General features: G+C 34.9%; 4 protein-coding genes and 1 long non-coding RNA gene across 5 annotated transcripts; 3 read left to right on the forward strand and 2 right to left on the reverse strand.

Moving 5' to 3' along the window:
• Positions 1 to 3,500: 3,500 nt before the first annotated feature.
• On the forward strand, positions 3,501 to 6,032 carry LOC126809676 (SH3 domain-containing protein Dlish-like). The gene is made up of 3 exons (XM_056098970.1): positions 3,501 to 3,525; positions 5,245 to 5,514; positions 5,734 to 6,032. Exons 1-3 carry the CDS (start codon positions 3,501 to 3,503, stop codon positions 6,030 to 6,032), a joined length of 594 nt encoding a protein of 197 aa, XP_055954945.1.
• A 3,128-nt stretch (positions 6,033 to 9,160) lies between these two features.
• LOC126812204 (splicing factor 3A subunit 3) lies at positions 9,161 to 21,421 on the reverse strand. The gene is made up of 16 exons (XM_050538457.2): positions 21,234 to 21,421; positions 20,715 to 20,762; positions 19,804 to 19,856; positions 19,360 to 19,465; positions 18,417 to 18,489; positions 17,585 to 17,759; positions 17,309 to 17,381; positions 16,395 to 16,460; positions 15,630 to 15,698; positions 15,190 to 15,257; positions 14,610 to 14,723; positions 12,166 to 12,397; positions 11,097 to 11,207; positions 10,392 to 10,482; positions 9,840 to 9,895; positions 9,161 to 9,322 (listed from the first exon to the last, which is right to left on the reverse strand). Exons 1-16 carry the CDS (start codon positions 21,327 to 21,329, stop codon positions 9,245 to 9,247), a joined length of 1,509 nt encoding a protein of 502 aa, XP_050394414.1. The 5' UTR covers positions 21,330 to 21,421; the 3' UTR covers positions 9,161 to 9,244.
• Positions 21,422 to 21,891: 470 nt separating this feature from the next.
• On the forward strand, positions 21,892 to 23,308 carry LOC126812206 (putative tRNA (cytidine(32)/guanosine(34)-2'-O)-methyltransferase). The gene has a single exon (XM_050538459.2). It carries the CDS (start codon positions 22,207 to 22,209, stop codon positions 23,182 to 23,184), a length of 978 nt encoding a protein of 325 aa, XP_050394416.1. The 5' UTR covers positions 21,892 to 22,206; the 3' UTR covers positions 23,185 to 23,308.
• Positions 23,309 to 25,780: 2,472 nt separating this feature from the next.
• On the reverse strand, positions 25,781 to 29,194 carry LOC126812210 (uncharacterized). Its single transcript, XR_007675861.1, has 3 exons — positions 29,055 to 29,194; positions 27,136 to 27,242; positions 25,781 to 25,895 (listed from the first exon to the last, which is right to left on the reverse strand). It is a non-coding gene; the product is annotated as an uncharacterized LOC126812210 (long non-coding RNA).
• An 8,578-nt stretch (positions 29,195 to 37,772) lies between these two features.
• On the forward strand, positions 37,773 to 47,470 carry LOC126812205 (radial spoke head protein 3 homolog). The gene is made up of 7 exons (XM_050538458.2): positions 37,773 to 38,023; positions 38,619 to 38,706; positions 39,524 to 39,811; positions 40,523 to 40,726; positions 41,135 to 41,297; positions 41,645 to 41,874; positions 46,549 to 47,470. Exons 1-7 carry the CDS (start codon positions 37,917 to 37,919, stop codon positions 46,648 to 46,650), a joined length of 1,182 nt encoding a protein of 393 aa, XP_050394415.1. The 5' UTR covers positions 37,773 to 37,916; the 3' UTR covers positions 46,651 to 47,470.
• The last annotated feature ends 7,285 nt before the right edge of the window (positions 47,471 to 54,755 follow it).

Raw genomic sequence — 54,755 nt, forward strand, 5'->3', positions numbered from 1 at the left:
AATGTTAAAGTATACAGATCCAATATAAAATAATAATACACTATTACCTGGACAAAATGAACATGCATGATCTTAGAAGTGTTTCAATAGGGAGAGAGAGAGAGAGAGAGAGAGAGAGGTTAACGCCCACTCGACACAAACTAGGTCATTTCGGGACTAACACATGGTTCAATTTTATTTCTATAATTCGCTTACGCGTAGGGGTCTTTAGCAGTGGGAGGAAACCAGAGAACCCGGAGAAAAACCTACGAGGTTAGAAGGCGACCCTACCCCTTGTCACGTACAACTGGGGAATCGAAACCGAGCCAGTTGAGTAAATGACAGACCTTATGATACAGCGCGCACGTGCTAACCATTCGGCCATCCAACCCTCCGTTTCAATAGGAATACCCTGAAATATCTTGATGAAATGAAATTAAATGGGGTTTAATGTCCTACTTTTCTGGACCGACTGGGCTAAGGAACATTGGCATACGCCATGCAGTGTATGGGGTTTAACGTCATACTTTTCTGCACCGACTGGGCTAATGAAGCTTGGCATACGCCTTACAGTGCGAATTGAAATGATGCAAGAGATGGATAAAGAACAAGTTAAAAACAAATGCGATTTTTCGTACAATCAGGAGCCATAATCAAGAAAGTTATGGTCTGAAATGCGCAAATATCAAAAGAACTGAGATCTTTGGGATATAAAGATATATTTTGAGTTTCATCAAAATCGAATAAAAATTGTGACCTCTAAGGGGTCCACAACCTTGGTATTACTACTTTTACACTATTTACGTACAAGGAGCGGGTTCGGTCAGTTTTTACGAAATTCGAACTGAACCTTTATTGATGTGTAAATGTAATATATTTAAACGGTTTTTAAAACAGAATACAAATTGTGATTTCTAGCTGGTCCACAAGCGATTTTTCGAACAATCTGCGGCCATATTCCAGGAAGTGGCTTTCGGATATGCGCGATTATCAAAGGGGACCAAGATTTTTGGGTTATAAACATGCATTTCAAGTTTCATCAAAATCGGATCAAAATTGTGACCTCCAGAGTGTCCACAAGCTAAAAACGGGATTTTTCGTACAATCAGGGACCACACTCTATGAAGTTATGGTACTATAGATGCCAATATCGAAAGGAACCGAGATCTTTGGGAGAGAGACCTAATATTTCAAGTTTCGTCAAAATCGGATAAAAATTGTGACCTATCGAGTGTTCACAAACAAATTGTGGACGGACAGGGGTATAAAAACACACTTTCGTCTTCCTTTGTAAGTCGCGAGGGTGGGGGGATTCTGAGTGGCCTAGTGGAATAGTCTAGACCTAGAGCATCTCTTCATCTAAATTCGGCACTGCGAACTACCGGGTCTGTTTATGATAGAATTGTTATTTTATGTATTATTTGAATTATAATATCATGATAAATGAACAAACTTTTCCTTTCTGATTATAATATTATTATACATGTATTAAATCTGTTCGTTGCCATGTGTTATAGCCCGTGAATAAAAACGACTCTTTATCTACTAACACGGTTCGCACAAACTGTAAATATGACTGTTTATTCAGAGGGAGAATGTCAGTCATATTTTGAACAATGGTACATTTAATATATTACAACACATGTTACATCACAATTTCTTTCTAAAATAACTTTATTTTAACAAAAAGCGTTATACTAATATTAAACAACTAACATAACAGCAGTCCGGGTCGGCTTAATCTGTCTTCTGTTGTTCTATCAATATTTTGTCGGTCTCATGTCTAAGCCACTGTATCACATTCCTGCGAAATTTGGTTCACGTGGAAAATAGAAAATTTCACCCTGCAAGATGCCCCTGGGCGATCACTATGGGGCTAAGCAAATTGATTTGCACAATTCTGAATAAGAATCAACTGTGCAAGACATATGACATTATGTTTTATAAAATTCATCAAGCGGTCTAGAAGAATACGTTTAAAATGTCAATATGTGTCCTTTAATAGGGCGACCACCGAAGCAGAGTTAAGTGACTTGATGTGAACAAAAATGAATGACCACTATATAAGCAACATGTCTGCCAATTTGGCTCAAATCTACCAAGTTGAACGGTTCAGGAGAGATAAGCGAAATTGTCTCAAAAATATCCAAATTTGACCCCAGAAGGTGTCTCTGGTCATCATATTTCAAATGATCAAAATAAACATTGTCCAGTAATCATATTCAAATTAGTTTGAGATCTACTAATTAGTTACAGAATAAGACGTCGAAATTGTCTTTAAAATGTACATAATCAAAGATGCATTATGTAAGAATTAAATCTGCCTCCCCAAACCCCCACGCTCCCACCCCCTACCCCAGTTCAAAATCTGAATACGCACATCAAATGAAATGAAATGAAATGGGATTTAACGTCCTACTGTTCTGCTCCTAAACTGGGCTAATGAAGACGGGCATACGCCATACAGTGTGCTATGAGGGAAATTTTGCCCGGGCAGCGGTGCTACGGCCTACTCTTATATCGAATTCCAACTGCCATGGGATCTTTTACGTGCACACCAATATGTACACGGGACCTCGGTTTTCCGTCCCATCCGAACGACTAGACAGCTGTCCTTGTCAGGCCCTCCGTCATGCATCACTGACAAGGGGAAACCACGCCGGAAAATGTGGATGAACTTTCTCGGCCAGTGCAGGGATCGAACACCCGACCTCCAGGCTATCGAGCCAGCGTCTTACCCACTTAGCCACCAACAAATCCCGAAAGGCTGCAGTTCAGAACAAGATGTTGAAATGTCGCAAAATGTCTAAATTCATTTATTTACGGTTAGAATCAAATACAAATCAAAGTTGTCTATACGTATGATAGACAGGAAAATACGACCACACAACGCCTGACCAATGCGGGCGGAATATTCAGCGTCGGGTCAATGGGCATGGAAAAATGTAGGAGAAGTGGGCGTCGGCCCATTGGATAGTAACTGGATTGTCCATGTGGATTGTGTAAAATCTTTCAGAATGAAAAGACGTAGAAAGGAATAAAATGTCAAAAGTATGGTTATCTAGCTGTGATTGGAAACATGTCATCAGTCCAGGGCCCGTGAGATGGGGATGGGGAGCAGCTGGGACATGTGTCCATCGGTCCGTGCTCTAGAGGGGCCCGGAGGTATGCCGAGTAATGTTTTAAAAATGCACTGTTACTTGATCGTAAAGTAGAAACAAAAATTCTGAATGTGGAGAGACCCCCGACCCCTCGCCGAGTTGCTTGTCCCAGGGCCCGTGGGCCCTGCTCCAGTCACACATGATTTTAAACATGATCGTTTTTATTTTCTTCAGATAATTCGAGATATATGGCAGAAGGGACTGTAATAAACCTTTTTTTTTTATTAAATTAAAATAACATTTCTGGGACAGCTGCTTTAAGGGACTAGTTTCCTGGTTCCGCCCTAACAACTATTGTATCTATTCCACTCTAGAAGATAAAAAAATCATCACCTGAGTGTTCTTCGTGGTGCGTACGGGATGCGAGTTCGGGAGTGTTTTGAAGGTAGACACTAAAACATTACTCAAATTTATAAAGGGACAGAACCTCTTTTTAGGACGATAATTTAAATCTGTTATATCACATTGAATTTACGAGGGAGGTTTTTATTTTTTTTTAAATGTATTTTTTTACCGAAGAATGATTTTCATTTAAAAAAAGAAAAGAATTCTTTAGGTACTAATTCAAAAAAAAATAATCTCACAAGAACTATTTCAATTAAAGAAAAACCTACTTATCAATTAATTTATAATTAATGAGTTAATTACAAGTTATTTTATCCCGTAGCGACGCGATATTAATGACTTAATCAACGTTAATCCGGTCTAATGATGAATTAGTGAAGGACTGTTGATCCAACTGAGAATTAGCGCTTTAATCCATTACAATCCCGATGTAACTATCGAAACCTTCACACAAAACATGGAGAATTACAAAGCCTTCGGTATATCAAAAAAGAATTGTCCCTTCCGTTGCCGAAGGGTACATCCCAACCGCATGCTAAAGGCCAGACATGTGCCCGATCAAACGGGTTTTGATCTTTCCATTCTGAAGACGCTAGACGTAACTGTTATGTCTAAAACTGAAATAATAATTTGTTAATATATCAAATATTTTACTTGTATCGACATGTTAAAAACAATAAGCTAGATGACTATTATCCGTTATCGGTCAGCCATAACACGGGGTTTTATGAGAGAGTTATATCATAATCTATGACCAGTCAAAGTTGATTTCTAAGGAGTACACAAATATCTACATGTCGACAAAATGGCGTTTCTCTGTCCCAGCAGATCGGGGAAAAATAAAGAAAAGAAACAAAAAGGTAAGAAAACTTTTTATGAAAAATAGATAGGCTAAGCCAACTCAGCTATCGTGTTATTTTAATTGTCATTATCTATTTTCGACGTTCAGTATCGTAGTAAGAGCTTTGATTTGATTTTTATACTTAATTACATCAGTCATCAGCATTGCAAGACTTCCATTTCTGTTCGAGGCTGGGGCTAAGTGAAGGGGATGCAATGACGCATGTTGCGTCACAGGTTTGAGATTTTGTGCCCCGCAATGAAATGAAAAAAAAATCATGTGGTTTCACTTTCAATGTATTTTCAATGCTATGATTATATTCATAATGCTCATGAACCAGTGTCAAACACAAACTGTGACTCAGATATGCTACATTTCGACTCTTACTATGTCCCACACAGCCCAACATTTCTCAACCCCTTGGGCAGAGAATCCCTCCTGATATAAATATTGGGTTTTTGTTCCCCCGCACCGCAGGATCTGGTTTCTCATGCAAAATCAGCCGTCACCACGCCCTTGGTTCGAGGAACCTTCTCTAAGTGTCGGATTTAGATGGGTGCGCGGTCTACTATTTTGATTTTCCAAATATAAAGTTCTTGGATTCAATCTCTATCATAGATTAATTCAAAATGTTCCACTACTACTAATAGTAGTAATAATAATAATCCAATAGGGACTGTGACCCGAACCCAGTGCACGGTTACTCGCTTCGCTTTCAAAGGAATATGTTTGGCGCAATATATCCCGGTTGGAGCTGAGGTGCCATAAAACCACATTTCATTTCATTTCATTTGCTTTCAAAGGCCCACTTACATCCCTTCTCCTCACCAACTACCAATCGGCCTTTGCTCTCTAGTACAGAAATGTACTCGGTATAGTTTAAGTCTTCATTGATTAACGCCTTCTTTTATATTTCAGTCCCGTTTCTAGGACGTATAACAGGCAGTGCTAGTATTGATACTTTGGTTAGAGTAGGATTGGAAAAACAACATGGTCTGAAACCAGATTCTAGAATGGTAGCTCAACATGATTTCCTACCTTGTGGACAAAACGAACTGGAAATATGCAAAGGACAAGACGCCTATGTTTTATACAGAGAAAACGAATGGGCTTACGTTATAACCGAAGAGGGAAGGGAAGGGTTCGTTCCAAATTCTTTCCTCATACCTTACAAGACTTACCAAAGACGTTCGATGTTATCTAATCATGAGAATGATTTTACTATGTGGGAGATCGAAGAAGAGAGTGAGCCAGAAGATGATGAGAATAACAATAATGATATAGATTTTACTACTGGTGGTACTAATGGTATTAAAGGAATTACGACTGGGGGTGTAATGAGAAAGAGTGCAGATATTCTAAGTGGGGAAACTGAATATATTCAATTGAAATCTATTTGTACTAAAGATAGTACTGAAGTCAATACTGTTAGTTTTAAAGGCTTGAGTGCGGATTTTAATACTGGACACATTGATTTTAATAAGTCGGATGCTAGTAAATATGTAGTATTATTTGATTTATGTGGTATAAAAGACAACGATATTAGTGTTGAACAAGGAGAAGTTGTTCAAGTATTAAATAAAGAAGATAAAGGAAGGATGTGGATAAGAAAATCGAATAATAAAGAAGGATTTATACCAAGTTCATATTGTTGTTTATTAAAACAAGATCCAAGTATTAAAAGTAAAGGTAAGATGAGCGTTTGATATATTTAATTACTGGTCTGTATCCACTCAGGGACGATAAAAGAATCACGACTTCATACTTTATAGTCAAGGTATTGCAAAATTGAAAAAAAAAATATGTTTAATCTAACGTAAAATCTTTATGAACCAATAATACATCTTTAATGTAACATAATAAATCCCCAAACTAAAACACATTTATAATGAAACGAATCTGTCCAAATAGAAATTTTGAAGGGGCCCTAAAATCTTGGGAGCCCTGTGCAGCTGTACTGGGGTAACTAGGTTATCTTTAAACGGAAAAACACCCGAGTATAAAGTTTCAGGGTAAGTAGATAAGCAGTGCAAATTGACGTGTCTCACGCGAAGTTAATTTATATTTAATGCCAAATTGAAAAAATGTAATTTTTATGCTATTGTGGTAAATATGAGAAAAGCATTGTTATCACTGCTATACTATAGAAGAAACATTGGTTTTTGTTTTATGAAAGATTTACAAAGAGTTCTAATTGGCACAATTAGTCATGAGTAGGGACATTACTGACATTTGGGTGCTGTGGCATGCACAGATTTGGTGATGCCCAGGACCAACTCCTTGATTGTATGATGCCTAGTACTAAGAAATGTGAGGACCGAAGACATTTTAAATACTTCAAAACAGACGGAATGAAGAAATTAAATTGGGCAGCTTGTACAACAAAGTTAACAATGATAATTTCAAATTTCAAAAAATTAATTTAATTATCCTCTTGATTGGATGCCCTGGCCACCAGCCTCTGTCCGCTGCTGTTTGGACGTATTTTAATGCATGATATTTAAATAAAACTTATATTATTTGTTTCAGAAGACATTGTATCAGATGTTCCACCGCCATTACCACCAAGAGATTATGAACCGTTGAAAAGAAGTAAGAGTTCTGATACTGATATTATTCCAGATATTGATGAAACTGTTACCAGCAGACGAAGAAGTAGTGATAGTGGAGATACAGAAGGTGTTATAAAACCTAAACCAGTTTATCAGAACAATGGTTTACCTCGCCCACCACCATACAGACCAAAACCTATCATAAAGAACTCTTTACCAGACCATTTTAATTCTGATCCTGAACACACCAATAGATCTGTCAAGTGTCTCCAAGAAGGTGAGATTCCGGAGAATTTATCTAGGTCTTTGATAAATCTGCAACGCAATGCAGTTATCAGAATAAAAGACAATTCAAATAAATCAATACATGATAGTGTAGTTCCAGGAATGAGTGACAGTTTACTAGTAAGCAAGTCTTTGCTAAATCTTCACAACAATCTAGTTCCTGGTATAAAAGACAATTCAAAGAGGTCTGTGTTTAATCTCCAGGACAGTGTTGTTCCAGGTATTAAAGATTGTATGAATAGATCTGTGCATAAAATTCAAAGTCTGTTAGTTCCAGGAATAAGAGAAAATGTAAATAGACCTGTACAAAAGATGAAAGATTCTAGTCCGGTTATGCCAGGAATAAAAGACAATTTAAAAGTATCTGTACATAATGTTCATGATATACCAGTTCCAGCAATAAAAGGCAATTTTTTAGGATCTACACCAAATATCCATATTCCAGAAATAAAAGCCAATTTAAAAGGATCTGTACCCAATATTGATGACATTTCAAGTCTATCGATAAAAGACAATTTAAAAGCTCAGACTATAAGTAAACCATTTAATAAACCTCGATCTCCTGATTTTGTTAAGATGATTGTGATATGTGATTATAGAAGTTTAACAGAAACAGGTTTAAATGTAAAACAAGGAGAAATAGTGTTTATAGACTATAATAATCAACATTCTGTTGGTAAACTATGGGTATATTCACCGACAGCTAACATGTACGGTAATATACCAGCTACTATATTAAAACAACCACATCAATTAGATGAACAATTTACTAAAATAGCCTTAGTCTAAACTATCTATTCAAGTCTTATCAGCATCATCTGCTTTGTTCGAAAAAAATCAAGTGACTCTGGATATTTTTTGTTTTATAAACAATAAAATAAAAAAAAGTATATTGACCATATCACGTTCATATGGTTTGGTAATCATTTTAGAGATTCAACTTCTACAATATTGTAGTTCGCAAGGGATACCTCAAAAGATGTGATTATTGACTTGTGTAAATTAATAGATCTCCCTGTTTAAATGAATCCTGAACATCATAGAACACATAATGTCGTAAGATTTAACTAACAATTTACACGAATTTGAATAATTTATTCATGACCAGGTACAAACGACTCAATACAAAGGTATATAACTTTATATAGCCATTCCACTGACTTTATACCAGTATTCAGAAAAACAGGACATGAATTATGATATTTGTCTCAATCTTAAAGTGCTATGAAAAAGGATGAGTAACAATGGAAACCCACATGGCAATAGAAGAGGGTTAGTCAATTGATATTAAATCTCTCAGGATTTCAGGAACAGTTTTAAAGACATTAAACCTTTTTGATTTAAGTCAAAATAAAGTGTTGATCTGGTGTGTTATTTGAATTAGTGATTCTTTATTTGTTATGAAATATTAAGCGGAAGTTGTTTCTTGCTTTAACTGTTGACTGCTAAACACAAAATCAGCATTGCCTCTTTCTAGGGTTTGAAAATTTTAAATGTAGAAAGGTGTCACTTTGCACAATTATTCATGCATCAAATTTACTGAAATTGACACTTTATTTTTTCCCAATCGGATTAAAATACAGATCTATATTTCGTTTCGTTTTTTTATACTTTCAATGGCCAACACTACATGAAGATCTGACCAGTTGTACTGGAAGGTCACGTCAGGGAGCAGCTTTTGACCCTATCACTTCAGACATTGATTAATCAATTAGCGTTGACATTTCTAGTGGTTTACCCACAGTTCCGTTCAGAGCACGATAAGAACTCGCCGTAACAGACCGTTTCATTGTCTAATTCCTCACATCAACTAGAACACCTGTCATATAACAACTCTTCCAGATCCCAGTGTTGTTAAGACCAGTAAAAAGAAATTTTGAACTATAAAAAAAGAAATAAAATACCGGTAGGATCTGTGTTTTAATCAGATTGATTTTTTCCCAAAATAATTTTAAATAAGTAATCAATATTTAAATAATAAAACAGAACAACCAATATTGTATTAATCATTATATTTTTCTGATTACATGATTTTTATTTACATTATGTAAAACGACTGTAAAAAATGATGTGGTTATAAATTACAATAGTCCTTGTCGCTTTAAATCTTCAAAAGTTTTCTTTGTAACAACATTTCCTTGGGAATCTTCATATTCTTCCTGTAAATAGATATTTTATTCATTTAAATATTGACTAAAAAGGATAAATCAGGTGGACAGTGGCTTTGTCTGATTACTCTTCTTCAAATTAAAAATCCCAAAGGATCTTTAATGTGCACTATATCTCATATTTCCCTACGTGAGAACTGGGCTTGTAAAATCTTGAGGATTCTTCTCAGAGAAAATGACAATGTCAACTTGGGAAATATAAGCACCACAACCCCAAAGAAATTTGAAAATCTCTGCCATTTGCAAGTGCAAGATATACAAAGAGCGATACTAATATATATAACATTGTCTGATGTAAATTGTTTCTTTTAGGATTTTACTGGACCTTTGTAATAATGGAAACCTTTTAGAATTCTACTAGAGATTTGTAATAATGAAAACCTTTTATTGTAAAATTCTTATTTTATTAAATATATTTATAAACACTCTAATGTATATTTTTCTAAGAATACATGAAGAATAGTTTTATATATTGTTAATTTATCAAATAAATGATTATAAAACCTACCTCTTGATCTGGCTTCCATCTTCCTTGTTCTTTACCAGATTTTATTTTCTGCCATACTGTAATATACAAAATATACACATAAAATTTAAGAGAGGGAGAGAAATGGGGTTTAACGTCCACTCGACACAAACTAGGTCATTTTGGGACTAACACATGGTTCAATTTTATTTCCATAATTTGCTTACACGTAGGGTTTTTTGGCAGGTTAGACAGGGTGACCCTACTCCTTGTCATGTACAACCGGGAAATCGAAACCACATCAGCTGATTCAATGACAGACCTTATGATACAGCGCACGTGCTAACCATTCGGCCCTCCAACCCCCCCTCATAAAATTTAAAGGGACAGATGCTATGATACCACCAAATCATGCACTAACTGTTTAATTCAAACTACCCTTGACAAAAACCCACAATAGTCCTAGCACCTATCAATATCAAACAATATCTAAATTTTATAGTTTCTAATAAATCTATGGAAATTTTACCATTGGGTAATCATATTTTTCTCCAATTTCTGACCAATTTATATGATTAAATAAAGAATACTTACATGCTAGAGCATCTTCTATAGATGTTACATTAGCAAAATGTGCTGTGTTAGGTATTCCTAAACATCTCATACCATGAGCATGGCGCCATTCCTGTAGAAAATATATAGCATTCATTTAATTAAAATCTGATTTAAACAAAAAGTGATGTTTTGCCATGACGACAGAGTGGGAACCTCTTATCCAACTAGATAACCCCCAGTGGACAATTCCACCGGAGATAGGTTTTTCCAGGGAAGTAGTATTTTTTAAATGTATTCTAAACTGTAAAAGGTCCACACCCTGTCATAGTATCATGAACAACACTTGTTACTTATTTCACTGTATAATAAACACACGCCCCCCCCCCCCCACTTTTAAGAACCAAGTATTTAGACTATTATCAAGTCAGATGATTTATTAAACATCAATCCACCATGCACAATTTCAAGGGAGGAATAACATTCTACACCAAATACATTATGATATCAAAGAAGCTATGAGTTCATCAGACTGCATTAGAACATCATTACAAGAGTTCATGATTGTGCATCCTCCATTTGCTCAAAATATATTTGATTACCGGTATATTACATGTATATTCTAATTGATAATATCATATATTTTTCACACTTTGCATTTCATACATCTTATACTTTAACATTTTCTTCACACAATATAAATTGGTTCTTTTATAGTATTTGAAACAAACATTTATATCAACTTACTGCAAAATGTCTCTGAAAAGCTTTTGGTCCTCTGTATGTAAAATTACCACAGATTTCACAGCTATAGGAGAGATTTAATCCATGTAGTTTATATAACCAATACGGTATAGGCTGTAAAACAATATATTCTATATATATTAACAAAATAGCATCTTAAATACCACAAACACATTATAACCTGAATCATAATTTAAAACTGTTAATGTAATCACTCAGTTTAGACAGGTACTCCTATCTTATTGATGTTCATATTATGTACTGAAACCTTTTATTTGGCTCATCAACGTAGCACTTGGTCAAGGCCATTTTCTAATAATTTATAATAGTTTTTCTAGGTTTGTGTCTACATTGAAAAAGTAAAGAGGAGAATTTTGGCCAGACAGCAATGTTTCTGTCTATAAATACTCTTTTCATCAATCTTATTAAAATACAGATCTATATTTCGTGTTTTTATTCTATTCCATGGCCTACACTACACGAGGTCATATGAGTGGCTTTTGACCCTATGATGTCAGACTTTTGATTAACCAATCATTGTTGAACGTTTCATTGGCTAATCCCTCACATCCTTCATAACACTTTTCCAGATCCTAATGTAGTACAGACTAGTAAAACTAACTTTTGAACTATAAAAACGAAACGAGAGAGAGAGAGAGAGTTTAACGTCTATAGGACACAAACTAGGTCATTTCGGGACTAACATAAGGTTCAATTTTATTTCAATAATTTGCTTGTGCGTAGGGGTCATTAGCAGTGGGAGGAAACCGGAGGACCCGGAGAAAACCCACGAGGTTGGACAGGGGACCTTACTCCTTGTCAGTACAACCAGGGATTCGAAACCACGCCAGTTGACTCAATGAAAGACTTTATGATACAGCGTGCACGTGCTAACCATTCAGCCATCCAACCCCCCAAAACGAAACGAAATAGGATCTGTGTTTTAATCAGATTGTCTTTTTCTTTTTTTTGAATTCCAAGTGACCTTTGATGTGCTCTGCCATCTGAAGTGGAAAGCAGACAATCACAAAGGATCATGGGATTTTTCATAAACTATTTCCTCTATACTAACCTTTCCATCCCAACCTAAGGGTAAATTTTTGGGGTTATATGGAATATCATTTTCATCATCTGATTCATTGTCAGACATATTTTCTTCATCCGAATCTTCTCGTTCAGCATCTGTACGTGCTTGTTTACGTTGTACGTTATCTCTTGTAGATGCTCGTTGTTCACCTAATAGTTCAGTCATACGGTAAGCCTGGGCCTCTAAAGCTGCTAAATCTCTCTGTTTTTCTGCATCTCTATAAAAAAAATGTTGACAAATGAACTGATATTTGGATACATAAAGATAGTATTAATCAATTATTCACATCGGAATACAGATATATACTAATGTCCAAAAGAAAGTATACACCAAGCATTTCGTCCTACTTCAAACAAAGTCATTTTTCCATTGTATGCTGTACAGTGTTCATTTTTGTTTTGTCGTTTATTTGCTTAGAAATATTGAGTTTGGACACACGAGACATGTTCAGTGTAGTTTTATCACATTTTTTTTTATTTAAACAAAACTTAGTCATATTTTTAGTGTGTATACTTTCTTTTGGACATTAGTATATATAAGTCTTTTGTCTTTTTTGGGAATACTTAAATCGAATTTTGTATTTCCATACATGAAATAAATATTGTTTAATTTAGCCAAATTTTCATATCTTTTAAGTGATAGTTGTCTTCTTTTCCATTTAATAAATACAATTGTAAAACAAAAATAAAAATTGTTGGAGTGCCCAAGTTCAGGGCGCTGTTTCACAAAAACTTAAATCTCCTTAAAATCGTCTTAAACTAAAATTCCATCCTAACTTAAGATAGATGCGTTTCACAAAACGATTTTAAGCATTTTAGATAAAATCAACTAACTAAAATAATATTGTAAGTTAAAATTGTATCTTAACTTAAAATAGTGGCGTTTCACAAAGCTATTTTAGGGACAATCTTAACTAAAATCAATTTTAACTTAGGACAGCCGTCACCCTCTCGTAACTTAAAATCACGACATTAACAAACATTGATTAGAGCTATGTTGTGGGATCTATTGCGACATATGGATATATTTGGAATAATGATAATATTGCCAATGGCCCGGGTTGTATACTATCATTCACAAAAATAATTTTCATTCATTTTTTTTTTCATTCCATGGGAAATATAGCTGCGGCACACCCGTTTATTTTATTGTAAGGCAATATAAGCAATTAGATGACGCCCCAAATTAAAACCCCAAGAACAAAAAAACCTCAAAACCCCAGTAAACAAAACTCTTTGTTACTATTTTATATATTACCATGATTCAAGTATAAATTATACTATTTTCAAATAATTAATAGACCAAAAAAAAACCTAAGAGAGAGAGAGAGAGAGAGAGAGAGAGAGGGGGGGGGCTTTTCCTGACTAAAACATGGATAATTTTTTTTTAATAATTCGCTTGGATGGGCGACTCTGTCAAGTACAACCGGGGGATCGAAACCCCGTCAGTCCTATAATACTACTAGATACACCATATGCAAAGTATTTATGGCTTTGTGATTATGATGATTTATATAGGAGCCAAGGGTATTTTATATTTGGAAAAATCATTTTAATTTAGTAAGATAGATAGGCAATAAGGAGTGTGGCACAATGGGATTTTCAAATTATTTTTGAAAGGGTTCATGGAACTGACATTTCAAATCTAGGCATCGCCGTAACATTGGTTTTTTCGTGTATTAGTTTAAAAGTTCTTAAAAATCGACAATAGTTTAGTCTAGATTAATCGTTTGAGTCAGAAATATCACATGTTTGTGACAATTTCTCAATAGTTTCTGTTATCCAAAATACCATAAAACTATGAAATTCAAGCGATTTAGTTTATCGATACGCATTATTTCCATTGAAGCCTGCGAGTAAATCAAATGCCAAGGTCACGAAAGCGACATGCAAGTTCAAGGCCAACCAACTGATACATTTCAAAACAAAAAACACGCAATAAACTTATCTATTTCATCTCTCTACGACTGACTGACCATGTGCAGACATTGTTACAATGTATGAGACCCTCCTCATTGGTATTGTAACGGTTAGTTCAACCTGGCAAAGTTTTCAGTTCTGAAGCGTGTACGCTCACACCCTATGTGCCCTCACCGGAATTGTGCACTGCGCGAGCGCAAGCAATTTTAACTAAAATCTATTAAAATTGCATTTTAAGTTTGATTTTAGTTAAAATCTATTTTATTGATTTTATTGATTTTAGTTTAAGTTTTTGTGAAACAGGGCCCAGATTTCTCGTTGATTCCATATCCAGGTCTTCAAGCCACTCTTATGTCTTATATTAATAAATACGATTGCTAATGTAAACACTTCAAGTAGAGCTGGGTTGACTGTTCCCCAATCCAGATTCAGAAAAAACATAAGTTATCGGAATAACAATAGAATTCTTACAAAAAAAACCTGAGAAACTGGTTGACAAAAATAACTTACTTAGATTTATTAGTAGTTTTTCCTGGTTTAGATTTGGCAAATAAATTAGGATCTAAGTCTTCCATACTTTTACCCTTTGTAGAGAATAATCTTTGTGCCCTTTCTTCTAATGTTCTAAATTAAAAATATAAGTAATAATTACTACACACTGTATATATAAAATAATCTAATCTTACTAGTTTCATCATATGAAATACTCCTAGTTGTGACTGTAAAACTTCTATATTTTCAATAGGTCTTATGACATGATCAAGAAAACAAACAATATACATAGAAATGAAATGGGGTTCTGAATTCACCACTATGTGTTCTTACTGTATAAATACAGCTTCTACATTGACAATGAAAGAATTTCTTTTATATTTTCGTATAATCATAAAAATTTCAAACCAAATCCTGCATGTATAATTTGTTATATTGTTTCTCCTAGAAAGTCTGTGAAGATTCAATGTTTTTCACATAAGACTAGTGTAATCAGAAACTGTTTTGTGGCAAGATTAACCAGATATTATTTTGTGTATATAGCTAAACGAGAAACAAAGAAGTGTGTTTAAATGATAACAATGTGTTCGGTACTTACCCTCCACATTTAACACCTAAAGCCATTAAAGCCGACTTTAACCTATCTAATCCAAGAGATGCCAATTCCTGTAGACAACACAAAATAATATTTAAAAAATTATATAATATCAGACATAAGCTATAATTATTTTTTAGAGTGTACTAAATATAGAAGCAATAATTTCATGTAATCTCAAGAAATTGTGGATGATGAATGGTGGCGATGGCAATATACGACCATATCACTGCCAAGCCTAATGGACTAAATTCAGTCAAGAAATTAATGAAGGTAAAAATTGGAGTGACACTGTCTATTAAAAATTTACAAAATCAGATGATGCATGCAATAATACCATGCTTATCAGCAGATCCCACTGATATCTATTACTGCATAATAATGTAACTGAGGAAAAGATAACAACAGTATAAAGTTTGATGAAATGAAGTAAACTGACTTACCTCCCATGATGAGAAAGCAGAGAGATCTAAATGAGCACCTGTATGTGTTAAAGCACCACTAGCCTCTTTCTATAAACAAAATTAGCACAATAAATGTAAACATACAGTAAATATGTCCACAACTAGTACTATTCAAATATTCACAGGACAAAAATATAAGTGTGTCACTAACTGGCAGCCTGTCTACACGAATGATATAAGGAGCGCTTTTTATGTCTTGATCTAAAGTCAAAGATAATTCAGGGAAAGATGAATGGAATACAGTAACCTTTAATGGGGTTTAACCTCCACTTGACACAAACTAGGTCATTTCGGGATTTACATGGATTATTTTATTTCAATAATTTGCTTGCACGTAGAGGTCTTTAGCAGTAGGAGAAAACCAGAGGACCCAGAGAAAACTCATGAGTTTGGACAGGCGACCTTACTCCTTGTCAAGTACGACCGCGAAATCAAAACCACGCCAGTTGATTCAATGACTGACCTAATGATACAGCACGCACGCCCTAACCATCCGGCTATCCAACCCCCAACCTCAAAGAGAGAAAACCTGTTTTAGAGAATTGATCTGTGGTGGATTGACTCATTCATGAAAACCTCATTATCACATGTTATAGTCGTGATGTTATAGTAAATTCACAATTGCTAAATTAAAGTGTACCTCCCTAACAAAATTAACAATCATCCAATTATAAAAGTGCTACATCTTCATTACATCTCAGTATATACTGAAGAAATTTATATTTTGTATATTAGAAAACTTACAGGCCAACCAGGAAATACACCATCTGCCCATTGATTTTCAAAATCTTTACTAACTGCCTCCATTTCCTGAATAAAAATATGACAATAATATAAGAGAGAAACAGAGAAATGGGGTCTAACGTCCACTTGACACAAACTAGGTCATTTCGGGACTAATATATGGTTCAATTTTATTTCAATAATTCGTTTGCACGTAGGGATCTTTAGCAGTGGGAGGAAACCCACGAGGTTGGACAGACGACCCTACTCCTTGTCACGTACAACTGGTGAATCGAAACCACGCCAGTTTACTCAATGACAGACCTTATGATAAAACGTGGACGCACTAACCATTCGGCAGCACCTCAAGTCCCATGTAGCAGCACCTCCAGTCCATGTTGAATCCCTAGTCTTCACAAAACCCAAGTCCAGTTTACATTGCAAGATCATCAAATGAGTCAGCAATTCAGTTTTGACAGACTTGTTTTCTCAAACCTATAGAACATCAGACAGCTGGGTTATTATCAGTAAAGCATGTACCGGAACTTATTGTTAAATACAGCGGGCCTCAAATTGACCTGGTATGAATGTACAATGCGCATAAACTCTTCTCTTGCCCGCTAAGCAAATTTACCTCCAACTCTATCAAAATTTAATGCACCACAATCTGAAGGTTTGGATGATAGAGTCCTTAGCTCTTTAATGTTGTGTGTTGTCACTAATGCCGAATCCGAGTCTGGTTACAATAAATATTTCAAGTCTTGTCACAAGTCTGACTTAAGTTCCCACTTCTGCTAATTAACTATAATTAGCCAGAGTCATTTGCTGGTGCACAAATTTATTAAAAAAAGGTGATAAATATGGTAGTTTTTCATAAAAGTCAAAAGTTTCAGATGCTCTAATACAGAAACTGTGTAAAGTAAACTTGGACTTACATCATTTAAATCTAGTAATGGTTTAACTCTACTTAGATAATCTGCTAGATAATCCAGTAGAAATCCTAAATATCTGTAAATAAACAATTAAATATTAGAACTGACATCAAAACAAAATCTAGGAGAGGAGGAGGGGAAAAGAACAACAGTTAGTCAGTCAAATCAATAAACAAGACGGTAATGGATATAAAAGTAAATATACTTAATTTTGTAAAAATTAAATTTAGTATCTTATTATATATTAAAAACATATTAGTTTTAATTCAATATACATACTCTCTGTAAGCACTGTTTTTCTTGTCTTTAGGTATATCAAATAGTCTATCAAATACAGTTAAATACATAACATAATCAATCTTCTCTACAGCCTTTAAATTCAGATATTTCTCATAACATTGATGTAGATCTAAATATCTACCATAACCTTCTTCATCCGTGAAATCCACTAAATCTAGATAGAAAAGTCAAATCAAGCCATAAGTTATGTTCATATCACATAAAACAACAAGATTTCAGTTTTCTTTTCCTCTGGCTTTTATTTGTTTTAAAAAAAAATAATTAATGACCTGTGACATCAATTACTGAGTAAACTTCTCAAATATAAGAAAAACTATAGAAATATCTTTGAGTCCAAAGTTTTAGTGAAGACCCCAGATTAAACGAAGGGCTGTCATGTTGCTGTTAATGGATAGATATGATTAAATAGGAAGAATAGACACACTCCCTCAATAGCTCAAGTATCAGAAGTCAATCCAGCAATAGCCAGAGAGGGATTCCTCGGGTCATTGCTTCTGGAATATGACTACCTGTTACTATATACATGTAGCTAATTGAGGGTTATAGTTTTGAATTGGATTGTAAATCCGAAAATAGTTTGTAGAAGGTAACATAAATATACACAGGACACAATTCTATGGAAAACAATTATTTATATATAACTGAGCAAGATTTGCTTGAAAGGCTAAAGAATCACAGTCAAAATGTTACTCAGTAATTAACACTTTTATTCTGTATATTTAAAGTTCAATTACTAAATGCCATTGAGACAAATTAAGGGAGGGAATTTCTATGTTAACCATAATAGTATATATCTTTATTCAAAACATACTTTGTGTTTCATCAGCGCCTGCCTCTCTCTGTTTGGTTAATTCTTCAAATTCAACGGACATAGGTATACTGATCTATAATAAATAATAAAGTTTTTGTTAAAGATACATTATGGGAGATTAGACAAAGAGCTGGCAGTTCTCACTATAATAGTTAAAAACTAGATGATGTAAAGGGAATTTGCTGAAAATTTCAGTCAAATTGACCCACTCTAAACGAGAAATTACTGACTGAATTTTGGGCCTAGCGATCGATAAAGTCGGTACGATAAAAAACATAGTCTTGATTATCCATCTTTTGATTTAAACATGGATGAGCGTTGAGCAGAAGATTGGATTATAATCCAGTAAATATTGCAGGCTAGCGATGACATCTAGAGTTGATTATGGTCTGGATAGGTTAATTAATGTCTAATTAATAGTTTATAACATTTCAGGCCTAAAGAAAAACCTTCAATTGGCAGATTTAGCTCTTGCATAATGTATGTTTAACATGGACAATAATGAAATCCAAAATTTTATAGAGTCTGTGAAATAAAATATAAACTTAAAGGCACAGGTTTGCAGGTCAAATCTGCTTTATGTTTGTATGTGTAAACTATTAGCCCTAAATGGCTTCTATTCCAAACAATGCAACGAATGTAGTGCATAAATCAGTGTTGCATTGACCTTTTAAATTTACATACTTCCTGATCATGGTTGCCTGATTATCAAATGGGGGAGTGCACCAATAACCTTTGGATCATGTAACTTAGTTACCCATTTATGTTAAATTGTTGATTTCATTGGATTTTATGCGTGGGTTTGTGTTGTGGAATGACAGTCTGTCAATAGATAGAAAAAAAGTCAGTACTGAGATATAAAGACCTCTGCTTACTCTTTTGAATAAAAGCTTAATTGTGTAAAGCTTGCCTTTATTTTTAGCTCCTTTACGATATTGCTCACCTCATTTGGATGCAGATTGTGAAATTTTTCAATGGCTACAAGCCTGGATCTGAATTCTGAATATTCATTAGGACCAGCTAAAGCTTGAATTTCCTCCTTTCTGAGTCTATAATATAAATAAATAAGTTAGTTAGTCATTTATAATATAAGTTAAAATTTCTTAATTATTTACTTGACTGGTGCTTACATGACTTTAGAAAATTGGACAATATGTGCAAGTTACCCCATGGGTAAATATATACATTGAAGCACACCACATATTTAAATAGACTGATTCTTTTTTTTTTGGTCTGAGCGATTAATCATAAAGTAAGTGTCAAAGATTAAAAAAAGATATGAACAAATCCATATTAAGCACTGCCTTATCACATTTCAAATTAACCAAGTAAAATAAAAATGCAGTCTAGCCCCCCACCCAATTTACGGCATAGAAGATATACTAACCCATCATTATCATCATATAAATCCTTTAATTCTACTGTACATTCAACATATCTCTGAAATATAAATGATCAACTATATAGTATTGGTATTAACACATAATACTTATACATGTAGCAATAAATTATTAATTATTATACCATAACCGTAGCATAACATGATATTAATGAAATGAAATGAATATCAAACTGTGATGGATGGTTTCATACAAAATTTCAAAGGTATTTAGATAAAGATAGATTTAATAAAGTATATGGCATACATGTAACTGATCAGAAAATATAAAAGTCTCTGACCATCCTTTGAAGGATTTTGAACCCCCTGTAAACTACAGTATTATGAAAGTTGAATTATGAAGAAAAAATGGATTGAAAAAGTGTCAACATTCGGCATCCTCTGACGATGACATAAACATATAGTTAAAACAAGATGGTCTCTTTTAATTCCAAATAAATCTAACCTGGGAGATTATTGGTATCTAACGTTGACATTTTTAAATACATGCAATTAATTCGAGATACATTTTAGTGTAGATTAAGCTGGCAAAAATAAGATTTTGTACAAAAAATGAAAATGCAAATGACCATCAGTGACTTTAACTTTATAGTAGAATTAGGATATAAACTCTCAAGACAAGACAACATGTATATAATACTAACGGTATATGTACTTCTTGTCTCAGATGTAAATAATATATTACTGTACCAAATGTTTTGTAACAAATATACAAGGTTATACCATATCACATGTACCCTGTATTGTTTTGTTTTAGAGACTATAATTTGATTAATAAAAGGGCAAAAATGTTAATACACTTATTCCAATTAATACCAATAACTAGACATGACTATGTACCTAATACTACCCATTATTTGGGAGGTATTAGGTCAATTGTTCTACCACCATTAACTTACATCCAACAGCTGCTTCAATCTGTGATCTGAATTAATTTGTTCTCTCAACTGAAAAGCAATAAGGACAACAGTGTATTTTTTTTTTTACTAAAAAACAGTAATGGCTGCTGTCTTAGACACAGATTAAAAATCAATAACTTTTAAATCAAACATCAAACATGTCGTATGGACAACTCAACCAACGTATTTCTATATAACGAAATAAAACTATGTCGTGTGGACGAGTCAACCAATGCCTTGTGGATGACTCAAGTTGCTCAACCAACGAGTATTGATATACCACACGACCGTTTTGCAGTAAAAAGTTGCCCAGTAAAACTGATTGGGGGCCGATACTTTCCTGAAAAGGATTTAAGAGGACGGTTTCTGAACGTACAGGGCGAGTATAATGAGACATACGTTCAGGGCTGAACTTCTAGTATTAGTAGAGTTGTAAAACGGTCGAGAAGTCTGAGTCTCTAGTCCGAGTCTGAGAGTGAGACTGATCAGTATAGTAAGCAATTTCAATTATTTTCTTACGGATCTTTTCGGATGGAGCATTTCTTTGGTCATTCCATCCATGGTTCTTTCTCTGTCTTCATGATAGCGTCGTTGTTGTTCCAACAGCGACTCCATTGTTTAGAATTTATTTCATAAAAAGAAAATATTTGGCTGTTTTACAGAAAACAACGCGAAACGTTTTCCACCAGTACCTAAAATTTATGGAATTAGAAAAATATAGCGAAACGAAAAATAAATTGAAAATATATATTCTTAGAAATTAGTGGTTTTCCCCATCTTAATGATCTTTATCTATATTAAAAGTAAAATAAATCCATAGCTGTTTTCTTTATCAAATCGTGTAAGTTAGCTAGACAAAATTCGTTTTTCGGTTAAACAAACCTGTTTTTATATAAAGATTTCCAAAATGTGGATTGGCATATTTCATTTATGTTTGTACATAAAAGATTCAGTCATATTTATAGTATCTTCGACAATTTAGATCATTGAAAAAATGCCATTTTGTTAACCCATTAATTAATAAGTCAATTTATTCATTAATTCTCTGTTAATGTTAGTTGTAAACCTGGAACATAGTTTGATGAATCCGAGGACAAACAAAATTTACAACCTGCACCAGTTAATTTGGCAAATAATGGGATGCAGCCCCTCACCTTTCATATCATTGACGTCATTGTTTTATGTAATATTCCGTGGGTAATAATAATAATAACAATAATATCCAAATCTATATGCAAAATCATTGTTAAGATATGTGTGATTTATTATAATATGGTAATTGACCAAGGAACGTTTTTTTGCAATTATTGGATAGTCCATAAATGGAGTGCCGATATGAAATTGTGTCGTAAATCAACCACGACCACTAAACCCAGATTGCATGCTGCAAGAAAAAACAGAAATCGAGCAATACCCAAATAAATATACGTAAATAATTAATTGATACAGAATATAGATAAATATAACAGCAAATAATTAATTTCGAAATATTATGGGTAGATCCTCTAAAGATAAGAGAGATGTGTATTATAGACTTGCCAAAGAAGAAGGATGGAGAGCAAGAAGTGCTTTCAAGTTATTGCAAATAAACAATGATTTTGGTATCTTCAAAGGTGTTAAACGTGTGGTCGATTTATGTGCGGCTCCTGGTAGTTGGAGTCAGGTTTTATCCAGAAAATTACGAGGCAACGATGGGGACAAATCAGATGCTAAAATAGTTGCTGTAGATCTCCAAGCAATGGCCCCAATTCCAGGAGTTATTCAAATTCAAGGCGATATCACCAAAAAGTCGACTGCTGAAGAAATAGTTGGTCATTTCGAAGGAGAATCGGCGGATTTGGTTGTTTGTGATGGGGCACCTGATGTCACTGGTCTTCATGATATTGATGAATACATTCAAGCTCAGTTGCTGTTAGCTGCACTAAATATCACAACACATATTCTTAAATCCGGTGGAACATTTGTTGCCAAGATATTTCGTGGAAAAGATGTCACTCTTTTGTACTCCCAGCTAAAACTATTTTTTCCCTTGGTGACTATTTTCAAGCCTAGAAGCAGTAGGAATTCCAGTATAGAAGCATTTGTTGTATGTGAAAATTATTCTCCACCCAAGGGGTACATACCAAACATGTCAAATCCTTTATTGGATCATCATTATGACGTGGACTTTAATAGCCTGGAAGGACCTAACCGCATCATTGTACCTTTCTTAGCTTGTGGTGATTTAAGTGGCTTTGATTCGGACAAAACATACCCACTAGAACTTGAACCAGGAAAAGGATATACATATCATCCCCCAACCCAATCACCTATTAATCCTCCTTACAAAGATGCATGTTATCTTCGAAAAAATGACTTGTTAACTAAGCCAAGTTTGAAATCAAACGGTGATCAGATAAGTCAGAGTGGTTCTGAAACAGAGTTAGAAGGCGCAACTTGTGAAATAAACAAGCTAAATATCAAATCTTAGTCCTATTTCACAAGAGTACGGAGGTGGTTTTAAAACTGAACGATTTAAAAAGATATGATTTGCCATTGTACATATAACTCGTAATCACTGGACTGAATCCAATAAATAATAACATACATTTTAATATATAACGTTTTATTATTCTTTCTTAATCACATTCTACTTTTACTAATCAAATAAATATATAAGATATATAATCCTACATGTACATTGTACCTGCAAAAAATTGGTTTGGCAGTACATGTACAATGTACTTTGTAAATTAGTACTCATGTACATACTGGTATGGTTTATTATATGAAAACGGTTTAACATTCTACTTTTCTGCACCAACCAGGCTAATGAAGAGAATACAGTATATGCCATGCAGTGTGCAATAAAATTTGGCCCAGGCAGCAGTGGTTCTATCTAGTGCTGGCATGCATACGATAAACACAAATTGGACGTGGCTCTGACAAACACACACACAGGGGTGACGGCAATATGTCGATATTATGAATGTGGATGTATAAAAAATAGTGACCAGGTTAATCCATCAAATCAATATTTTCCTTTCTTAAATACAAGAAAACTAAGACTTGCAGGGAAATAACAAACAATTAACTTCTGTAAATGGTCAGATTCCAACATTCCATAATTCCAAATCATATGACCCGTCTTTATTAGCCCGGTTGGTGCAGAAAAAAAAAACATTAAACCCTAATCACATGATAAGTATAAGTGTTCTGAAAGATGAAGGACATGCTTATTACATCAGTTTATTATAAACAACACATTTATATATCACATATTGATACTTTCATCATGAACTTTTTTATAAGGTCCATGCTTTCACTACTGCCCTACATGTATATGACTATGATAATATTTCAAAGTCTAACCAACAATGCACATCATGATTAAAGTAAATAGAACACACATGCAACTATTGATTAAACAGCCTGGACATTAGTGTATGTACATCTTCCTTTCTTAAATACCTATTTCACAGTAATGAAAATTTCTACAATAAAAATAATTATTTCTACAATTTGGAATTTCTACTAGTGTCATTGTAGTATATGTATGTACAATTACATGTAAAAATAAAAATAGTGGGTCCTCTGATGGACCAATGGGAGAAGGCCGACACTTAAATGTCTTTTTACTGAACTATTTATAAGCTTGTATTGAGCAACATAATTACAGTCATTCATTCATATTAATAAATCTACATCAGTAAATGAGCATAAGAACAATAAAGGTTATTCAATTTTTTTTCAAATATTAGTATAAAGACTGGGATATAAATCAGAAAATGTACACATGAAGGTAAACAAATTATCTCTAATCTTTTTATCACATAAATGCAACTATATAGTTTATTTATTAGAATAGAGCATGGAATTCTGTATGTATTGTGTAGGAAAAGAACATTTTATTAATAGTTACTACACTAATAGTGATTTAAAGGAGCTAAAGTGTTGATTAATTTATACAATATCATTATCAAGTGGGCTTGTTTACTTATTTTTTTTTTTTTGTGGGGGGGGGGGGGGGGCTTAATAAACTGTCTACAGTTTAACACAGAAGCAATTATCTGTGGATCTAAATTGTAATATTTTAAATGTAAACAAACCCACATCACAAAACATTAAACTTAATTAAATCAACACTTTATTTTTTAACCAAATGTTAACAATTTTACTTGATGTAATGAAAATGTTAAAATGTATATAAATAGAAATAAGGGTTCTCAATTAAAAATATTTCTGAATACAAATATATAAATGTCTATGAATGAAGTAGAGTTAAGATGGCCCCCTGGCATCAGATACCCCGGCTGGTACAGACACTTGTAATCCCTCCATATCTTTTGTAACTATAACTTGACAACCTAATCTAGATCTGAAACAAAAAGACAACACATTAAGAAGACAATTCATATGAAGCTTTTTTTACCACTTAAGTTTACTCAATATATGACAAGTTTTGTTCCTGGTATTGGTCGAGAAAGTTCCTCGGGATTTTCGGGCATGGTGCAGGATAGAAGGTCTGGTAGGGAACATGGTCTAGTCATTTGGATGGGACAGAAAACCTGAGGTCCTGTGTACACATTGACATTCATTGTATCAATTAACATTCCCATTAGATTAGTGTAAATAAAACCCTGCAGTAACCACCAGACACCGGTTCTGTCATGTAAAGTCCCAAAAAGGGAGTTATGGGGTGGTGTACGTGTACCACCGACCCACCAATCAACACTATGGGTGAATATGAATATAGAAACCTTTCTCTAGATTCCTACTTTTCACATAAGACAAAAATCTCTTTTAAAATATGACATCATTTACAAAGCTGAATGTTATCAGATTTTTCTGGAAACAGCTTATACTGCACTGGTATTTTAAATACTGTACAGGTGATTTTGCATTGTCAACAGTTAACATATGGATAATCTGCATTGCCACAAACAGAAAATGAAAATCACCAGTAAATATTTTCAGTGTAAGACTACATCTGTGTACCATTAATCAATGATGTAATTTAAGTGTAGTAATTATTTTTAATGGAAGTAATAGAATAGAAATTGACTTACGTATCTGTCAATCCATATGCTAGATCTAACATGTCCAATTCTTCATCAGTGGGTGTTTCAGGTAATTTGTCATAATCTGCTTGTTTGAAGATTAGATGGCAGGTGGAGCAAGCCAGGGTGCCTTCACACGCACCTGCAACATAATAACAACAACTACACACTATGATGTGAGATTAGGCTTACTTGTGGAGAATAACAGTAGGATTCCAGTTGACACTTCTTAATATAGAAACAATGCTCAATGGTATATGTATGTAAAATGTTAGTCTAACATAAAAGTAATCCCTATCTCAATCAATCTGCATGAAAATATAAAATATACCATGATTAAATTCTTAAAAATTATTTTACTTGATAACAATTATATTTTTGTGTAAATTCATTTGACCTCTCTATAATGAATTAAAACTATAGTTAAAAATATGTCTTGTTGTATAAATAACACTACCTAGTTAGTTATATCCAGTTTAATTTTAAAAGTTATTAAATCGAATTGCCAAATCCTATTACCAATACAGAAATATACATCTGGCCAACTCCTGGAGGTGGCCAAACATAAGATATAAGGGATGCTCTAGAGTCTCTGGACTACTTAAAGAAATTGACTACTGCAACAGAATTTTAATAAAATGGATTATCTTTAGTAATGAAAACAGACTTTACCTTCAGTCAAATTAACAAAAATATTAAAAACTTTAGATAGTAAAAATTAAGCATGTACATTTCTACATCTTTAATGAATTTATGAGAGAGAGAGAGAGAGAGAGAGAAAGAGAAATGGGGTTTAATATCCACTAGACACAAACTAGGTCATTTCTGGGAAAAAATATGGTTCAATTTTATTTCAATAATTTGCTTGCGCGTAGGGATCTTTAGCAGTGGGAGGAAACAGGAGGACCCGGAGAAAACCCAAGAGATTGGACAGGCAACCCTACTCCTTGTCATGTACAACCGGGGAATCGAAACCATGTCAGTTGACTCAATGACAGACCTTATGATACAGCGCGCATGTACTAACCATTCGGCCATCCCCATCCCCGCTCCCATGCCCCGAATTTATAAAGACCAATAGGAAGAAAGCAATATCAGAGAATAATGATAATTTTACTAACCAAATCCATCGATATCAATATCATTATCAATAATTACATCCAATAAATTGTCTCCTACTTTGGCATTAGCAGAATAATGGTTGCCCTCACTATCTGTGAAATGAACTGACACACTGGAAAAAAAGTTTTAAAATATACCCCTGTCTTATTAATCATCATTTCCAACATATAATATAATTGATTATAATTGGGAATCCTTTTTTCCATATTGACTGAAAGTAATGTCTTGTTTTTTTGCATTGGAACCCTACATATATGTACCTTCCAATTCAACATCATTGTTTATAGCAAGATTGAGAAAATTGTTGCCTACATCGCCTTTAGCTTCAATACAATCACCATCACGATCAACAAAATAAATAGTTACTCTGAAACAAATTTAACATTAAGTACATGTAACATGAAACAAGGATTAAAACAGGGATCAGTCAAATTATTTTCAAATGTAGCGTTCACTTCAGTGTTCCATGAAGCTGACTAATGCAACAAGTATCAGATTTAGTTCCTAACCTTATACATTGACATTGTCATATTGAAGAATAAAGGAGAAAAAAGAACAGCAAGAATTTTCATTTACGGCAACATTCCATTCCTAAATTTGGAATATTGGCTAAACACAGGCCACGGAACCTGTGACCTCCGGTCTGCCCAGACGTGAGTTTCATAATGGCAGATCAATTGAAACGAATCTTGTTTATATTTTTGGATCGCTAAATTCTACATGAATATGTGTCGGATGTGGCAAGAAATGATTCCTTTTGGTGAACAAAGACGAATAACAGTGAAAAATAGGCGGTAAGGATTCGAAAAAAATAGCCTTATAACCCAGACGGGGGAAAAGTCCTACTTTCATATTAGTTGTGTATAGGATCAGGCAGTAAGGCCACCTAAAAAAAAAAATAGTTGGTGATCGTCCTTTTTTTTTCAAAAAATGTGGGAGGGAGGGAGGTTTTTTTTTTTTTTTTTTTTTTTTTTAATGAATATACAGAATAAGCAATATACTTCAGGAATATTAACCTTTTGTTTCATGTCAAAACACAACTCATCTGCATGATCGTCATTTGAATTGTTCAGATTAATTATTTAAACTTGAGATATTCCGCCTTGGATTCAATCAGATATAAAGAGATTTATAACTGAACACTTATAGGTGGTGCCGACTGGTTTAATGTTGCAGGATATCAAATGTTGCAAAATTTTCAATTCATATCATGTCTTTGGACTGATATTCTTTTTAGACATTCAACTTTCATAATATTGTATTTTGCGAATAGTAAGACCAGAAGAGCCCGCCCCCCCTCCCCTCCAAAAAAAAACACAAAAAAAAAGACATTTTGCATAACGACTTACGATCACTAATATTAATAATCGGTTGATTTAGTTATTCATGCCCCCCATGGCCATTCCGAAAATCTGTTGTTGCATTTATTCGAGAGACTGTTTCATGTAATTCAGAATCGGCGAGACGTATTCCCATCTTAACATATAGTTCCAGGTTGTATATGTTGTATTCAAAATATTGTATTTGGTGCTGTACGCGTGCAAACAAAAATGTCAGCCATTGTTGCCGTTAACAGGTCGTAATTTGTTTATGTCATTCAGTCCTACGCATTTGAAGAGTATTGGAACACGTGCCAATAATTATATCCGCTTCATTAACTCTTGCGATTAGGAATTTCGTAGCCTGGCTACATTTTGGAACTTTTACCATTGGTTTTAAACATCGTAAGAAGGTAAATTTTGAAAATAAAAAATAAAAAAAAATTCTGTCGCCTAACTTAGAGGTCAGAGCCAATAAGAATCTGTTACTAAAGTAACTAACCTCAAGCACCTTTATTTTTCTTTCTAATACTTCAAAAAACATCTTTTAGAATTTAATTTGCAGAAGGAAGAAAAGTTAATATTGAGAGCTAATATTAACTCCTCCAATTATCCAATGTCATCCCTTTTGAAAATATTCAGTGCTAATCAGTTTGGGTTTAACTCCGCTACAGCCTATTCATCTTTGAAATGTTACATGATTCGTTATTATATAGGTCTATGTCGCATACTGTTTGGCCTAGAAACTTCAAAACTATTTGTATTTCTTTTTCAGTTAGGCTTACTTTACTTTACTTACATACAGTAACACTAACAACAGTTATCAAAAATAAAAAATTAGAAAAATAAATTATACACACGTTTCTTTCTTCTGCTTTGGTATAGACGATGAAAATCTTTTGTAAGTTTCTGTCCATGACTTATTGAAATACCTGTTACAGGAATTCGGAAGAGCGAGTGCTGTCAAAACTGGTGAACTTGAAGGAAAGGCAAATTTGGGTACTATACAGCGAAACACACGACCGACAAGCGCCATTGCTTCAACTTCAGTAGCCTAGTTTAACAGTCCCTCTTTATATTGTCACACTTTTCGCTGATGACGCGAACACCCTTTTACAACACTGTGAAATGACCTTGAGGTTAGGTCACGACTAGAAAAAAATATCACTATTTAGTCTAATTTTATTTGTTTAAAACCACCAAAAAAATTATACAATACAACTATGAATATCCAGCTTCATTATAAAATTTCGAAAATAAGTTTAGAATTCTATCGACGTCTCATTAACGTATCCGAATTTCATCCTTATCATTATCAGTGATAGTAGTAGTGGGATGGCGTTGACGATTCTTTGACTAAGATTAACCAGACCGAAAATAATATAGTAAAGTGCATATTTTGGATTTCACACGACAAGGAAATAAAGCGAAACGAAAATATTACACAGTCTTCTCAGGTTTCAGCAGAAAAGTAAGGCGTTAAACCCCATTTTTTTCATAATATATAGCTTTTAATTGAATATCGGCTAGATAAAACTTATTCTTTAAACCGATACTTGACGGAAATAAAGGAAGCTGAACGAACACAATTTTGTGTATGTAACTGAAACAGGGGAGGCCGCATAAAGGGGTCGTCATACGCTTCACTCCAACTTTAAACAAAAAACAAAAAAACTCTTTTAAACTGTAGTCTCTATTGAATTCACAAGGTTTTCAGAAAAAAGGGGTGTAACTCTGGAACGGAATGTCACGGAACGCCGAAATCGGTAGGTTTCATACTCTCGAATGACCCCAGTGCTTCGCACCAACTGTAGCCTTTAAAGCCAATTGTTGACCGACAGACACGCTGACGACATAATACACCCTAATAATCGGCTAGATGATAAAATAATTTTATTTTAAAAAGATTTAAAATATATGTATTGCCTTGGACCGCACGATTTTCCAGCGCTGTTTGTGGGGCAGGACGGGGTATCTATAATAGGAAGGGGAGATAGAGAAATGGGGTTTAACGTCCACTCGGCACAAACTAGGTCATTTCGGGACTAACATATGGTTTAATTTTATTAACATAATTTGCTTGCGCGTAGGGGTCTTTAGCAGTGGGAGGAAACCGGAGGCCCCGGAGAAAACCCACGAGGCTGGACAGGCATAATAGGATGGAACGGTGACTATAGTCGTTCGGACGGTGTAGGCACGCACGTAAGAGGACCATTTCATTTCTTTTCGTCTTACACATTTGTTAAACAGGTTACAAACCTTCGACTAATACTAATGGATTTTAACGTCCTACTGTTCTTCCCCGACTGGCTAATGAAGACAGTAGGCCTATCATGAAATAAAATCGGGTCTAACGTTCTACAAACCGGGCCAATGAAGACCGGAATAATTATCATTATGTATTTAGAAGAGGCATGGGTGGTTTCTGGTGGGCATTGCCATTGGCTCACGGCTTTGCTTTTTAACAACTTTTTATTTTCATCAGATACGAAAGTAACTTTGCGTTAATGGAAGCATTATCTTGATGCCATTGCGATGTCATTAAGTATATGTTAACACAGTGCCGGACTGGTGGGTCGAAGGCCCACCTGTCAGGTCATTGACTAAGGCCCACACAAGTACCCGCCGAAGGCGTGTCACAAGCGCGGTCCGAGGGGGGTCTTTGGGGTTTCTCCCCCCAGGAAAATTTAAAAAATTGACAACCGCAAACCCATTTTCCAAGCATTTCAGACCAAAGCAGTAGAAGGCAAATGTTTGATTTCCTGATACAATTAGATAACAGAATGACCTAAGAGCACTATCATTAGATGAATTTGAGAATTCTAGTACACTTCTTTTTTTTGTGTTGTTTGTCATTTTTTTCCTATCTTTTCTTTCTCCTGTCCTGTCCTCTCCTTCCTTCTTTCTTTTCTTTCCCCCCCCCTCTCCTTTCTTTCTCTCTTCTTTTTTCTTTCTCTTTTTTTCTTTTTTCTTTAAAGGCTTAGGCCAACTTTTTTTTAAATGAGCTTAGGCCCACCTGTCACGGACAGGTGGACAGGTGGGCCCAGTCCGGCACTGTGTTAACATGAATAAATGAACAAGCAGACGTTTTTGTTTTACTATGGGAATTTATGTTTTTCGAGTTATGGGGCCCTTTTGTCTGCCTCTAGGGCCCTCCCTAACTAGGGTAAATTTTCATTTTTCTCATTTTAGCATTTTTCTCCCGTTTTATTTTTTCAACTTCTTTGATTTTTTCGCGAGGAGGTTGGCGCCTCCAGCGCCTCAGCTATAAAACGCTTTTGTAAAGCACTGGGGTCATTAGAGGACAACCCTTATTGAATTTCATGGCTGTTACTGCATTGATTTATCATTTAATCAGTTTGTAAGGCAGGGAAAAATGCCAGGGCATAATATTCATACCAAATACCCTCATTCCCGAAAGCAAGACTATGAATTATGGAATGCAAATAAGCTTGTGAGCTTGTGGGATCTTTGGCGTGTACATATTTGTTTTTGCTTAAACAATTGACGAACCGACTTTACCCGGATTAATATGAATTGGTCTTGCTAGACAAATCCTGGAGGTCTGCCCCGAATAACATAGACATTATTGGGTGCTTATGTTTTTATTAATGTTATTTAAAATATATAAATCAGATTTCAAAGTATCTATAAATTTTAGTACATGCTACTGGTATTAATACTTTAATAACTCTTTCCTATTTAGATAAATCAGCTTGATTAATCGTCGAAAAAGTAGTTCCACCAGTAATATGAATTGAAGAAGTTGTCTGAAACAAGAAATGAGAAATAAAGTTTCAGAGACAAATTGAATTAAAACTCTGAACAAGATGGAGGGAAAAATTATCGTCACAAATTTAAGTAATGATGTAATAATATTCGCAAAAACGTACCGTAGACCTATGATCCCTAACCCAAGGTTAGGAGCAGTGTAGTATCTCTGACTATACTATTATCAATCGCCGGCTTGTGCAGGAAAGAAGGACGTTAAACATCCGTTATATGTCATGCTTTTTTATTCTGACTTACAAATTCTTCAGTATTACACTATATATAATGCTGAAATAACTTCCACTCGACACAAGCTAGCGCGCGCGTGTGTGTATGAAATAGTTTTATTGAACGTCCGGTTCCACCGAAGTGATAGTGCATTTCGGGACAACATATATAGTGCAATCTTATTTAAATAATTAACTTGCGCGTAGGGGTCTTTAGCAGTGGAAGGAAGCCACGTAGTACGCGTGGCGGATCGCAACCACGCCAGTTGACTATATGTATAACTGACAGAGGATCTAAAGGGCAAGCTCTAGACTATTCGACCACCCAACTACCTAAATACTTACAATTAGGCCTACAATAGTAGCTACCAATAGTATTAACGCATGGTACATTAAATCCACATTGGTAGCTCAGACATTCATTAATATCTAAAACAAAATATAGAAATGAATATAAGGCAACATCATATTTATTTGCAACATTTAAACTACATGCAAGACAAACCTGTGAACAAGACACACAATCATTGCAAACGTTCGATCGTATTGTCGAGTATAGGAATATTGGCAAAACCTCCGTTATGGCTCCTTCGCTACACCCCCACGTAAAAGGGTAGCCGCAACAGTATATCAAATCAAATGAATGGATCCTAGATAAAAATGGGACCCTTGCAATAACAGTGAAAAGGGTGCATATATTCTGGTCATTATCCGGTCCAGTAGATAGTTCATGTCAGTTTTGTAGATAGATAGGTTTATTTGACACAAAATACAACATAATAAAATAAAATATAAATTTATGCCCCCCTTGTTAAACGTTACCGTAACATGACATTTATTTATGGACAAATTTCTTTAGAACTTATTTGGGTGTCCCTATGATATTGGGGCTCCTACCCGTAGCCCGGTTACCACCCGCACCCATCCCCGTAATCCGGACCTGTGTTCGTGGGCCAGCGCTGAACAGTTTTTATACACCAATATTACAACGACTCGAATAACGTGCACCGCAGATGCGAACCTTTGGGATTGTTCAAGTCTTTTATAAGCACACTTGTTTGAAAATGAAATAAAATAAATGGGGTTTAACGTCTTACCCTGTTCTGCTCGGACTGGCTAATGCAGACGGGCATATGCCAAACAGTGTGATACGAGGGAAAGTTTTGCCCTGACAGCGGCGGTATGACCTACTCCTAATCTTATATCGAAATCCAACTGCCAATGGATCTTTCATGAGCAACCCAGTGTATATACACGGGTCCTCGGTATTTCGTCCAAATGGGGAACCACGCTGGAAAATCTTTCTCGGCCAACACAGGCATTGAACGTCACACACACTGAGTCACCGTGGTTCCCACATTTGTTCGAATGCTAGTCTCAAAATGGCCCGTATAATGGCTCAACGAACAGCCAGATTATCTAAGATAATTCGAATTTTTTGAGTTACCTGAACACGTGGTGGGAGCAAGTTGGCTGATAGCGAAACCGTTAGGACAAATACATGTACCCAAAACAAGTGGTGATGGTTGAGAACAATAACCTCCAACACACCCTGTTATAGTTGTACATCCTGTAAAATATTTATAATAACAAATACATAACAAAAATTAAAAGTATCGAAAACTGCAGATTAATTCAGACATGGAATAATATGGTTACAAATCCCTGATGGGACGAAAACCCGAGTCTCGTATACACATCAGGTGCACGGCAGTTGAAATTCGAAATAAGAATAGTCCGTGCGCCGCTGTTCGGGCAAAATATTTCCCTAGAACATTACATGGCGTATGCAAGTCTTAGTCGGTGCAGTAAAGTAGGACATTACACCCCATTTCATTTCTTTTTATATTCACAGAGATTTTAGTCCTTTGCTGCCCTTTTGATTTTTACGCATGTGGTCACATAAACCAGTGAAGTAAACCTATACATCGTTTTCGCCCAGGTGCTAAATGTCTTGCATCCAATGAAACCTCTCCATCGATTATACATGCCAAATAAGAGACGGACTCTATGGGGAATGCCCCCCCCCCCCAACATACACACACACCCTCTCTGCAAATAAGTTGGAAAAACTGACTGTAAATGGTTCTGATGTCTCTATAGCTTGTGGCTTGTGCACAAATTTAGCGTGTGGAAATCTTACCATTCTTACCACAACTAAAAAATGCCCCAAAACTAAGTGAGAACATGATGTTCTGCATGGAGCACCTTAAGCCTACTATAATAACAATCTTATTCTCAGTCCTACCCTTTACAAATTAGACCGAAGAAAATGGAGATACAATTCATGATGTTTCAAAGAAAAGAACAATATGCCTATGATTCTATGATTCTTACCTTGGATCTGCGCGGAAGACATGGCTAACGTGGCCATCAAAACGAGAACAGCTAACTTGAACATCTTCAGTACAGTATACAGATTCTCTTAACGCCAGAAAAAAATGACTTCCAAAGGTCCAAAAGAATTTGACGGATTTTGATTGTACATGGTATTTATACCCCAATCCCAACCTTGAAATATTTGTTGACAAAATTATTTATAAACAAAATGGAACTGAATAATAATAAGCAATAGGTTGGTATTTTTAAAGAGATAAACATTCCTGTAATAGAAATAACAATTTGGCATTTGTGAACCAGAGTTGACATCAAAATATCTATAAATGATCTTAAATACTGTCAAACATCAATACATATTGTATATGGGATTAATATGGTATTTGTTTATATTGTGATTTAAACAAATAAACATGGATTATAATATACCTTGAGGCCTACAAATGTTTTCTAAATATAGAAACTTATATTAATCTCAATACAATAATATAAAATGTTGTTAAAGATAAGGGGGGTTTGGATGGCCGAATGGTTAGCACGTGAGCGCTGTAGGCCTATCATAAAGACTGCCATTGAGTCACCTCGCGTGGTTCGAATCCCCGCTTGTACGTCACAAGGAGTAGGGTCGCCTGTCCAACCTCGTGGGTTTTCTCCGGGTACTCCGGTTTCCTCCCACTGCTAAAGACCCCTACGCACAAGCGAATTATTGAAATAAAATTGAACCATGTGTTAGTCCCATTTCTCTCTATATATATTTAGGATATATATAAGGAAGGGGGTGGGGTGGGTGGGTTTAAAATCACTGGTAACCAGACCAATCGGACCAACCAAAAGACCAATCGGATCAACTGACAGACCCCTCAGCCCAAGACAGAAAATCACTCGAACAAAGACAGAAAACCACTTGGACCAATATTTCAGATCAATATTTTGCTTTATTAATTCGCTTCATAATAAAAATAAAAGACTACTCAATACATTGCTATTTATTTATATATTTATATATCACATATCGTAAACTTATAAGACTATTGGGATCAATATTTTGGTTAACAATTATTTTCACAATTCCGGAACGTTGAAATAAAATATTTGGGAATCACAAACGCTTTTCCGCTACTAGACAGAATGGTTTTCGACAGACCTGAGTAAATTCCCATGTTGGGAAATTCTAAATGTCAAGACGTCCCTAATCGCCCCACCTCAGGAGAATGGAAAGGAAACATAGGCGTAGGAGTCTGGGCTAGGGGTGGGTGGGGTCACAGATTCGGTGAATCCTTCATTTTTCGGGCAATGTATTTCCGTTTTTCGGGCACAAACATCAGCGAATGAGACCATCATAAATATATAATTGTAAAATGAAATCGCCCACGGTTTACGTCGTTTTGAATACTATAATATTTAAGACCTCGCACGATAACATTTGTGGAAAACGCGTTTTTTGTTAACAATTCATTCATTCATTCTGAAAATTCGGGTGAAAGATAATTTTCGGGTAAATAGCCTTAGCCCCCCCCCCCCCGCCCCCGCCCCGCCCCGCCCACTCTTTCAGCTGATGTTGACCCCATACATCTATGAAAGTAAACCTCCTAGTACCCAAGAGATAGCTAATAATATTATAAGCTACACAGCCTGAAACCAAAACAGGGTATTTGAAATTAGTGAATTTATCGTTAGACTAAACCTTGAAGAATTATCACAGAGGCCGCGAGTGTTCCTTCGTTCTTCTCATACATCAGGGGCGTGCTGGCCCCGAAGGGACCCGTCGGGCCGCTGGTAGGGGGGGGGGGCTGGGGGGGTTTGAAATTTGACAACGGGAAACGCGTTTTGCAAGCACTTCTGGGAGAAATCTAGGTATCATATTTTCCAAATTTATGCTGCTATTTTGACTATAAGACATACTACTGTACTACACAAGACACTCATGACAGGTCTGCTTAATATAATGCTAATACAATGTATTTCTATCCAAATAATAAATTGCATCTTATACATATCGAGGCATGAATACATGTATCAAAGACCATTTCACCTTAAGGTGACAGACATTTGCACGTCAGCATAATATATACTAATCGTTGTGTATGTATGATTTTTCGCGTGCGCACTCTCAATTTTTTGAGGGGATTCCGCGTGAAAATTAGAGCTCTCAGGGGGGCCCGCTTATACGGGTGGACTTATTGTTTAATGGGGGCCTGGGAGGATACCGTCCTCCTAAACTCCCTGCCAGCACGCCCCTGTCATACATTATAATATTTAAAGAAAGGAAAAACAATTGGCAATATATAAATTAAAAGTATCAGAACGTCGTAGGAGAGGTTTGTCGAATCCCTTGTACACAACTAATTCGTTTCTGTAAAGTGATAAAGGTCCAAAAATGGGTCAATTCCGTTCAGGATTTACAAAAATATATGTTGAATTGAAAATTTGTCGACATTTTGCGGTCAACAGTCAACGCAACTAACTATCTTTGTTTAAAGAAAGAGAGAAATGCTGTTCAACGTCCACTCTACACAAGCTAGGTAATTTCGAGACGAACATATGGTTTAATTTTATTTCAATAATTTGCGCGTAGGGGTCCTTAGCAGAGGAGGAGGGTGGGGGCTGGAGGACCCGAAGAAAACCCACGTGGTTGGACATGCGACCCTACCCCTTTTTACCTTCCAGCCGGGAATCGAAACCATGCACTTGACCCAATGAAAGTGGACGCGTTAAGATATCGGATACAAATTGTGACTTCTAGAGCGTCCACAACCTTTTATATTTTATGTTCCGATCCGATACATGCCAATATCGAAAGGAATCGAGATCTTTCGGACATAAACCTATATTTCAAGTTTCGTCAAAATCGGATAAGAATTGTGACCTGTAGAGTGTCCGCAAACAAACGATGGACAGACAGACAGACGTGACTGGGGCGACGACAATATTTCTATATAATTTCTTTATTTATTTGCCATCGTAATTGTTATTGCTACTGAAACGCGTATTAGTATTCTTATTACTCACAATTGAAATTTCGTTTCGCTAAAATGACAATCCACGATGTTCTCGAAATTGAACACAACCGCTAGTATTCAGCATAAAATCAATTTAGTCAAGATAGAAATCAAATCGCATTTGAAAATGAAAATTCTTTTGAACATTTTAATGTAAATAAGTAATTGATTAAGGGTTCTTATTTTCTTGGTAATCTATTTTTGAAAGTTAATCCATAAACAGATTTTGACTGCGGTATAGCTGTTGCTAGGTAACTGTGATGTCAATATTATTTTGTCTCCATGAAAGTCGCTGGGAAATTGGGTTTAAATCAAGGGAAATAGTGACCATTCTGGAATATCACAGCTCAGGAAAGTTGTCTTTCAATTAATACATAAAACCAAGAATATGGCAGCCGTTCTTCCACCCAAAGGTGAAGGAGGAACGTACACGTTTACTAGTCAGCCTCGAGCCGTCCAAGAAAGAAAAAAATACAGAGAACCCGTTATTCAACAGTAAGTTACAAGTAGGCCTACTTAAAAGTAAAAAATCAATGGATAATTGTAAAAAAAGAAAATTGATGTAGAGAAATGTATCATCTTGTTTAGAGCTGGATTAATTACATTTTTGAAGAATTCTTTATTTTGTTACAAATTGACTGGTATAATCTCAGCCTAAAGAAATTTTGATGATATTGACCTGAGATTAATAATAAAAAAATAAAAATAAATGGGTTTTCCATAGCCTGCCATAGGCATAGGCCTATTGCGTGTGTTTGAACAATTGGCCTAAAAAACATGCATTTTGCATCACACACAGTCTAATTCTAGTTAAAATTATTATTAGGGCATAGTTACGATAGTAATTAGGAAGCAATTCAGGTAGTTTAATGTTCATTGCATATTTTTACTTGAAGTTTGAAGTAAATATATTATTTTATTCAGCATGGTACTGGTAGTCTTAATACTGTATATTAGATAACTTAAAACTTTAAACTATGGTCATGTGTAAAGGGCTAGTACACAGTAGAACATCACTCATGTCAGTATAAGTATAATAATATTGAAGAGTTCCAGTACAATTATACTGACCTTATATATTTTTTTTAAGGGATGAAGTACCCCCACAGTATGGCAATATTATGTATGATAGACGTATTGTTAGAGGTAATACATATGCTCAACACACACTTCCAGCGGTAAGTTACAAAAACAGATTTTAATGTAAGCTTATGGAACAACTAAGTCCATACATTATGCAAGAGCTAAATCTGCTAATTGCAGCTCTTTCTTTAGGCCTGAAATGTTATCTAAATTATTAATTAATTAACTTATCCAGACCATAATCTACTCTAGATGTCATCGCTAGCCTACGATATTTACTGGATTATAATTTATAATCTGATCTGCTGTTCAACGCTCATTCATGACTAAATCAAAAAATGGATCATCGAGACTATGCTTTTTAACATACCGACTTTAGTAACAATGATCGAGGCTAGGCCCAAAATTTATCGCTAAATTCTAGGTTCAGAGTGGATCAATTTGACTGAAATTTTCAGCAAATTCCCTTTACTTTATCTAATTTCAAATCACTTATTTTCGGCGAAATACGCCAGAAGTCTCAATCGAATGACAATCTCGAGCATCTGGTTATTCCAGTCTACACCGACAGTATTTATTATGCATGCTCTCCAGATAAAAATATGATGTCACCATTGACGTGACTTGTGGAATATTGTAGCCTCGTTCTTCTAGTCCCTTATTGTTACAAATGGCGCTGAAATGCATTATGGTACACCAATTGTAAAATGTTTATTTTGTCTTAAATATTGGATATCAAAAGCCCACCTTTTCCCGGTAAGATCACAACATCAATGTTGATTTAAATTGACAAATAATTTGTGTTTTCAATCTTGGGTTAGAGACTTAGCTACTATTAAGTTTAATTTAAGACATGGAATTGATTTGCTGCCGGCTAATGATTTAATTTATTTTTTGATATAAAAATTTCAGACCGCACAACCTGATCCAATTGAGATTCAGAGACAACAGGAAAACAGAAGGCGTGCCATTGCCAGAAAAAGAGCCAAAGATCAACTTCGACCTCGATCACCTGAAGCAGTGGAAGGTAGAAAACATATTGATGTTCAAACAGAATTATATCTAGAGGAACTAAGTGATAGAGTAGAAGAAGCTGATGTTGATTGTCAAACTGATGCCTTCCTTGATAGACCTCCTTCCCCACTCTTTATCCCTGCTAAAACTGGTATAGATGTCACTACACAAATCTTAGAGGGAGAAGTAAGTTTTTATACTTTTCTGTACAGTATTTAAATATATTTTGATTTAGGTCATGATTACTTTCATTTTTGGCTAACTGTGTTGACTGTTGAATACAAAATCTGTAATTTCAACATTGTCTTTATCTATCTACGTGTAATTTTTAATGAAGAAAGACGGTCATCTCACTAAACCAATCAACAAGTTTTATTTTGACCCACAAATCAAAGATGTCTAGTTAATTTAGGTATTTCTTGTATTCTCAAAATGTTTTCGTAAAAATTTAAAAAAAAAAAAATACTTGCTGACATTAATAGGAATGATTTAGAATTATATTGTATTAAATCAAAAATTAAAACAAAATTAGTTGTGGGAGGAGGAGGGTATATTAACCGTGATATATTACTTATTGCACAGTTGTGGGTAGAGGATGTTAGCCATGGTATATTCAATATTTTATAGTAGCAGGATATGTAAGGTGGCATATTAACCAAAGTATATTATATATTTCATACTTGAGGAAGATTATTTCTGTGGCACATGGAGGAAGGGACTAAAATGAGGCAAATATAAGGTTGGCACAAAGTCATAAACCTGTCATTGTCAAATGTTGCATGAAATTGAATATGCCCTAGAGGAGTATTTTGGATATGAATTCTTACATGCAAGTATTCATTTCATGCTTTTTTTTTTTGATAACTGATTTGTAATAAAACGTGTATATTCTTTCAGTTGTTTGATTTTAATATTGAAGTAAAACCTATCTTAGAAGTATTAATAGGTAAAACAGTAGAACAGAGTTTATTAGAAGTCATGGAAGAAGAGGAATTAGCTAACTTGAGATCACAACAGAGAGCATTTGAAGAATTGAGGAATGCAGAATTAGTTGAACAACAGAGGCTTGAAGAACAAGAAAGACGACACAGAGAAGAAAAGGTGAGTTATGTGGATATTTCTTTTGTTTTGAATAAATTAGATTGTCAAAAAACGATTAATCTCAAAACCTAGTTAAATTTCTAAACAATGTTATAAAAAAGATATTAATGTCTGATCATCATTTGTCAGGAATTTGAATCCTTTGCAAACTACAATATTGTGAAATTGGAAGCTCTAAAAGGATCATCAGTCAAAATGGTTCAGATCAATTCAGAATTAACAAAGATTTGACGAATTCAAAATTTTTCAACATTAACAACATAAACAGGAAATGTTCAGAACAAGCCAGTGACACCTATAATATTCGCCAGTTTTCTATGTAAAACAAAGTGTAAGCTTAAAATTTTTAAAATCAAAAATTTAATGTACAATAATTTTAATGCAACATCTCTTAAAATTGTGTTTTAGGAAAGAAGAATGAAACAACAAAGAGAAGTTTTAAAGAAAGAAAAAGAAACCGCAGAAAAAATTGCTGCTAGAGCTTTTGCTCAAAGTTATTTAGCCGATCTTGTACCCTCTGTATTCGGTACCTTAGCAGATAATGGATATTTCTATGATCCAGTTGAGAGAGGTATGCATCAGTTTATTATATTTTACAAATTATATTTACTTTTTGTTTATTACTGAACATAAGAATAAAAGAAAATAATTGCAAGTAACAAAGCTGGGTAGATTGTCAGTACAGCATGAGAACAATTACTATTAAGGGGGCATAACTCATGAGATACTACATTTTTGTAACCCTTGTCTCACAGAAAAATTGTTATTAACTTAAAACTTAAAAAAGGTATGCTCAACTTTTAAAAAAAAAATAAGAGATATCCATTTAGCTTATTTGTTTTTTTATTAATTAGAAAAATAAAATAATATGCAATTTATTTTCGCCGCTAATAATAAATTCTGTATTTGTATCTTCAGATGTTGAGCAAGGATTTATGCCATGGTTAATGGAACAAGTTGAAATACAATTAGAAAAATCACAACTTGGTCGACTTGTGTTAGATGGTCTGATCCGAGAAGTTAGCTCCAGTCGTTTTGAACTTTACAATAATTTAGATGCCAAATTGCTAGACACAAAGGGAACATCAGCAACAGTGGATTCACAGAAAGTTAAAATAGAAGCTGAACCTTCTCCAGCCACTACTACAGTATGATATTATTAATTAGAATAAAATGATATAATTTTTTTTTGTCCCCCGCCTTTCGAAGAAAGCAGGGGACTATTAAAATGGGTTCGTCCGTCTGTCTGTCTGTCCGTCTGTCTGTCTGTCCGTCACACTTTTTGGGACACAATAACTCTCTTCCTAATTGAGCTAGAATGTTCAAACTTGGTGTATGTGTTTATTAGGTCAATGCCTTGATGGAGTTCGAAGATGAGCATTTTCCGCTTAGGGTAAGCAGAGATAAGCAATTTGATTGGTTGATGCTTTGGGACACGATAACTCTCTTCCTAATTGGGCTAGAATGTTCAAACTTGGTGTATGTGTTGATTAGGTCAATGCCTTGATGGAGTTCGAAGATGAGCATTTTCCGCTTAGGGTAAGCAGAGATAAGCAATTTGATTGGTTGATGCTTTGGGACACGATAACTTTTAATTGAGCTAGAATGTTCAAACTTGGTGTATGTGTTTATTAGGTCAATGTCTTGATGGAGTTCGAAGATGAGCATTTTCCGCTTAGGGTAAGCAGAGATAAGCAATTTGATTGGTTGATACTTTGGGGCACGATAACTCTCTTCCTAATTGAGCTAGAATGTTCAAACTTGGTGTATGTGTTGATTAGGTCAATGCCTTGATGGAGTTCGAAGATGAGCATTTTCAGCTTAGGGTAAGCAGAGATAAGCAATTTGATTAGATGAGCATTTTCCGCTTAGGGTAAGCAGAGATAAGCAATTTGATTGGTTGATACTTTGGGGCACGATAACTCTCTTCCTAATTGAGCTAGAATGTTCAAACTTGGTGTATGTGTTGATTAGGTCAATGCCTTGTTGGTTGATGCTTTAGGACAAGATAACTTTGATAGAGAGTGATGAAACTTAAGTGTATAGTTGATAATCAGTTTGATTGCTTGATACTTTAAAAAAAATAAATGTGCGATAAATTAATGTGTCATCTATTTATTTTGGTATTTTGGCGGGGGACATCAGCCTCACTGTTGGCTTGTTAAACATGCCTTAATGTTATTAAAGCCATTAGAACAACACTAGGCTATAATGTTTTTAACTAGAAATGCATCAGGGGTTGTTTCTATCCAATTTGGTGGTCAAGAACATTTAAACCAGAGTATTATAATAAACCTATAAAGTCATCCTAAAGAATAAGCTTTTTTTTTTTTTTTTAAACAATATTTTATTCAGAAAATTTTGGATTGGGGAACAGGCTTAGTAATAAATATACAAGATAATTGAAATTTGATGGCTATTTACATTATATACAAATTACACAGCCACAACAATGTTTAAATCCAAAATTCATGCGTTTAAAACCTCTGGGAGATGTCGAGAAAATCATGGAGGCTTATTGAATTCTCATTTAAATTTGTGGTTGACTGATATTTCTGCTTAGTTAATTCTAATTATCTACAGTGTGACCAAGCTTGCCCAGACGTTAATAAATCGACATATGCATAATAGTATTAAAAGAGTTAGATAAGGAATCTAATTAATTGATGTTTAAAACCCTGGATATGTTACGAATAATTTATACAACAGAATTATACAGAACATATATTTTAATAATACCAATTAAAATATTTCATAATGAAAAATAGTCACATGTTGCACAAACATTTTTAATATTTTAATGATTTTCACTGGAAAGATACAAAGTGAGCTTTCTGGTTGAAAGATTTCATAGATTGCAGACATTACCCCTTTTATTTTATTTATTTATTCTTATTTTTTTTTTTTAACTCTTCTGTCAAAATTTGTTGTCTATTAATAAAATTATTCAATCATCCAATCACATAGAAGATAGTTTTTGAAACATGATGAAATAATTTTTTCATGATTATTTAATTAAAGAGCATCTGTTATTTTTGATCAGATAAATGAGTTGTGTAGATTTGAAAGTTTGACAAGAGAAAAAAATGATAGTGATTTACATTAAGAAACTTTCTTTGTTGTGATGAGAACAGGAACTTCTGGCATGTTCCTTATGTCATCTATTAGCCATTAAGTTGATGTATCAACATACTGCATTAGGTGGAAGAAATTATTCTCACTAAATTATACAGTGAACCAGGCACTCTTAGTCTTTCACCTTGTATTTTAACATAATATAATGGTTCGTCTTGTTGGTGTCGAGCTTTATAAAGAGTCCAGTAAGCTGAGATTTACAACTAGTAAAGAGAGTTACTAGTTTTGACGGACACCTGTTTCTCCAACAAGCCTTCTACTTAATCCCCTTTTCTTTTAACGGAGTGTGCCTTATGGACACAAAATTGACGTCTTGGAGAGATTGGTGGGAATTCCTCATCTGGCAGAGCGAGGAATCCTCACGCATATTCACTCACAGTTGACTGCCTTGAGCTGACTATGTTAATAGATTGAGAGGAAAGTGTTAGCGACCTGATGCCTAACTCATTCAGATACGACTCAGCTGGTTAGCTCCCATTGTCTGACATAAAAATGGAGTTCCGCATCATTGACTTGGTAGAAGAGGAGCTCGTGTGATTTAAATTGCACAATTTTCTGTGGCTCTTGCCACCCTTATATTTACTCGCCGATCTTTCATTCAACCTGATGTTTGTGATAATGTAATCATTTGATGTAGGCTTTGACAAATGATTGCCTTACTGCCATTACATTTTTCTTGTGTTGTTGGTGGGAACAAAGAGATTCGACAAATAATTTTCATTGGGTTGTTCAAATTAAACAAACAGTTTGATGAAAGAATGAAAGGAAGAATGTGCTAACTATTTACAAGGCTGTAATAATTCCATGATTTTAAAGTGTCAATTGATTCAATTGATAAATATTGATGATGATTAATGAATATAAATGAAAGGTGATGAATATTAGGATAATTGTATTAAATATAAAGATGTTATAAGAGTCACCTGTTGGACTCTAACTTGTAGGATTGTTGTTTTTTTTATTAATTCATGAATTCAATTTAAAATAGTTTTTTTATGTTTCATTTGTATTTTTCTCTCTTTCTACAGTGTGTTGCTTTTCACAAAACATTTTTTTATTTTTTTTTTTATCTTGTTTAGGATTTTTTTTTTTTCTCTTATTGACAAATTTCTGTTATATAGTCCTGTTATTCAATGGGTGTTATTTTTTGGTTTTTAGACATTTAATTCAGACAAGTTTGTAGGCTTTTAAAAGTAAAATATTTTCTTTTTTATTATAACTGTAAATTGGAGTTCTTGTGTTCACTTGATAGGTTTACCAATATCAGTCAATCTTTCTAAAAGTGCAATTTAGGCAAATAAACTATATAAATATGTTTAAAACTTTCAATATATATTTTCTTTAAATAAGATTTGTATTGAATTTTATAGAGTTTGGTCTTTTAATTTTTTTTAAAACAATTTTTTTAAAAGGACCTAATCCCTTTGATTTGATGAAGATTGAAAATGTTAATTTAATTAATTTTGATCTGTTGATCTGTTGGAGAATTTAAAATATCTTTTGGTTAATTAAAATAATGGCCAGTATTGAGGTGTATTTCATTCAGTTTAAATAAAAAAACAAAACCTACGACCACCTATTTAATAGAAATGTGAATAATGTTTTATTTTTAAGATTTAATTCTGAATGTTCGATTTGTATCAAATATAAAGTTGTCAATTCCATTGGATTTTATTTGTTCCATTTGTTTTGTGAGATGACAATCTGTCTTCATTGAAGATTTGGTGTCAATATAAAATCCATATAGAGATATATTAGATTTTTATACGACAAATGTATTTTGTCGTCACCCCTGTCCGTCCACATTTTGTTTGTGGTCACTCTACAGGGCACAATTTTTATCCATTTTGATGAAACTTGACATATAGGTTTATATCCCAATGATCTTGGTTCCTTTCGATATTGGCATGTATCAGACCATAACTTCATGGATTATGGCCCCTAATTGTACGAAAAATCATGTATTTAGCTCATGGATCCACTAAAGGTCACAATTTTTGTTTGCTTTTAAAAAACATTCAAATATTCACTGTTTCATTTTATTAATGGCTGAGTGAATTTTGTGAAAATGGGCCCAAAACTCAAATAGTGTAAAAGTATGTAATAACAAGGTTGTGCACCTAATTTTGACGAAACTTGAAATGTATGTTTATATCCCAAAAATTTTGGTTCCTATTGATATTGGCATGTACCGGACTGTAACTTCCTGGATAATGGCCCCTGATTTTACGAAAATTGTCTCTTTAGCTTGTGGACACTTTAGATGTCACAATTTTTATTCGATTTTGATGAAACTTAAAATTTATGTTTATAACATAATCCAAAGAGTTTAGTTCCTTTCGATATTGGTGCATATTGGACAATAGCTTCCAAGATTACGCCCCTTGATTGTACAAAAAAAAATCATGTTTTTAGCTTGTTCTCTGTCAATCTCTTGCAAAATGTGGGCATATCTTTCATGGCAACTGCTTGTTTATTCTACTGTCCACTTAGTAAACCTAAAATTTAACTGATGCTAGTAGTAAGCCAGCGAAATTCTGCTCTGGCTTTTAAAATTAAACTTGGATGAGCTTGACCCAAGACTAATAGTTATCAGTATGACACATCTGTTAACCCAATTTAGTTTTAAAAAAGTTGAACTCCTTAAAAATAGATATTTTTTATAAATGTTTACTTGTGTATTGTAGGGAGAAGCAGAAAAACCAGTTGAAGAGGTGCCAAAACCTGAGGAACCAGTAGAATCTGCAGAGACAGAACAAACACAAGAGGATGAGGGAGTAGAGGATTAGGAACATCCCCAAATTTTATCCCTTTATAAACTTTTTTTTCGTCATCCGCAGCAATCAAGTTGCACAGATTTTTTTCAAGCATTCTCATCTTTAAGTGTCTTATGTGAAAATAGTGATTTGTGAAGTATTCACTGAACTATAAATTAATCAAAGTTCTGCCATTATCTTACAAATACAGCATTTTGATATCAAAAGTTTTTTTTTATTCAGGGGTTTAATTTCCCTTGATACCCCAATATCATTTGAACATAAAAATGTCCTTTTAAGTTTAACAAGCATTAGCACAATGCCACATTAACCATTTTCCATATTGTACATAGTTTAAACTGAAAATGGATTATTTATGAACTGGATACATTTAATTACTATTTAAATGTTTTAGCCATTTTCATTGTCATGATTAGAATTTTTCAGTGGGTCAAAGCTGGGAGATTTTTCATGGCATATTGTCAAAAATTCCCTGTGAAATATGCAATTTTAAGTATGTTTTATATAAAGAATACAACAGAAATATTTGCATCTTAGCTTGGGCTATGGATCTTGGATATGGCTAGTTTCAAATGTAAAGTGGTGCCACCACTGAATTCCTGGTGGGATGGGGGGGGGGGCTATGAACTGTGATTTTCTCAAACAATGACATTGGTTTCAAATGTTTATTATTAGGTAAAATTTATGTGGTAGTTTTAGGGAAGAAATCCAATGTATTTCTTAATAACTATGTTATTGTGGTGTAGAATATCTATTGTAACTTATTATATTGTAAAGATTTCAAACAAAATTAAATTATTTATATTGATATTAAAAAAATATTATCACATTATTTATTATGACTTATTGCACTATTAAGAGAACAGTCTATATAAATATTATTTGGTTTGCCTTGGGGTCACATTCAAAGTAATATGGACGAGGGGGTCTATAGGCTTCTGCCTGTTCTCCAATCCAGTTTCTGTGAATAAATATTGTTTTTACAAAAAAAAATAATTTTGCAGATAGTCTATTTACCCAGATCTGAAAGTAGTTTTTTCCCATACTTAATATTAACCTAACCCCATCGGTGATGGCCATTATATTCAACACTTTATTTTGACCAACATCAAAGAGATATAACTCCGTTGGTTTGGAAGTGAACAAAAGTATACTTCAATTGATGAACACATACAGAATTGAGTTCATATGGCTAGATATATCCATATTTGGTTCTTTTCTAACAAATATAGAATGATACCCCGTGGTCTTTATAAAGAATAGAATAGATAAAGATGCAGAGAAATTAATCATCTATTGTTGAAAGTATGAATGAGCTGCTTTCGGGTACTTCATATTCAGTTAATAATGTTCTACCCCTTAAAGTCAGCCCATTCACTAGATATAATATAGAGATGATATCGGTAACGGAAAGAGAAACTTAATAAAACTTGGCAAATTGACTCGAACAATATGATTTTGTTGCCTGTTGATTTTATAAAGTTGATTAGACACCTGTCCCATACCATGATGTCCGAACAGCCACGTGCCCCACTGGACACGCCTTTTGTAGTGGACACTACTTTGTTTTTCTTTACGCGGACCAGGGGCGTACCTAATCATGTGTACAAATTTGTTGGTTCTCGTCAAGTAATTCGCTATATTATATTCACGTGTCGGCTTTATAAAGCCTTTCTATAGAATTTGTGGATCGCTCAAATAATTGTTTTATATTGTCGCTGTATTATTATAAATTCTGCTTAGGTCAACTTCAATCTAGAAACGGTTTCTAATAATAATAATAAAAAAAAAGCTTCATACAAATACCCTTTCTTTCGGTTCCTTGTGCACGGAACTCGACTGAGAAATGAAATGAAATGAATGGGGTTTAACGTCCTACTGTTCTGCTCCTATGCTGGGCTAACGAAGACGGGCATACGCCATGCAGTGTGCTATGAGGGAAATTTGGCCGGGCAGCGGTACTATCGCCTACTCTTATATCGAATTCCAACTGCCAGGGGATCTTTTACGTGCATTCCAATGTATACACGGGACCTCGGTTTTTTCTTATCATCCGAAGGACTAGACAGCTGGATGAACGTTCTCGGCCAATGCAGGGATCGAACACCCGACCTCCAGGCTAGCGAGCCAGCGTCTTACCCACTTAGCCACGTGATCCCCAAACACGTGACTATCACGTGGCTATGTGGGTAAGTTATAATATATGTATCTATATTATATGGTTCCCAGTTTCTATATGGAACTTACTTGCATAACAACTGACAATTGATTTATTAGGCTGCATTTACTCTTTTCATTGTCTATATGAAATACATTAGGGACTGCAACAAATTAATGTTCATAATCGAATCCTGATCACCGAATTGTTACATCGCCGTAAACCCATCGTATTAGAATGCGTTATAAGGCAAAAATGTGAGCATACACTAAGATTAATGTTGATAATATTTAGGTGGGTATATAGAGTAATATAATAATTATATTTACATTAAAATCATGATTTTTGAATAGTATTCACCAGAGATAATACATTAGCAAACAAACAAAACAAAAACAAAAAAAAACAACCCAAAAACGAAACGATGAAGGTAATATTGCAGAATGGTCTTATTGTACTGTTAACATAATAACGACTTTTTAAAATGTTATCTACCAAGTTTACACAATTGAAAAATAATGTTAAAGAGACATACACAACACGATTTGTTAAGGTGGGTACCATGCCGCGCCCTTGAGAATTTGTAATTACAGGATTTCATGGAGAGACTTTAGGAAACAGCAATTCCGCAAATTTATGTGAGAGATCACGTTCACAATGGTTTCGTTAAAGAATGCATGCATCTGGAACGGAAGGTCACGGAACGCTAAATATCGATAGGGTTCGTCCTCGCATGACCACAATATTTCACACCTATCTAAACAAATTCATTAAAACAATCACCTCTATCGCGTTGAATAACTAATACCAAATGTTCAAATAAACACTGAATAAAATATATTTTCCACGATTTAAAATGTTTATATCACTTTTATAAAGCCGTTGAGTTACAGCTGGAATTGAGACAAAACAGGTATTCTAGATTTAGGCCTACACATTCTGACAAACGCTTAATTTTAGAAATAGTGTCATTATTCAGGCCGTGGCATTGAAATAATTTCAATTATGGCTGTCACGAGAACTGGTGCGCATTGGGGACAAGGGATGATCAACTCGGCTAATAAAGACGGGCGTACGCCATACAGTGCGATATGAGGGGAAATGTTGTCCGGACAGCTGTCATAGAAACTTTTACGTGCACCTAGGGGAAATCGCGCAGGAGAGTCCCGACGAACTTTCTCGAATAACACCATGAGCAAACTCGAGACCAGCGCCTCACACACTGAGCCACCGAAACTCCCGAGTTGAACAAACTTCGCTAGCTTCATGTAATACAAGATGCATGCCACTACCACAAAGGCATTAGTATAAGATACTTTAAAAAATAGATTTTTCAAAAATTAATGTGGAGGGTTGCAGTATACATTAAGCAGCAGATGACAATGATCATACATCATACATTGCTACTTTAATATTAACGAAACCCATAGAAAGGTGAAATGTATGTATTAGTAGGTAATAGGGCAAGTTAATTCCGCCCATCCTAAGGTTCAAACGACTGATTCATTAAATATATTGATGACGCTTTAAACATGTTGTTATATTTTCAATGTACAGTCTAGATAGGCGTACCAACTTCAGGTACTAAAATATATTGCATAAACCTTTGAAGCGTGAGGGAACATCAGTTCCCGTCAAGCGTACGAATCTGTCGAATGGTGTGCAATAGGGTGTAATAATAATCTATGTAAATCAATTGGTTTTTATCAAGCTGTGTCCTCGATTTTATGATGCTTTAATTATGTCCATTTTTGTTGCAGATGAAAAGAGAATAAATTATTAAATTGGGCGATTTTGTAAAAATACGGAAACACAGTTGTGTAATATTACCGTTTCTCCTTTCCTTCGACCCGTCTTATTCCTTGTAATTTATTAATATAATTGGCTGGGTACATTCAACTGCTCATAGACCGGAACCCAATATGTCAAAATTCAGAGTTGCACATTCGTTATTACCAGAAGTTTTGCCCTTGTCAGTGAAACATTGTAATGGCTATACGGGTCAGAGTTTTTAAGAATGAATGTCTTAGTCCCGTTTCATTTATTTGCCCAGTTATTGATTTTGACCGAAGTTGTGTCTAGAAATGTTGCCCTTATCCCCACATTCTGATGTTAGTCTTGTACTTGTCTTGTGTAGAAAATTCATTACTTCAGGTTAAAATACAGATGTGACGTCATTTTTTGATGTTGGCGTACCATTATTTTATTATGTTCAGATAGCGACGAATAGTATGTAATATACTGAGCTTTTAATCTTTGGGGACTGAGTCTGGGAGGAGGTGGGGGGGGGGCGCTGTGGAGCCCCCCGGTCCTCGCTACGCCACTGCCTAAGGGCACTTACTTTGTCTCGCGGGGGCGCTTACTTAGTCTCAGATCAGATTCCCCCAATCAGGTGACGTAGAACAAAAGCCGCGTATGTATTCGTTGTCGTATAAACGTTCTCACTTGTACACTCAAACTCCAGTAGTATAAGAAACCAACTAGACGCCATATTCGATCATAAAATAACGTTTACAGAAACTAACCTGAAATGAAATGAACTAAAATGGGGTTTAACGTCCTACTGTTCTGCTCCAAACTGGGCTAATGAAGACGGGCATATGCCATACAGTGTGCTATGAGTGAAATATTGCCCGGACAGCGGCACTACGGCCTACAAACTTGTATAGACACAAAGTGGAGCTAACCAACACCTTTAGTAATGTCATTAACACCATCGTCATCAACTCCTTAGCCCGTCCTCGTTAGACCGGGAGGGCGGGGGGGTGGCTGAATGGTTAGCGTGCGCGCGCTGTATCATACAGTCTGTCATTCAGTCGACTGGCGTGGTTTCGAATCCCCGGTTGTACGTGGCAAGGAGTAGGGTCGCCTGTCCAACCTCGTGGGTTTTCTCCGGGTCCTCCGGTTTCCTCCCACTGCTAAAGACCCCTACGCGCAAGCGAATTATGTAAATAAAATTAAACCATATGTTAGTCCCGAAATGACCTAGTTTGTGTCGAGTGGACGTTAAACCCCATTTCTCTCTCTCTCGTTAGACCGGTTGAGGCAGAAAGGTACAATCTGATTAAAATACAGATCTATATTTCGTTTCGTTGTTTTATACTTTCGATGGCCTACACTAAATGAAGATCTGACCAAATGTTTTGGGAGGTCGGTCAGAGGTCATACAAGCGGCTTTTGACCCTACGACGTCAGACATTTGATTAACCGATCAGCATTGATGTTTCTTGTAGATTACCCACAGTTCCGTGCACTTCACGCCAAAAGTTCGCCGTAACAGACCGTTTCATTGGCTAATCCCTCACCTCAACCAAAACGCGGGTTATATAATAATAACTCTTCCAGATCCTAGTGTAGTAAAGACAAGTAAAACGACATTTTCAACTATACAAAACGAAACGAAATAGGATCTGTGTTTTAATCAGATTGAAAAAGGTAGGAAGGTAAACATAATATCCTTTTATTTCAACCCACAAATGTTATTTTATAGTATTACAACACGAGATTAAAATCTGTTTGAGTGAAACAATATCTCAGAGACCACAAAGCTGTAAACTGTGAAATTGATGTTTTGTCCAATCTGCCACATGTTACACAAGAGAAGTATGGTACTATAAAGGCACTACCACAAGTTAAATTCACCTATTTTAAAGTTTACCGATTTTCATTGTCTGGAGATAAACCAAGCACGTGAGCTGTTTTACAACACATGTCCGAAAAAGCTTGTTTAATTCTGAAATCCGTACATAAAATACAAGCGACAGGCTTAAGCCGGGCGATCTCAAAATATATTACAAACACCAACGTAGCAAAAGTAAATAACTTAAAAATCACATAATGTACTCAATATCATCCACAGTCTTCGACATTGCAAACACTGCTTATTGGTCAATTTAAATCAACATTGATGTTATTATCTTACCGTTGAAAAGTTGCGCTTCTAATATCCGGCCAATATTTAAGACAAAATGAAAATTTTAAAATTGGCAAATTAATCATGTGCCAGAATGCTTTCGAGCGCCAGTTGTATGAAGCGACTCGAAGAACGAGGCTAAACATATCCCTTGTAGTAGAATACTACCGGTATAGACTTGAATAACCAGACGCCAAAGACTGTCATTCGATTCAGACTCTTCCCGTATTTCGCGGAATATATATGATTCAGTAAAAACAGAAACGATTGACTGTAAATCAATTTATATACATTCATATTACATTATTATATACGTTGCGACCCATTTGTGTCCATTTCTAGGTGCCAAAGAATAGCGATTTAGCTCCTTTAAATCCCAATGCAGCGAAGACATCAAATCAAATCAATAAATCGTCTTTTCTTTGATAAGAACAATGTCATACCACCATAAATATCTAATAAAAGTGATCAAATCGCATAGCATACTCTAATTAAGAAAAGATCCAAATATTGAACCAGTTTTGGATAACGCAGATTCCACCCTCGCCCACTCCAATCGAAAAAAAGAACAAATTCAATACTGGAAATACCCGAAACATAAAAAGGACTTTGGACTAGATAAAATTAGTAGTCAATTATTAAAATATATTTCTAAAACTATCTACATACCCCTTAAATATTTATTTACCAAGTTGTTAGCGGTAGGTATACTTTCATTGAAATGGAAACCGTCGAATGTAATACCCTTTTAAGAAGGTAGTAATACAGGTCAATATCATTTTTCAGCTGTATTATAGAAAATAGAAACTGGCGCCCTCCCCCAAGGTCCGTTACTTGAACCTTTTTTGTTTTTGATTTATATAAATGAAGTCCAAGATGTATTGGAAAACAAAGCTTTGCACTAACAATACTTCTATTGTAACAAAATCTCCTGTGTACACAGTTGGTCCAACTTTTGTTTTCCAAAAGCGCAAAAACAGTCACCATAACCACCTTGTAACGCTACTAGATTTAGTTAGGAATCTGGACTGCCGATGAGTTATATCCTTAAATTATATTCTGGAGAAAGTAATATTCAAATTTTGTACATTATTATAGTATGCTCCTTAAAGAAAGTGTCCACTTGTTTCAATTTCACAAAATTTAGGATTAATGGATGTTATTACATAGCAGGCTGGGCGGAGTGGGGAGGCTGGGGAGGGGGCGGGGGAGCTCTAGATGGTCCACAACCTGGGTATTACATGCTTTTGTTATACTATTTGCGTAACGGGGAGCGGCTATTTGACGGGAAGTTTCGGTCCGATTTTCAGGACATTCGAATTCAACCATAATGGCGTAACGGTGATATATTTGAACAGTTTTGAAAATAAGATAAAAAAAGCCAAAGACATGATATTTCGTACAATCAGGGGGTCATAATCCAGAAAGTTACGGTTCAATACGCGCCAATATCGAAAGGAACCCAGATCTTTGGATATAGATATATATTTTTAGTTTCATCAAAATTGGATAAAAATTTCGAACCGCTGGGTGGTCCACAACCTGGGTATTACGATCAGATCTAAATATTAAGGCCACAGGCAGATTTCATCAGGGTCACGAGATGTAAACAGGGTTAGGGCACGCGATTCTTGCGGAGGATTGTGGGATAAGGGTTAGGGCTAGGCCTTGGGTAAGGGTTGGCGTTAGCCTTGTTTTACATCTCATGAACTTCTGCAGGTGGCCTTAATATTTAAATCTTACCTGGGTATTACTTGCTTTTAAGGGGAGCGGACATTTTGTCCGACATTTTCGGTCCGATTTTCGCGAAGTTTGAAATCAACGGTAATTATGGGGTAATTCTGATATATTTGAACGGTTTTTACAAGCTATAATGTGATTGTTCGTACAATCATGGGCCATAATCCAGGAAGTGACGGTCCTAGATGCGCCAATATCGAAAGGAACAGAGACCTTTCGGTTATAAACATACATATGGGATAAAAACTGTGACCTCTAGAGTGTCCACAACCTTGGTATTATTATGCATATATTTGTCGAAGTCCG

Source organism: Patella vulgata, chromosome 2 (assembly GCF_932274485.2).
Source record: "Patella vulgata chromosome 2, xgPatVulg1.2, whole genome shotgun sequence".
Lineage (NCBI taxonomy): Eukaryota > Metazoa > Mollusca > Gastropoda > Patellidae > Patella > Patella vulgata.

What these genes read in the sequence shown, in the direction of transcription:
- LOC126812206 (XM_050538459.2), top strand. Translation starts at nt 22,207, where the DNA reads ATGGGTAGATCCTCTAAAGATAAGAGAGATGTGTATTATAGACTTGCC.
- LOC126812204 (XM_050538457.2), bottom strand. Translation starts at nt 21,329, where the DNA reads ATGGAGTCGCTGTTGGAACAACAACGACGCTATCATGAAGACAGAGAA. An exon ending in TTATATGATGATAATGATGG is followed by an intron (nt 19,466 to 19,803) that starts GTTAGTATATCT and finishes TTTATATTATAG; the next exon opens with ACTCAGAAAGGAGGAAATTC. An exon ending in AAAACTACTAATAAATCTAA is followed by an intron (nt 12,398 to 14,609) that starts GTAAGTTATTTT and finishes TTTTTTTTATAG; the next exon opens with AGATGCAGAAAAACAGAGAG.
- LOC126809676 (XM_056098970.1), top strand. Translation starts at nt 3,501, where the DNA reads ATGCGAGTTCGGGAGTGTTTTGAAG. An exon ending in AGTTCGGGAGTGTTTTGAAG is followed by an intron (nt 3,526 to 5,244) that starts GTAGACACTAAA and finishes TTTATATTTCAG; the next exon opens with TCCCGTTTCTAGGACGTATA. An exon ending in TTACAAGACTTACCAAAGAC is followed by an intron (nt 5,515 to 5,733) that starts GTTCGATGTTAT and finishes TTTGTACTAAAG; the next exon opens with ATAGTACTGAAGTCAATACT.
- LOC126812205 (XM_050538458.2), top strand. Translation starts at nt 37,917, where the DNA reads ATGGCAGCCGTTCTTCCACCCAAAGGTGAAGGAGGAACGTACACGTTT. An exon ending in CTCAACACACACTTCCAGCG is followed by an intron (nt 38,707 to 39,523) that starts GTAAGTTACAAA and finishes TAAAAATTTCAG; the next exon opens with ACCGCACAACCTGATCCAAT. An exon ending in GACGACACAGAGAAGAAAAG is followed by an intron (nt 40,727 to 41,134) that starts GTGAGTTATGTG and finishes ATTGTGTTTTAG; the next exon opens with GAAAGAAGAATGAAACAACA.